Source organism: Arachis hypogaea, chromosome 15, assembly GCF_003086295.3.
Source record: "Arachis hypogaea cultivar Tifrunner chromosome 15, arahy.Tifrunner.gnm2.J5K5, whole genome shotgun sequence".
NCBI lineage: Eukaryota > Viridiplantae > Streptophyta > Magnoliopsida > Fabales > Fabaceae > Arachis > Arachis hypogaea.
In genome coordinates, this window is record NC_092050.1 from 137,641,281 (window position 1) to 137,713,369 (window position 72,089).

General features: G+C 35.1%; 3 protein-coding genes and 2 long non-coding RNA genes across 5 annotated transcripts; 1 reads left to right on the forward strand and 4 right to left on the reverse strand.

Moving 5' to 3' along the window:
* Window positions 1-9,425: 9,425 nt before the first annotated feature.
* Window positions 9,426-10,046, forward strand: LOC140179351 (secreted RxLR effector protein 161-like). The gene has a single exon (XM_072218122.1). The coding sequence runs from the start codon at window positions 9,426-9,428 to the stop codon at window positions 10,044-10,046; it is 621 nt and encodes a 206-aa protein (XP_072074223.1).
* Window positions 10,047-24,085: 14,039 nt separating this feature from the next.
* On the reverse strand, window positions 24,086-31,686 carry LOC112750860 (methylecgonone reductase). Its single transcript, XM_025799756.3, has 4 exons — window positions 31,289-31,686; window positions 30,144-30,387; window positions 25,536-25,715; window positions 24,086-24,538 (listed from the first exon to the last, which is right to left on the reverse strand). The coding sequence occupies exons 1-4, from the start codon at window positions 31,603-31,605 to the stop codon at window positions 24,314-24,316; spliced, it is 966 nt and encodes a 321-aa protein (XP_025655541.1). The 5' UTR covers window positions 31,606-31,686; the 3' UTR covers window positions 24,086-24,313.
* Window positions 31,687-33,526: 1,840 nt separating this feature from the next.
* Window positions 33,527-38,225, reverse strand: LOC112750861 (protein REDOX 2). The gene is made up of 4 exons (XM_025799757.3): window positions 36,984-38,225; window positions 36,184-36,430; window positions 34,751-34,930; window positions 33,527-34,034 (listed from the first exon to the last, which is right to left on the reverse strand). The coding sequence occupies exons 1-4, from the start codon at window positions 37,298-37,300 to the stop codon at window positions 33,810-33,812; spliced, it is 969 nt and encodes a 322-aa protein (XP_025655542.1). The 5' UTR covers window positions 37,301-38,225; the 3' UTR covers window positions 33,527-33,809.
* A 21,895-nt stretch (window positions 38,226-60,120) lies between these two features.
* LOC140178989 (uncharacterized) lies at window positions 60,121-62,098 on the reverse strand. The gene is made up of 2 exons (XR_011872326.1): window positions 61,970-62,098; window positions 60,121-60,492 (listed from the first exon to the last, which is right to left on the reverse strand). It is a non-coding gene; the product is annotated as an uncharacterized lncRNA (long non-coding RNA).
* A 5,588-nt stretch (window positions 62,099-67,686) lies between these two features.
* Window positions 67,687-69,964, reverse strand: LOC140179548 (uncharacterized). The gene is made up of 4 exons (XR_011873064.1): window positions 69,817-69,964; window positions 69,671-69,725; window positions 69,454-69,582; window positions 67,687-67,975 (listed from the first exon to the last, which is right to left on the reverse strand). It is a non-coding gene; the product is annotated as an uncharacterized lncRNA (long non-coding RNA).
* Between the last annotated feature and the right edge of the window lie 2,125 nt (window positions 69,965-72,089).

Below are 72,089 nucleotides of genomic sequence, written 5' to 3' on the forward strand. Positions count from 1 at the left end.
GCATTTGTTATTTTTCATTGGATTTTGGCTAATAATCTTAATGAGTGGCCACCGTTTTCATTTTACAACTTGGAGTGCTGAATTTAATCAATCATTTTGAATAGCAATTAGAGTGAAACTATGGTTGTGACTTCTGTCTTGTCAATTATAGTGAAAACTATAAGACATTACTATTGAGTAGATGTGCGTGCTTACTTAAAGAAATCTTTTAATGGTTCTTGTTTCTATAAATGTAATGTATTTCCCCTCATCAATTTGATAGAGAGGGAAAAAAAAGAATGGAAGAAGCTCTTCTTGGAAGCTAGATTTAGTCACTATAAAATAACACCCATATTTGGTATGAGGTCACTCATTGAAGTTTATCCTTGAATAATAAAAGGCAGAGATATTGATCTATACATTGCTTTATTTTGTTAGGAGTTAAATCTTAGTCATATTTCTGTTAATGATCTAGGCCTCTGCTTTATAACAAGCATATACAATAGCAGTTTATATTGGGAGCCTGTTGTAATAGTTTCTCTCTCGGTGCTTTATAAATAACATTAAACAAACCTATAATAAGCTTCAAAGTTCAAATAGCCTGTGTTTTTGTGCAACAACCTTGTGCTGTTGTACATATATATTTCCTTCTTTTGTGCAACAACATTGCAGATTGTTGGTATTTAACACCGGCGCTAAGATTCTTGGTATTTAACACTTGCTGCTTGATTGAAGGTTGCTTGGTGGCTTTACATTGGAAGATTGTTGGTAGGGTGTGGGATGGTCCTTCTATCTTTTGTGGTAATGTTAAGATTCATAAACTTTCTTATAATTTCAATTCAAACTTCAAATTGCATTCAGCTGATAAAGTCAAAAGAAACACAAATAATTTTTTCCCTTTTATATAACATAACAGGTTCCAGTTTATGTGTAACACCCTACCACCCAAAACTTTACGCTTAAGTCGTAAAATAGAGGTAGCGAGGTATTACGACTTCTAGAAATTAAAATAAATTCTTATAATAGTAGAAAGAATATAATAGACTAGGAGCCTTGAAAAAATGGGTAAAACAAAATCGCAAAAATGAAAAACGCCACGCTCCGGAAACGGAACAACTTGCGAGTGAGGCAAATTATAACTATAAAACGTAAGACAATAAAAGTAGGAATCGAAAGCCATAGGTACCAAATAACAAGCTTCTAACTCAGTCTGCGAAGTCAAGGCTGGCCGGAGAATATTTACATATATATATACATATCCAAAACCCAAGATGTACACAAACAAAATCCTGCCTCTCCATAAACCTCTAAGAGGATCAAAAAAAATAAGTTATGTGGAGAGAAAACTAAGTACGTGTATATACATCACTGCACAACAAAATAACACAGTAACCACTTCGCTTCAGGTGACCAGACGCCTAATGAGATACCTTTCGACCTGCATCTGAAAAATAACAACATAGTATGGAATGAGAACCGGAGGTTCTTAGTATGGTAAAGGTGCCTGCATAGTTAATGTAAAAGGTCTCGGGAGAGCCAGAGGCATTCCTAGAATTCCGACACTCAGAATCATTCTTAAGGAAAATAAACTAAACCAAAAGTTAGGTAAGTTATCTGAGGTATTCTAGTTCTGAATCTAACTTTAACTTAATACTTCACTTTCTGACTCCTCCAGTTCTCCGAATCTCTGGTGGAACAACCCTCGTCATCCCTCCGCCAGACAAGGGGCCTCTTAGTTGCATAGACCAACATTACAGGCAAGAAAAACACAAATAGAGAAGCATTCACAACAAGTAGAACAAGTAGCAAATAAGCGTAATTTAATAGTTAAGCAAGCTAAGACAATGCACACTCAAACAAAGCAAACAAATGCATATGATGTATGCCTGTCCTAGGGCTGATGAGTCTCATCTGTCGGTTATACAGCCAACCCGACATGTCCTGGTAGTTAACCATTGGACAGTCCCTCTGTGCGCGCGTCCCCAAGCTCAATAATTTCCATGGAGTTAAACTCCAAGCTCAAATATAATATTCAATATTTATATATATATATATATATATATATATATATATATATATATATATATATATATATATATATGCATGCTCATGGGGAAATTCGGAGAGTTAAAGTGTCCGGTCACATCTTGCGACAGAGGGTCAACAAATAGTCTCAGATACACAAGCCACATAATAATCTCTTTCCTTTTTAGAATAACACCTCAAATTAAAACTCTAATTCTTATACAAACTTTGGCAGTATCTCCTTTAAAACTCGAATTTCTGCCACCCTTCAAGGGTCCCAACTATCAAATCAAACACCTCTCAGTCCTTCAAATCATTTCCAGTAATAAAATATTTCAAAATCAAACAAATACTAATATTAAATCTTTTCTCAAAACCAACCAACTTCAACAGTAAATTATTAACAACAGCTAAACCACACATTTTATACCATATACACAATCCATCAATTATTCATTCATTTCATTCCTATCTTAAGGTCTTCTAGTCTAAGTTTTCACGTGACATTAAACATTAACTACGAGAAACCAAAACCATACCTTCGTACGGAATCAAAATATTCAAAGCTCTGGAGAAGCTTTCTGACCGAGCTATCGAAGAAGAAAACGTCCAGAATCGTCTGTGCCTCCTAAATCCTTCGTTGGCCAAACTCAAAGAGTATAGGAGTTACGTCACCGTCAACTTCTACCGATCAAAAGTGGTGCCAACGTATAGAGGAAGAGGATACGAATACTTTTATCGGATTAGATTTTTTATTGGAGTTACGGATTATAAGAAATCGAAGCCAGAAGTTTAGTGGGGTTTAAGTTCTTTTTTTTTTCTCTCGGCTACGCTCTTCTTTTTTTTTTCTTTTCCATCGTTCTCTTATGATATTCACACAATATATATATATATATATATATATATATATATATATATATATATATATATATATATATATATATATATATATATATATATGTGTGTGTGTGTGTGTATGGCTTAAGGAAGCCTATAAGCCACCACCTTGGCTTTCTTTATTATTATATAAGCCTTATGATATATATATATATATATGCACACAGTCTAACATATAATGATAATAATAATATATATGTAATTTAATACAAAATATAAACTGCCTTTTACTTTTATGCTTTATGATTAATAATAATAATAATAATAATATTAGTGATAGTAATGATAATCATGTAATAATAATAATAAACGTAATAATAGTAATAATAATAGTAACGTAATAAATATAATAACAACAGTAAATTTATAATACTAGAGAGTAAAATTATATAAACTTATAATACATATAATATTCATAAAAATTATAACCAATGTTTATAATAATAATAATAATATAGATTTGATTAAATTCAAATTATTATAAAATTAGTTCAATTACTAATAATAAAAATAATTTTCTAAAAATAAGGAATTCTAATTTTATAAAATAAATTATAATTTATTTATATTTATATTTTTAAAATTGTGGGTCGCTACATTATGTAGCAGAAGTAACACTGAAGAATCTCCGAGGAGGATTCACCACGGTTCATCAGGTAAAGTGATAAAATATTCTCTCAAATGTCCTTTTACTTGCATCATGTTTTACATATTTCATGCATTGCATTATTCCAAATCCTTATTATTATGTTGACAACTTATGATTTGTTGTGGGGTATCATTAACTTATCTTATTGGAGCATTCTTGAATTGGAGGATTTTGGCTCTGATAGGTAAATGACCTTCTTTCTGGTGTTGTTTTAATAAAACATGAAATCAAACAACTGGGTTGATGGAACTGCTCACATCTTTTTCATTTTTGTCTCAGGAATCATTCCTTGTAGTGCACAGGTTCTGAGTCTACCCTTCATTCCTGAGTCTCCTAGGTGGCTGGTTAGTTGTTCCTAGTTGTTTACTATCATTCAAACAAGCAACTAATCATTCTTCACTTTTTATTAAAATGATTGGAGTTGCGAAATGTCACCGATACTTACAATCTTCTGCAGGCAAAGGTTGGTCACTTGGCAGGGAGCGAAAATTCTTTATAGCGCCTTAGGGGAGAGAATGCCAATGTTTCTCAAGAGGCCACTGAAATTAGAGTATATAACAAGCGTTTGTTCATTCGAGTGCTAAACTCGTGTGTTACAATCTATCTAGAAAGCAGAAGAAGCAAGGAAAAAGATACCACAAAGTCTAACACACTAACATGCACTGTTTTGGTAGGATTATACAAAAGCACTTCAGCAGCATTCAGAAGCTAGCATTATTATATTAGCACTCAGCACTCATTATATATTAGCACTCCACTTATTATTATGTTCCTCTTCCTCTAACATTTCTTCATCTGCTTCCTTGAATCTGAGGCTTGCACTCAGCACTCATGAAGAATGTGGTGGAAGCCTGTTTGTGAAGGTGTACATGGAAGGCATTCCAATAGGGAGGAAACTCGACACCACTATTCTCTGGGGTACAGAGATGGATGAAGTTGTAGTTCAACCTGGTGAGAGATGCCATGTCCTCACTTATGAAGATGAAGAAGGAGATCTTGTTATGGTTGGGGATGTTCCTTGGGAGTAAGTCATCATCATCATCTAAATTCTCTTCTTTCTTTCTTTCTTTAATGAAACTAATTGATATTATATGTTGATGTTGGTGTAGGATGTTTGTTTCCACTGTAAAGAGGTTGAAGATCACAAGGGTAGACACATTCACTACCTTTTGATAATGCAAATCTCTATATGTTTTGGATTAATTAGGTAGCTTCAGAGACACTACTGAGATTTTCAATTTTGTTCTTAGTACTACTACTACTAGTGTAGTCTTAATTACAAGTGTTGAATCATCAAACTATGCACAAAGTTAAGTCCTCAGTTATATATACTACATGCATAGCTTGCTCACTAGTCACTACTTTCTTCTTTCCTTCAACATGTATAATTAATTAATTAATTAATTCCTGTTGTACATTCATTCCTAATTAGTGTATGTCACAGCTTCTTTTTATTAATTAGCTTTTCATAAAGGCAAAAGATATATTGACATATACACATAACAAGTATGAACTAGAAACAAGTAAAGGTTATATTGGCAAAATAATATAGTATAAATTTTATTTTTATATTTAAAAGTTTATTTGTCTTGTTATCTAATATTCTATATAAATTTTATTTATATATTTAAAGTTTATTTGTATTAATTGTTTACTATTTTTCAAAAAAAAAATAATTAAAACATATAACTATTAAAATCGACGAAAAAGTTGTCGTTTTTTAAATTTAAAATAGACAAAAAAAACAAAATATAGACAAATTCTTGGTCGGTATCTAAATTAATAAATCGACGGCAACTGTGTCGATTTTATTGAATCAAATATCGACGGCAGTGTTGTTGATTTTATTAAGCATATTATAGAAACAAGAGGTATGCAAGTAACAAAAGTTTAGAAAAGTCAAAGGTAAAATTCAATTTGAATTCAAAGTGGTTACAAAGTTCATGGTTCATCACCAAGATTCTACAAACTTCTTGTGCTATCTATCAACTTGCATGGAATAGAATTTTCATGAAGCATGGTTAAAGAATTGAAGAAGCAAAGTTTGAGTTGAATACAATAATCATCAATTGGCTAGATATTGCTAGAAGCTAATATTGGAAGCTTGAAGATTTTCTAAGAACATTCAAGAGAATAGCACAACTACAACATTCTACAACATTGAAGAAATTCAAAATCAAATTGAATTGAAATTAGAAGATTATGGAAACTACATGAATGCAAGTTGAAAGAAGATTCATGAAGCCAACTCATAAAATGGTGGTCATTACAAAATTGATTTGTGATTCATAAATTATTATTTTAGTAGGAAGCATTGCCTATATAAAGGCACATATGTCTTGTGTATTTTGTGTGTTTCATAATGAAATGTGTATGTTTTGAAATGTGAAAATTCTCTCCTTTGTTTTATGAGTGTTAGTGAGTTTGAGAGATGAAAAATATGATAGTGTCATTTATATGAGTGAGTGATCCTAGGGCCAATTAGTTGTGGGTATTATACTTACATTTGGTATCAGAGCTGGTTAATCCAGCGCCTGGTGTTTGAGATTAGAGTTTGTGAGGTGTGGGAGAGTTCTCACATAGTTGTTTACTCATAGAGTCGGTATGGCAAACACTTTCAATATTGTGTGGTCCGGTCCCAAGTTAGATGGAAAACTTGATTATAGTTATTGGGAGACTTTGATGTCTACCCATTTGAAGGCCCAAAACCTGTGGAATTTCATTGAACCGGGTTTGCAAGAAGGAGCAGATGCTGCCCAACAAAGGAGAGATCAATTGGCGCTATCTCAAATTCATCAAAGAGTAGATTATACGGTGTTTAGCAAAATAGCAAATGCCAAAAGTGCAAAAGAAGCATGGAACACGTTGAAGCTATCATACAAAGGCGTAGATAAAGCTCAGAAAGCAAAGCTACAGTCTTTAAGAAGAGAATATGAAAGGTACGAGATGTCTAGCTCAGAAACCGTTGAGCAATATTTTACTCGTGTTACAGACCTTGTCAATAAGATGAGAGTCTATGGAGAAGATATGCCCGATAGCAAAGTGGTGGAGAAAATTCTTCGCACCATGCTGATGAAGTATGACCATGTGGTGACTACGATACTAGAGTCCCACGATATGGATACTATGACGATTGCAGAATTGCAAGGAACCATGGAAAGCCACATCAGTAGAATATTGGAGAAGTCAGAAAAATCAACCGAGGAAGCCCTGAAAAGCCGAGTGAATTTCAACAACGTTGCAGAATCAAGCCGTACACAAGAAGGACGAGGTCGTGGTTTTAATTTTCAAAGTAGAGGTAGAGGAAGTTTCAGAGGTAGAGGTCGTGGCAATTACAACCAAGGAAGTTACAATAATTTTACACCACCTAATCAAGGAAGAGGTGGAACGAATTTCAGGCCTGTCAACCGAGGAAGAGGTCGAGGCAATTTTTATCAAGAAAGAACCAATTTCAACTGCTTTCATTGTGGAAAGTATGGACACAAAGCAGCAGATTACAGATTCAAAATGGTGAATAACAATCAAGCACACGTTGCAGAAAATCAGCATCAAAATGCTAATGATAATCCGGGTACTCAGACTTTATTTTTTACAAGTAATTCATGTGCTGAAGATGAAAATATATGGTACTTGGATAATGCTTGCAGTAATCATATGTCTGGTAGAAAAGTTATTTTCTTCTCTAGATGATTCAGTTAAACTATTATTGAAGTTTGGTAATAGTACAAAGATCCCTATTGAAGGAAAAGGGCACATACCAATTAGATTGAAGGATGGTTCTCTGAGTTATATTTCTGATGTTTTCTATGCTCTTGAACTTGATTATAATTTACTGAGTATGGAGCAATTATCTGAGAAGGGATATAAGATGATAACTTATCTTGGATATTGCACTGTGTTTGACAACAACGGAAGGTTCATAGATAAAGCAAAGATGACTTCAAACAGAATGTTTCCATTAAAAATTCAACATGTTAATCCCTCTTGCATGAGTTCTGTGATACTTGATGATAATTGGTTGTGGCATATGCGGTTTGGGCATTTCCATTTTTCTGGCCTAAACTACCTGTCAAGAAAAGGACTTGTTTCTGGTCTACCACAGATTCATATTCCCAATTGTGTTTGTGAGATTTGTCAACTGGGAAAGAAGCACAGAGATCCATTCCCTACAGGAAAGTCTTGGAGAGCTAGAAGATTACTTGAAATTGTGCATTCAGATCTCTGTTCTGTAGAAGTTCCAAGTAATGGTGGTAGCAGGTACTTTATCACTTTTATTGATGATTTTAGTAGATATACATGGGTATATTTTCTGAAGTAGAAATCAGAAGCATGTGATGTCTTTAAGACATTCAAAGCGTTTGTCAAAAAAAAAAGTGGCTGTAAAATCAAAATTCTCATAACAGACATAGGAACAGAATATCTTGCGTGTTCAGAATACTTTAAGCAACACGGAATTCAACACCAACTAACAACTAGATATACTCCTCAACAAAATAGAGTTGCTGAAAGAAAGAATAGAACCATCATGGATATGGTCAGATGCATGCTCAAGTCAAAACAAATGCCTAAAGAGTTTTGGGCAGAAGCAGTTGCAACAGCAGTTCATATTTTGAACAGGTGTCCAACAAAGAGTGTTCGTGATAAAACTCCAGAGGAAGCTTGGAGTGGAAAGCAGCCTTCCATTCATCATTTCAGAGTCTTTGGGTGTATTGCTTATGCCCACGTACCAGATCAATTAAGGAAGAAGTTAGATGACAAAGGCGAAAAGTGTATCTTTATCGGCTATAGCACAGACTCAAAAGCATACAAGCTATACAATCCAGAAACAAAGAAAGTGATCATCAGCAGAGACGTGACGTTTGACGAGAAAGACATATGGGACTGGAACACAAAGACAGAAAAGCAGCTGACTATAATTCCAAATACATGTGATGAAGTAGAAGAAAGACAACCTGACATAACTAAACAACCAGAATCATCTAGAAGACCGCAAAGAGAACGGAGACTACCTGCTAGATTAGTAGATTATGAAGTTGGCAATGACAACGATCCGTCCGATGAAGAGATCATAAATTTTGCTCTATTTTCAGATTGTGAGCCGTTGAACTTTGAAGAAGCCTTTAAAGACAAAAATTGGAAGAAAGCAATGAATGAAGAGATTCATGCCATTGAAAAGAATGACACATGGGAGCTGACAGATTTACCAACAGATAAGAAGCCGATTGGAGTAAAGTGGGTTTACAAGACTAAGTACAAACCCAATGGTGAAGTTGATCGTTTCAAAGCAAGATTAGTTGCAAAGGGATACAAAAAAAAATTAGGTATCGACTACTTTGAAGTATTTGCTCCTGTTGCTAGATTAGACACTATTCGTATGATTATTTCACTCTCGACTCAAAATAAGTGGAAGATACATCAAATGGATGTTAAGTCTGCATTTCTAAATGGCACTTTAGAAGAAGAAGTGTATGTTGAGTAACCTGCAGGATATGAAGTTCTTGGAAAAGAAGATAAAGTTTATAAATTGAAGAAAGCTTTGTACGGGTTAAAGCAAGCACCAAGAGCATGGTACAAGAAGATTGATTCTTATTTCACTGAGAATGGTTTTAGAAGATGTCCGTTTGAGCATACTCTTTATATCAAGTTTGTTGAACCTGGAGATATCTTGATCGTGTGTCTTTATGTTGATGATTTGATCTTCACTGGGAACAATTTGAAGATAATTACAGAATTCAGGGAGGCTATGATAAAGCACTTTGAAATGACAGATATGGGCTTGATGTCTTACTTTCTTGGCATTGAAGTGGTTCAAAGAGATGATGGAATTTTCATTTCTCAGAAGAAATATGCAAATGATATTTTGAAGAAATTTTAGATGGAGCATTCAAAGCCAGTTTCTACTCCAGTCGAAGTGAAGTTCAAGTTGCTGAGAGAAGATAAAGGAAGAATAGTGAATCCTACATATTACAAAAGCTTGATTGGAAGTCTGAGGTACTTAACTGCGACTAGACTAGATATTGTGTTTGGAGTTGGTTTGCTTAGCAGATTTATGGAGGAACCTTGTACCAACCACTTGCAAGCGGCAAAACGGGTTCTTCGATATATCAAAGGTACTTTAAATGATGGAATTTATTATGAGAATACTAATGAAGTAAACCTTGTTGGCTACACTGATAGTGATTGGGCTGGAGATATAGAAACAAGAAAAAGTACTTCAGGGTTTGTATTTCATCTTGGTTCTGGTGCAATTTCATGGTCGTCAAAGAAACAACCAGTAGTAGCACTATCTACAGCAGAAGCAGAATATATAGCAGCAGCAAGTTGTGCAACACAAGCAGTTTGGCTAAGAAGAATTCTTGAGGAATTGAACGAGAAACAAAATACTCCAACAACAATATTTTGTGATAACATGTCAGCCATTGCACTTTGCAAAAATTCAGTATTTCATGGAAGATCGAAGCATATATTCGGGTTCACAAAATCAGAGAGTTGGTGAATGAAAAAGAAGTTGTGATCGATTACTGTCCAACTGAAGAACAAGTTGCAGATATATTTACAAAGTCATTGAAGACTGAGTTATTTTACAAGTTGAAAAGGATGCTTGGAATGATTAATTCTACAAGCTTGATTTAAGGGAGGCAATGTTAGAAAATTAAATCAAGAGGTATGCAAGTAACAAAAGTTTAGAAAAGTCAAAGGTAAAATTCAATTTGAATTCAAAGTGGTTACAAAGTTCATGGTTCATCACCAAGATTCTACAAACTTCTTGTGCTATCTATCAACTTGCATGGAATAGAATTTTCATGAAGCATGGTTAAAGAATTGAAGAAGCAAAGTTTGAGTTGAATACAATAATCATCAATTGGCTAGATATTGCTAGAAGCTAATATTGGAAGCTTGAAGATTTTCTAAGAACATTCAAGAGAATAGCACAACTACAACATTCTACAACATTGAAGAAATTCAAAATCAAATTGAATTGAAATTAGAAGATTATGGAAACTACATGAATGCAAGTTGAAAGAAGATTCATGAAGCCAACTCATAAAATGGTGGTCATTACAAAATTGATTTGTGATTCATAAATTATTATTTTAGTAGGAAGCATTGCCTATATAAAGGCACATATGTCTTGTGTATTTTGTGTGTTTCATAATGAAATGTGTATGTTTTGAAATGTGAAAATTCTCTCCTTTGTTTTATGAGTGTTAGTGAGTTTGAGAGATGAAAAATATGATAGTGTCATTTATATGAGTGAGTGATCCTAGGGCCAATTAGTTGTGGGTATTATACTTACATTTGGTATCAGAGCTGGTTAATCCAGCGCCTGGTGTTTGAGATTAGAGTTTGTGAGGTGTGGGAGAGTTCTCACATAGTTGTTTACTCATAGAGTCGGTATGGCAAACACTTTCAATATTGTGTGGTCCGGTCCCAAGTTAGATGGAAAACTTGATTATAGTTATTGGGAGACTTTGATGTCTACCCATTTGAAGGCCCAAAACCTGTGGAATTTCATTGAACCGGGTTTGCAAGAAGGAGCAGATGCTGCCCAACAAAGGAGAGATCAATTGGCGCTATCTCAAATTCATCAAAGAGTAGATTATACGGTGTTTAGCAAAATAGCAAATGCCAAAAGTGCAAAAGAAGCATGGAACACGTTGAAGCTATCATACAAAGGCGTAGATAAAGCTCAGAAAGCAAAGCTACAGTCTTTAAGAAGAGAATATGAAAGGTACGAGATGTCTAGCTCAGAAACCGTTGAGCAATATTTTACTCGTGTTACAGACCTTGTCAATAAGATGAGAGTCTATGGAGAAGATATGCCCGATAGCAAAGTGGTGGAGAAAATTCTTCGCACCATGCTGATGAAGTATGACCATGTGGTGACTACGATACTAGAGTCCCACGATATGGATACTATGACGATTGCAGAATTGCAAGGAACCATGGAAAGCCACATCAGTAGAATATTGGAGAAGTCAGAAAAATCAACCGAGGAAGCCCTGAAAAGCCGAGTGAATTTCAACAACGTTGCAGAATCAAGCCGTACACAAGAAGGACGAGGTCGTGGTTTTAATTTTCAAAGTAGAGGTAGAGGAAGTTTCAGAGGTAGAGGTCGTGGCAATTACAACCAAGGAAGTTACAATAATTTTACACCACCTAATCAAGGAAGAGGTGGAACGAATTTCAGGCCTGTCAACCGAGGAAGAGGTCGAGGCAATTTTTATCAAGAAAGAACCAATTTCAACTGCTTTCATTGTGGAAAGTATGGACACAAAGCAGCAGATTACAGATTCAAAATGGTGAATAACAATCAAGCACACGTTGCAGAAAATCAGCATCAAAATGCTAATGATAATCCGGGTACTCAGACTTTATTTTTTACAAGTAATTCATGTGCTGAAGATGAAAATATATGGTACTTGGATAATGCTTGCAGTAATCATATGTCTGGTAGAAAAGTTATTTTCTTCTCTAGATGATTCAGTTAAACTATTATTGAAGTTTGGTAATAGTACAAAGATCCCTATTGAAGGAAAAGGGCACATACCAATTAGATTGAAGGATGGTTCTCTGAGTTATATTTCTGATGTTTTCTATGCTCTTGAACTTGATTATAATTTACTGAGTATGGAGCAATTATCTGAGAAGGGATATAAGATGATAACTTATCTTGGATATTGCACTGTGTTTGACAACAACGGAAGGTTCATAGATAAAGCAAAGATGACTTTAAACAGAATGTTTCCATTAAAAATTCAACATGTTAATCCCTCTTGCATGAGTTCTGTGATACTTGATGATAATTGGTTGTGGCATATGCGGTTTGGGCATTTCCATTTTTCTGGCCTAAACTACCTGTCAAGAAAAGGACTTGTTTCTGGTCTACCACAGATTCATATTCCCAATTGTGTTTGTGAGATTTGTCAACTGGGAAAGAAGCACAGAGATCCATTCCCTACAGGAAAGTCTTGGAGAGCTAGAAGATTACTTGAAATTGTGCATTCAGATCTCTGTTCTGTAGAAGTTCCAAGTAATGGTGGTAGCAGGTACTTTATCACTTTTATTGATGATTTTAGTAGATATACATGGGTATATTTTCTGAAGTAGAAATCAGAAGCATGTGATGTCTTTAAGACATTCAAAGCGTTTGTCAAAAAAAAAAGTGGCTGTAAAATCAAAATTCTCATAACAGACATAGGAACAGAATATCTTGCGTGTTCAGAATACTTTAAGCAACACGGAATTCAACACCAACTAACAACTAGATATACTCCTCAACAAAATAGAGTTGCTGAAAGAAAGAATAGAACCATCATGGATATGGTCAGATGCATGCTCAAGTCAAAACAAATGCCTAAAGAGTTTTGGGCAGAAGCAGTTGCAACAGCAGTTCATATTTTGAACAGGTGTCCAACAAAGAGTGTTCGTGATAAAACTCCAGAGGAAGCTTGGAGTGGAAAGCAGCCTTCCATTCATCATTTCAGAGTCTTTGGGTGTATTGCTTATGCCCACATACCAGATCAATTAAGGAAGAAGTTAGATGACAAAGGCGAAAAGTGTATCTTTATCGGCTATAGCACAGACTCAAAAGCATACAAGCTATACAATCCAGAAACAAAGAAAGTGATCATCAGCAGAGACGTGACGTTTGACGAGAAAGACATATGGGACTGGAACACAAAGACAGAAAAGCAGCTGACTATAATTCCAAATACATGTGATGAAGTAGAAGAAAGACAACCTGACATAACTAAACAACCAGAATCATCTAGAAGATCGCAAAGAGAACAGAGACTACCTGCTAGATTAGTAGATTATGAAGTTGGCAATGACAACGATCCGTCCGATGAAGAGATCATAAATTTTGCTCTATTTTCAGATTGTGAGCCGTTGAACTTTGAAGAAGCCTTTAAAGACAAAAATTGGAAGAAAGCAATGAATGAAGAGATTCATGCCATTGAAAAGAATGACACATGGGAGCTGACAGATTTACCAACAGATAAGAAGCCGATTGGAGTAAAGTGGGTTTACAAGACTAAGTACAAACCCAATGGTGAAGTTGATCGTTTCAAAGCAAGATTAGTTGCAAAGGGATACAAAAAAAAATCAGGTATCGACTACTTTGAAGTATTTGCTCCTGTTGCTAGATTAGACACTATTCGTATGATTATTTCACTCTCGACTCAAAATAAGTGGAAGATACATCAAATGGATGTTAAGTCTGCATTTCTAAATGGCACTTTAGAAGAAGAAGTGTATGTTGAGTAACCTGCAGGATATGAAGTTCTTGGAAAAGAAGATAAAGTTTATAAATTGAAGAAAGCTTTGTACGGGTTAAAGCAAGCACCAAGAGCATGGTACAAGAAGATTGATTCTTATTTCACTGAGAATGGTTTTAGAAGATGTCCGTTTGAACATACTCTTTATATCAAGTTTGTTGAACCTGGAGATATCTTGATCGTGTGTCTTTATGTTGATGATTTGATCTTCACTGGGAACAATTTGAAGATAATTACAGAATTCAGGGAGGCTATGATAAAGCACTTTGAAATGACAGATATGGGCTTGATGTCTTACTTTCTTGGCATTGAAGTGGTTCAAAGAGATGATGGAATTTTCATTTCTCAGAAGAAATATGCAAATGATATTTTGAAGAAATTTTAGATGGAGCATTCAAAGCCAGTTTCTACTCCAGTCGAAGTGAAGTTCAAGTTGCTGAGAGAAGATAAAGGAAGAATAGTGAATCCTACATATTACAAAAGCTTGATTGGAAGTCTGAGGTACTTAACTGCGACTAGACTAGATATTGTGTTTGGAGTTGGTTTGCTTAGCAGATTTATGGAAACTACATGAATGCAAGTTGAAAGAAGATTCATGAAGCCAACTCATAAAATGGTGGTCATTACAAAATTGATTTGTGATTCATAAATTATTATTTTAGTAGGAAGCATTGCCTATATAAAGGCACATATGTCTTGTGTATTTTGTGTATTCCATAATGAAATGTGTATGTTTTGAAATGTGAAAATTCTCTCCTTTGTTTTATGAGTGTTAGTGAGTTTGAGAGATGAAAAATATGATAGTGTCATTTATATGAGTGAGTGATCCTAAGGCCAATTAGTTGTGGGTATTATACTTACATAAATGTAATCGAAATAATTTTTAAATGGAGTAAATTAAAGTATTTCTTTATCCATTATTCAAGATTTTAATATTTTAAAATTATTGCAATGTTATCTTATTGTCAACTCTATTAATAATTTTGCAACGAAAATGCTTACGCAGACGTTATAATTTACTTTGACAAACTGATATTATATTACTGTTAGTAAAAAAAATAGAAAATTAAATAAATTTAAAAGAAAAATAATACTAGTAATACAAAATTCTATATATTAGAAGAAAAATATTGAGTACCATCAAATTTACCGATAAATTTAGCAAGGGAGGTTACTAGAAGATTTAGCAGCGAAATTTCCAATGGTTACGAGTAAAAATCCTTCCCCAAATAAATTTACCGTCAGATTTCATAATCTGATACTAATTTCGACAGTAAAAAGGGGCTCAAAAATTTGTTATATATGTGCCAGTTTTATCGTTGGATTTACCATAAAAAATTTTCGACGGTAATATGATTAGAGAAAGGCAGTAGTTTTGGACAATGACTAGCACCTTACCATTGGATTTATCTGCCGATAATTTCGACAGTAAAGTTGAATGAAATTCGAATTCAAAAACCCTTCCCCCGCACTTCACCCTCTCCTCTCTTCGCCTCTCTCACCTTGGTTCTCCCTCTCCTCTCCCTTATAATGCCGCTATCACCGTCAGGGGTTCCATCACCATCGCTGCCTCAAGTTCTTGAACCAACGCTGTTGCTGCCTCGGGTTCTTGAACCATCGCTGTCGCTGCTGCCTCGTTCCATCGCCGTCACTACTGTGTCTTTCTCATGTTTCTGTATTTTTCATTGCAGGTTCTTGAACCAACTTTTGTTTTAGTTCCATTACTTTTAGTTAAATTTAGTTTAGATTTTATTAGAATTTCAATTTTAAATTTTGAATCAGTTTTATGGTTAGTTTAATTTAGTTTTCTGATTTTTGTGATTTAGGTTGTTAAGATATGTTAGATTTAGGGTATTAAGTTTTAAATTGTTGAAAAGTATTTGGAATTGTGAATTGGTGTTGATTGATTAAAACTGTTTGCTTGGATATGTTGTTGGAAATGTTGCGAACTGCTGCTACTAATGTACTGTACTTGTTAATTGATGTCGAGAAAATGCTAGGTTGTCTTATTTGATTTTTTCATGATTTTACATGCCAAATGTTTATAAAAATGTCTCAAAGAGCTCTTAATAAAATTTTGGTTCAATTCTTACTTCCACATTATTCTTGTTAGGCATATTGAATAATTGTGAAGGTGGATTGCTTGAAATTTAATAACTTAATTTTTTTATTAATTTGTACTGTCACATATTTTGTCAACAAAAAGTTATATTTGTGTTATAGTTATATGACCTGAGTTTACTTTGTGATTTGTTCGAGATTTTTTAGTCATATTTGAGCCTTATTTATTTAAAAGCATGACTTAGTCTAAAATTTGTTAACTAGTCTCTTTCTGAGGTATTTTTTTATTTAAGTTGTAGGTTGTGACATATTTTTGTTATTACATTATTGTTGTGACATATGTGTGTTGCTGGTATGTTCTTTGCAAACATGACAATAGGAAGTGGTGTCACGAATTAGCCTCGTGGTCATGGTAGAGGGAGGGTGTCTACTGTTACTCCTGGAGTTTCTCAGTCGTCGCCCTCTACTCCGATTATCCCTGAGACGTCACAGGCAATGAGTGCACAGGATCAGTTGTTCATCATAGTCTTTAACCCCAACTACGTGGCTCTTTCTACTATGCCACTCCGCCACCAGGAAGTCATCCAACTGCTTCACCAGAGTGGACTCCTGCACCACACTTCAAGAAAAACGATAAATACTATTGGATTTATCGTTAGATTTAGCGTCATAGAGTAGCGACGGCATTACCGGCAGATTTATCACAGATTCGATAATAAATTTGTCGGATACAAATTTTTTGATTATCTTTTTCGACAATAATAAATGGAGGAAAAAGGTAAAAAACTAGCGCCACGTTTACCATTGAATTTACAGGAGAACAAATCCGATGGTAACCAGGATTAGTGAAACATTGCATTTTGTGATTAAAATCTACATATTACTGATTTTTGTAAAAATGGCTCAAAGAGCTCTTAATAAAATTTTGGTTTAATTATTAAAATTAATACTTGCTTTCGAAATAGTATGTTTGAATTCTATATTTGAATTTTATGTTTGAATTCTATGTTGGAATTCTTAAAAGTTGATGTATTTAAACCTTAGTATTAGTTTATATCTTCTATTTTGTTTAATTATGTATTTAATTTTGATTAACTCGTGCTAAATGTTCTTTCTGCAGGAGAAAATTTATATGGGACAAGACTTCCGATCTCATGATCAGGAAGATCTTCGACCATCGGATGGCTAGGCAGCTTCAGCAGATGTTGGAGAACGTATGTGAGCACTGTGACCACCTCACCATTTGGCTCCACCTGCACATTAAGAAGGAAATGTACGTCCAATAGGAGACTGATGAGATGTTCAAGCGTTGCCGTCCACCAACAGAGCTAATAAGACATTGGCCAGGTCGTTGAAGTATACTGGTGAGTCAACGACTTTCATGAAGACTAAGGCTAGGCTGGTAAGTAACGTATTTTATTTTGTTATTAAGTTCATTTAGTCTTAATATAATGTGATTATTACTTAATTGGATCGTGAGGTGATGATGGCGGAGACTTTCAAGTATACTCATACGTTGAAGGAGAACAAGGAGAGATTTGCCGATAAGCGGGCCGTGGATCATTACGTAAGTAAACATCATGTGATATACCATTTTTAAATTAACTGCAATCCTAATCATAAAATGTGTTATACAGGAGTCCTATACGCAAAGATTGGAGGCTGCAATCTAACAATCTTAGTGTACTGGAGATGACGGCAACAACTCCACTACATCAGTATACGATCCTGGTCAAGTTTGGCACAAAGCCACATCTGAGCCGTACAAGAATAACATGTACGGGCTGGGATCATTCTTCGTCAATAACCTCCACACGTCCACATTGAGACATTCATCCGCCTCTGCTCCCAATCGGCCCGTTGATCCTGAGGACGACGTGGATTTGAGGGAGCAGGTGTTGCTCCTCACCCGGAGACTTCACCAATAGGCTTAGCAGCTGCGGGAGTTTAAGGAAAGGTATCAGGTTATTCTCTCATGCATGAAAAATACATATGAACTCAGGTTAGAGTGGAGGCGCGAGCTGGAGCAACTTCAGCGGATGGAGCAACACATGGCACCGTACGAAGATCAGATGTGCGCTGGTGGTAGCAGCACAGATGGTGGCAGCGGCGCTGATGGAGGGGCATAGACATCACCGCCTAGGCCGCTACCCATCAGCAGGACCAGTGAGACGACGACAACAACATTCAGTGACTAGGATTTTTTTATACACTATTTGATTGTATCATATCCTCTGTTATTTGACTTTTTCATTTTATTTGTGCACTTGATAATTTAACATATTTGGCTTCTATTATTTAGAATTTGAATATTAATTATACAAAAAATAAATTTAAATAAATAAGTTTAGAATTTGACCACTAATTTCATCAAAAAATCTAAAAAAAACAAAAATTTGAACATATAGTTGGATTTCTCGAGAGAAAAATCTGATGGTAATAATGTGGGAACAAAACAGTTTGGCGCCAAAGTTATTGTTGAAAAAAATTCCGCCGGTAACTGACACCAGATATTCATAGCTTAAAAACTAATTATGCAGCTAAATCCGTCGCAAATTACCGGCGGACTATAAAATCTGACAGTAAACATTTACCGACGAGGTTTATACCGTTGGATTGTAACTAACGGTAAATTTATTACTGGTTGATTATTTTTATTTTCTACCGATAAATTCGACAATAAACCTAAGTTTACTTTGTGATTTGTTAGAAATTTTTTTGTCATCTTTGAGCATCATTTATTTAAAAGCATGACTTAGTCTAAAATTTGTTAACTAGTCTCTTTCTGAGGTGTTTTTCATTTGAGTTGTAGGTTATGATATGTTTTTGCTATTATATTGTTGTTGTGACATATGTGTTTGCTGGTATGCTCTTTGCAGACATGACGACAAGAAGAGGTGTCATGAATCGGCCTCATGGTCGTGGTAGAGGAAGGGTGTCTACTGGTACTCTTGGATTTTTCAATTATCGTCCTCTACTCCGACTACTCCTGGGACGTTACAGGCAATGGGTGCAAAGGATCAGCCTCTCATCATGGTCCTTAATCCCAACTAGGTGGTGACTCCTTCTATTGCGCTACCCCTACCACCAGGAAGTCGTCCGACTGCTTCACTAGAGTGGACTCCTCCACCACCTTCATCCGCTCAGCAACTCACTATTTCGACGACGACGCCTCCTCCAGCGATAGACACCGCAACGTCGGAATCCTCTTACGGATCCCAACCAAATGTCCCTCTACCACCTCCCATCGTACGGATAACGATTTGGCCTGATGGTTTGACGGCGTGAGTACTATTTTAAGTCTTTTATATGCAAACTATTTTCACATTCTTATTCAACATATGTGGTTTCTAATCTTAAGTTTTCCATTTTAGTTAGTTATTTTAATTTAGTTACATTCAATTTTTTACTTTTTAATGGATTTAGATTGTTAAGCTAGGTTCGATTTAGGTCAATAGGTTTGAAGTGTTGAAAGTATTTGAGAATTTCTTATTGTTGACGGATGTTGCTACTTAAGTCATATAATGCCATATTAATTTGTTTGTGAATTGTTTAAGTGAACAGTGGATGGATAGAGTTTTTGGCGCCTTCTAGTTATAGATGAAAATTTGCCAAAATTTCTAAAAATTTTAAATATAATTGAAGTTTATCAAATAATTTTTAAGTAAACTACTACTAATCTTAGAATGGCGTAACATATAACGCAATGCACCATTCGATCGATTGGGTAACACAACCAATCGATTGATTGTGAAAATCCATATTACTTTGAAGACTTCAATCGATTGGTAACACGAACAATCAATTAAATAAGAAAAAACTCACATTCTAAGTGGAGTACAATCGATTGTGTAATAATTTCAATTGATTTAATTTTGAGAACCCATATTGCTGTGCAAAATTCAATTGATTGTGTAACACTTTCAATCGATTGAATTCTGAAAAAACTTACACTGTCGTCCAACATTCAATTGATTGTGTTGTACGTCCAATCGATTGAATTACCAAAAAACACGATTTCACTAGCATTTATAGATGTAACGGAATAAGGATAAAAAACCAATTGATTTGAATTGCTAATATATTTATGACGATTATTAGAAGATCTATTTTATTATTGTTTTTGTTTTTAATTTTTAATAAACATGATAAATGAATAATAAAATAATAATTTATAAAATAGAGAATAAATTTTATAATTAAATAAGGACTATTTAACCATTATTTAAAAACTTAAAAAATATGTTTTGTGATGAGACCATTAAATAGTTCAAATATTCTGGGGCATGGAATCCTGTGTCACCAAACATGGCATCTAAAAGTACAGCTTAGCAAACAGTTTATATATATATAAAGAATTAAAGATGATATGATTAATTGTAGTATACTTACTGAAGTGTTGTTTTCAGAGCTGGGAGAACAAGATCATGATGAGCATGAGTGTTCCATAGCTTTGAAGTAATGAAAACATCATGACGCGCTCTTATTAGACCTACCTCTAATGCCTTTGACACAGCTTTCCCTACAGCCTCTTCTGTGCCATATATTGCTGCAGTGTCAAAATGCCTGTAACCAACTCCAATGGCTTCAACCAAAATTGAAGTGAGTTCTTCATTGGGTGGAAGAGGACTGTTGCAGTTCCAAGGCCTATAATTGGCATCTTCTTCCCTGAATTTAACATCATTTCAGGTACTTTCTTGAATTCCATGTTTTTGTTATGTGATTATGTTATGTTTGGTTTAACGCAATGAATAATATTCTCAATCAATTTAATAATTGTTTTTATTGTATAGTGATTTGATTTTTGAGTTGTAGTGGCTATATTGTGTCCACACACTAAATGGAAGCTGGAAACTCATGCAAGGTGTTTTTTATTGCCTTATTGAATATTTGCCATTTTGCCCCCATAATCCATGCATGCTAGTAGATGTTCCTAAATATATCATTTTGTTACGCAGAGAGAATTTTAAATAAAATTGTTTGAATTGGAAAATGCAAGTATAGAGGTGCTTCTAGCTAAGAAACATTATCTTAAATTGTAGTTTATACTCATATTAATAAAATTGTGAAAGAATAGGAAAATAAAAGAATTGTGAAAGAAAAGGATGAAGAAATTTTATTGATTGTTGATTGAATGAATTGTAAACTATGAAGGTAAAACTAAGTATATATAGAGTATTGGCCTATGAAAGATAAAATTAGATAAAGATAAGATATAGATAAAGATAAAGATAACTATAAGATAAGATAAAGACTAAATTATAATTTAATTTGTGTATTCTGTTGGGCTGAATTTGTGGGCCGTGAGACGTCTTTATTGTTGTCATGGGTTAAGGTGGAAGAGTGGTTTAATACGCCCCCGCAAGCTGGAGGATGAAAGATGTCAAGAACACTAAGCTTATTCAGATTAAGATGGAAGGGTTGAGGAGACAAAGGCTTGGTGAAGATGTCAGCTAGTTGCCCAGAAGAGGGAATTGGGAGAAGTTTCATCACTCCAGCTTGAGCTTTTTGTCGAACCAAGTGACAATCAACCTCTAAATGTTTGGTCCGTTCATGAAAAACCGGGTTAGCAGCAATATGAAGAGCACTCTGATTATCACAATATAAAACTGGTGGGCGAATAGGAGAGATGCGTAAAAATTGTAACACATTTAGTATCCATTGAAGTTCACAAGTTGTGTTGGCAAGTGCACGATATTCTGCTTCCGTGGAAGAGCGGGCAACGGTGGTTTGTTTCTTGGTCTTCCAAGAGACTAAAGAACTGCCTAAGAAGAAACAATAACCTGTTAAAGATCGCCGAGTGTCAGGACATCCGGCCCAATCAGAGTCACTGAAGCCGAGAAGCCGAATTTCTGATTCCCTTGGAAAGAAAAGTCCTTTGCCAGGACTAGTTTTCAGATATCGTAACACATGCTTGGCAGCTTGAAGATGAGATTCAGTAGGAGATGCCATGAATTGACTTAATTGTTGAGTGGCATACATGATGTCCGGTCGAGTAGTGGTGAGATAGATAAGACGGCCAACCAAACGACGATATACAAAAGGGTCGGATAGCAAGGGACTTTGGTCTTGATATAGTCTTGTGGTACTATCCATTGGAACAGAGGCAGGTTTAGCACCTAATAAACCAGAATCCTCCAAAAGATCAAGGCAATATTTTCTCTGAGATAAGCAAATTCCCTTCTTTGATTGGGCCGGTCGGAATGACGAGGATGGGGTTGCTCAGGTGGTGAAGAAGGTGACGGTGGATGAGAAGGTGATGGTGGGCTGGTGTCTAGTGTTGAAAGGGATTCGGTGGTCATGGGTTCAACTTGGTTAGGAAACGATAGTGAGGAAGAAGGAGAGGTTGTTGGAGAAAATAAAGAACTAGGTGGAGTTGGGTCAATGGGTATAGGTGAGGGTTCAACTGGAAGACTAACTGAATCTTGTTTTTGAGAAGGTGTGTTTGGCAATGTTGGGTTAAGTGTCTGAAATTGGACATTTTTTGTGACTAAGGGCAAGATCTTTTCATAAAAAATTACGTTTCTAGAAATCTCAATTCTTTTATCTTCTAAAACATAAACAATATACCCTTTAAAACCAGATTGAAAGCCAATAAATACAGCCTTTTTGGCTCTTGGATCAAATTTTGATCTATTTGCCATTTGGGTAGAAACAACACATAAGCATCCAAAAACTTTAATGTCATGATAATTTGGTGGAAGATTGAATAAAATCTCAAATGGTGTTTTAAAATTAATTGCGGATGATGGAACTCTATTAAGTAAATAAACAGCATGTCTAACAGCATAAGACCAAAAAGATGATGGTAAATTAGATTGAAACATAAGAGCACGAGCTATATTCAAAATATGTTGATGCTTGCGTTCTACCCTTCCATTTTGTTGAGGAGTTTCAACACAACTACGTTGATGAATAATGCCCTTTGAAGCATAAAAATCAGGTAAAATAAATTCTGATCCATTATCAGAACGAATAGTTTTGACTTTGGAGTTGAATTGTGTTTCAATTAAAGTAATAAAATTTTTTATTTGATTCTGTACTTCTCCTTTTGATTTTAATAAAGTAACCCATGTAAAGCGGCTAAAATCATCAACAATAGTAAAAAAATATTTATGATTATGAATAGAATTTTGTCGAAACGGACCCCAAATATCAAAGTGTAATAAATCAAAACTTGCATTGGCTTTGTTAAAACTTTGAGAAAAAGAAAGTTTCTTTTGTTTAGAAAGATGACAAATGTCACAAGCCTCGTCATGATGCATAGAGATAAAAGGAAATTGTTTATGTAAATGATTAAGTCTTTGCCCAGAAAGGTGTCCTAAACGAAAATGCCATATATTGGAAGGTGTAATGGGTGGAGATTGGATGGAATTTATGGAGTGTGTAGTGGATGAATTTTTACCGAAATTGGGTTCAAAGACATATAATCCCTCTCTCATTCTGGCCAAATCAATTATTCCCAAATTGTTGCTCTGTAGAGTGCAAGAAGAAGATGAAAAAGTGAGTTCACATATGAGTGCTGAAGTAATTTTTGAAACAGAGATAATATTAAAGTTGAAATGAGGTAAATAAAGAACATCATGAAGAACCAAGGATGGTGAAAATTGAACGATGTCTTTATAAGAAACAGTAGTTTGAGAACCATTTGGTAAATGAACAATAATAGGAGAAATTTGTATGTAAGAAATAAACCAAGACAAATTTGATGCAATGTGATCTGTGGCACCAGAATCAATGATCCAAGTATTCAAGAATGAATCTCGATTTGAAGAATTGTTAACAGTAGAAAAGGTATTGAAAGAACAAAGATAATGAGTAGTTGGACTTGACAGAAGTTCAAGTTGGTTTGAAGGACGAGCTTCTTCATTGAAAGGAAGTGCCATGTAAGAAAAGTGTTGGGCTGACGAAAGGTCCAAAAGAGACTCCGAATGAAGTTGCTGGTGTGCCTTTTCTCCTTGATCCATGGATGTCAACAGAGCTCAAGAGGAGCTCTGATACCATAATAAAATTGTGAAAGAATAGGAAAATAAAAGAATTGTGAAAGAAAAGGATGAAGAAATTTTATTGATTGTTGATTGAATGAATTGTAAACTATGAAGGTAAAACTAAGTATATATAGAGTATTGGCCTATGAAAGATAAAATTAGATAAAGATAAGATATAGATAAAGATAAAGATAACTATAAGATAAGATAAAGACTAAATTATAATTTAATTTGTGTATTCTGTTGGGCTGAATTTGTGGGCCATGAGACGTCTTTATTGTTGTCATGGGGTTAAGGTGGAAGAGTGGTTTAATACATATATATGTGAACAACTTTGGATGGACACCAAAAGAAAAAGAAAAAAAAAAATTAAGAAATCCACTCCCTAGTAAAAGTCTGTCAATCATAACCTCATTGCAAAGAGTTCTTGTTTAAGGGTCCCCATCCCAAAGCTCTTCCAAGGACTTGTAAACACCGTTCTGAGATACAAAAAATTCTGCCTTATAGAGCCGGCTCTGTGGAATCTTGCCGATCTTGTCTGATTCCTCTTGGCTCAGTTCCCATTCAAATATGTCAAGGTTCTCTCTCATCCTCTCCTTGTTGAAACTCTTCACAATGGCACTTGCTCCTTCTTCACATATCCATCTCAGTGCTATCTGCATCATCTCCATGTGTTACACATGCATGCATGGATTCTTATTGCAACAGTGTCATTAGTTAACTCATGTGACTTGAGGTCTTAAAAATTTTAATGTCCTCGGTCCTTAGCGATATGATGGATTGCAATGTGGAAAACTCAAATTTACTCTTAGAGGGGGCTATTTAGAATAAAAGATTTTTGAAATTGATTTAATTTGAAATGAATTGAATTGGAAATAAATTAGTATGATTAGAATTAGTGATGGAAAATAAGAACTGATTTTACTTAAAAATTAATATAATGACCTAATTTTACATTTTGATCTTTATGTATATTATTTATTTTTTTATCACTATTAATAACTGCATTCAGGCATCCAACACAATCATATTGGAAGGTCAATTCAATTCGTCTAAACGACCTGTTCGAGTGGTTGAGGGCTTGAGGCGTCCTGTCCAGACGATTAGAGATATATTTATACTTAAAGGATAAGAATAATTTTTTATATTTTAAAACATCAAATTATTCAATTCTAAAAAAATTCTTTCAACAATGGAGACATTTGAGTTTAGTTAGAATATAAATATATAAAATTTATAAATCAATTCAATTCTTTTTTGGTTATCTCTTTCAAACAAGATTTGATTTTCAAATCAAATCAATTCCAATTTCAAGAGATCAGATTTTAAATACGACCTTAGTAAATATGCTTCAGTGAAAAATTTGTTGACATAAGATAAGCTAGTTAATAGGAATGGGTCGTTGATGGAATCAAGAATAAGTCGTTTTTGAGGTACAAGAAATGGTGTAGTGTTGATCTATTTGATTGTTGATGGCAATGTCACAGATGACAATGAATTATACCCTATAGTACTATATTTTTATCTTGTTTTCATTATTTTTTTTCTACATGTTTCACTTTAGTGTGTTGAGTTCTCTTTTTTTAAAAAAAAAAAGCTAGTTCATAGGATGTAACTGAAATTATTTTCAAATGTTAATAAGCTTGCAGTTACCTGTGCCACACTCTTGTTTCTAGCTTCAGCAATTTCCAGAAGAATTGGGTTCTCCATGACTGCAGGTGAACCCCAAAACACTTTGTATGCTCCAAGTGGTGACCATGCACTCACATGGATCCCATTTTGTTTGCAGAATTCTCTTAGCTTCCCTTGTTGCCATGATGGGTTCATTTCAACCTAAAAAATCATGCATTTATATATGAAATCTCAATGCAACACTCTGTTATGCTTTATTATTAGATATAAAATGAGGTCATCATTATTTTGACATCTGAATAGTTGTTACAATACCAATCTAACTGTTGATCAGTTAGATAATTTTGAGTTGATAATATGATGACAAACATTGTTATTGGGTTAAAAGTTTTAAAGTGAGCTAATGGATTTATGAGTATTGCAGACCCAATATAATCATCTCAAGTCACATTATGAAAGTAGCAAATACTCCACAATGCTCAAATCAAAGCTTCAGCCCAATAGTGATGGTGAGTACAAAAAATCAGAATCATCATACCAAGAAAGATGGTTCAGCATTGCATGATTTGACTAAAGAAGAAAGATCAAAAAGGACAGTTGGCAACAACATGAAAAACAAAAGACAACAAGGACACAGACAACAACACTAAAGACAGTAAAGAATAAAACGGCAGAGGATAAAAAAAATCAAAGATTGATAGAGCAAAAACAAAATATATGAACAATAGAAATTAGTGGAACAGCTACAAGGACGGTAAAATGAAAAAACAATACATATTAAGAAAGACAGCTACAACTCTACAAGGATAACAGAAGTGATAAAGCAAAATGAAAAAAAGCAATGCATCTCAAGGAAGACAGCTATATCGGGCATAATCAACAAAGAAAATGAAGAAGCAATGAACCAATTTGATGAAGCAAGTTTCTCACTGTATAGCTAGCTCTTAACAACATTTGAAGATAAAGAAAATAGAGTGAAAAATTCAGAGCATCATTTCATACATGTAAAATTATTTTCTTTCATTTTTTATCTTCATTTTAAATTTCATTATTATGATTATCTGATGCTTATCTTTCTATAATTGAATGTTAGAAAGGGGACAGGGAGAAAGAATTTGTATGTCTATTCAAGTTGTCTAAAATAATACAATATAAAAGGGTATTTATAGGTACTAAGAGAATCGTAATAATAAAGACATAATCTCCTATAATAAATATTCAGATATACTAATTGATTCTAATTGATCCTAATTATATTCTAACATCCCCCTCAAACTCAAGTGACAACTTGAGTTTGAAAAAAAAAAAACGGCATAAACTAATAAAATGGGTGCAGACGGAACTGTCGGAAGGAAGCGCAGACGGAACTGCCGCTTGTTTGAAGGAAGCGTAAACGGAACTGCCATTAGTCTGAAGGGAGCGCAGACGGAACTGCCGCTTGTCTGAAGGAAACGCAGACGGAACTGCCGCTTATCTGAAGGAAGAGCAGACGGAACTGCTGCTTGTCTGAAGGAAGCGCAGACGGAACTGCCGCTTGTCTGAAGGAAGCGCAGACGGAACTGCCGCTTGTCTGAAGGAAACACAGACGGAACTGCTACGAGAGAACACAAACGGAACTGCCACGAGGGAACGCAGACGAAACTGCTGAAAGAGAGCAAAAACTATATGATTTCTTCATGAGAATAGAAAAACAACAGATGACATTGGTGTTTGATCATTCGACTCGAAAAGACACAAGACGGAGAGAATAGGCTAGTCGGTGAGATGAAAAAGCATCAAAGGAGTGACAAAAGGTAAAGAAAAATGGCATAGAAAAAAAATACAAAAACTACGATGATTTCATCGCAAGGAAAACAATATATTCTCTTCAAGGAGGATACCATGGCTCTGATACCATGTTAGAAATAAGAAACTAAACTGGAGGAAGGATTTGTGGAGGCTTCTCTGAATGACTTAGGTTCATGTTGATGAAGAATAGTAGAAAAGCAATGATAATCAAGAAGATGAGGAGGTGGATTCCTTACCCTAGAAGAACGAGTGGGAGAAGGAGGCATGACGCTAGGAGCGGGATTGCCGTCCGGACTGGAATCATCGGGAGATGGAGAAGGCGGAGGATCAGGAGCCTCGAGGGGTGGACTTGGGGTAGACCCTGTAGTATCATCACTAGGAAATAGATCAACATTTGGGTTAGTAAAAAACGGTGACGGAGTAGAAGGAATGGACTCAAAAGAGGAAAAACTAGAGAACATGTGATGCTCCCAAAAGACAACATGACGAGATATACGAATACGGCGAGAGATGGGATCCCAACAACGATAACCCTTATGTTCAGAAGCATAACCAAGAAAACAACACATGCGAGCCCGAGGTTCAAGCTTATTATGTTCATGAGGCTGAAGAAGGACAAAACAGACACAACCAAAAACACGGAGAGAACTGTATCGGGAGAAGTACGATAAAGACGCTCAAAGGGAGTAGTGTTACCAAGAACAGAAGAAGGGAGTCTATTGATAGCATGAACAGCAGTGAGGACAGCTTCACCCCAAGCACGCTCAGGACAGGAAGAGGAAATAAGCATCGCACGGACAGAGTCAAGAATATGACGGTGTTTACGCTCAGCTCTGCCATTTTGTTGAGAGGTACCAGGACAAGAAAACTCGGACAAAGTACCCTGTTCAGCGAGAAAATTTAAAAGTTTGGAGTCACGATATTCCATAGCATTATCACGTCTGAAAATTTTAATGACCTTTGAAAACTGAGTTCGAACCATAGTGGCAAAGTTAATATAAATCTGAGGCAACTCACAACGATTAGTCATCAAATAGACCCAAGTAAAACGCGAATAATCATCAATAAAGACGACAAAATATCGAGCCCCTCCCATAGAAGCGGTGGGAGCGGGGCCCCAAACATCAGAATGAATAAGATCAAAAGGAGAGCATGCAATAGAGGAATTATTATTAAAGGATAAGGCAGGTTGTTTTGCAGAGTGACAAGAAATGCAATCTAAAGACTCATTTTGAACTTGACCTAAAACATCCGTAGATATAAGAGGACGTAGTTTGCCTAAGGAGCTATGGGCAAGACGATGGTGCCACAAGTGAAGAGGTATGGGCATTCATTTACAGTTTGGGCGTTTTAAAACTGCTAAAGAGGTATGGGATCATTTGGCGAAACGTTACACTATCTCTGATCTCTCTCATCAGTACCAACTGCTTAAGGAACTTCATAGCCTTAAGCAAGAACGTGGCCAAGCAGTTTTTGATTTTCTTGCTCAGATGAAGATTATTTGGGATCAGTTGACCTCTTGTGAGCCTGTTCTTAAAGATCCTAATTATATTCTAACATTGAAAAAAAGACAAATTATAATGAGGTGAAAAAAATTGAAAAAGTCACGAGAGAAAAGAGGTAAAAGAGATATATTGAAAAAGTCAAAAGAAATTTTATATGTACTTGGTCATTGTTGAACTAGAATTAGTTCTTTTTACCAAATTGGAATAACACTATATAGTCAATGAATTAGTTGGGTTTCCCTTGTCAGGTTGGGACAGCAGTTGGTGGCTGTTGAACCAGTTAGCGTTTCATTTTGTCAAGTTGGGACAGCACTTGATGATAAATAAACTTGCTTAAAAGCTTAGTGGCTGATACTAGATGAATTAGGTTGTAAATTTGTAATTCATTAGTATTGATGTTGTAATCAGTTTGATTATAATGAAAATTCTACCATGGTTGTGGTGGAGACTGAATATAGGTTTTATTGCACAAGTGTAAACTGAACTAAGATACATACTTGCCTGATTTTCTTCTTTTCTATTCTATTGTGTTTTGGTTTTAGAGACAAAAGCAAAAAAATATCTTGCTTAATTTGCTCTCACAAAAATAGAGCAAAAAAACTTCAATTTTAAAATTAACTTGATTCAACCCGTTTTCAAATTCTAGCATTACCATCATTAACATTTAACTATCTACATTAATCTTACGTTAACAGATGTGGAAAAAAAAGTTAGAACAATAACTAAAAAAAATTATATTTTTAAAATTGAAAATTTTATTATTTTAAAAGTCAGAGATCAAATTAATTTACTCAACTAATTTTCAGAAATCAATATTCTTCAACATAATTTTATATATTTGGTTCAATATGTTTGATTGAATTATCTAAAAGTTCATAATACTATTTTTACATAAAAATATTTTCGTAAAAATAACCATCAATTATTAATGTATACTTTTTTATTGACTTAAAATTTTGAGATTGTTTATTATATGGTATTAGAATTTTTTTTATGATTAAAATTTCTAAAATTTATTTCTTGTTATTCCTTGCTTGCTCTTTCTAAATAAGATTGAATTTTAGTATAAAATAAAATAAAATGAAACTATATATTATTCTTCATGTTTTAGGCCGCCTAAAAGGTATTCTTATATGGTGCGGTAGTAGAGCATATCAGATATAATATAACATCATTTATGTGTTTTCTAGTCAACTGTATATGAGTTTGGAATATATAATTAACATTAAGTACACAATTAGTTAAGGTGATCAACCATGAAACATTTGTGCATACTAAACTATATGATTCAAGATTTTGGAAGAATTTCTCATCAGCTAATGATAAAATTTGATACCTGATTAACAGCTGGAGGAATAGTGGCATTTTCCAAGAGTTGTGTGAGCTTTTTTATGCCAAAGTTGCTAACACCAATAGACTTGGCTAATCCCAATCTATAACATTCTTCCATGGCTTCCCATGTTCCTTTTATGTCAAATGGTATCACATCTTCACCAGTAAAGTTGAAGCCTTCAACATCTCGTCTTAACCTCACTGGCCAATGAATCAAATACATATCCACATACTCCAACCTCAGCTTTCTAATCAATTCCAACCCAAATAACTTAATCACTCACACTATCATCATATATCCATTATAATGATGATCCTCATATGCATGTATATTAGAAAACACCCCACTTAAATATGATTTAAAAAAATATACCTCAAAATCTTTTCTTTTCAATTTAAGTTTTTAGCCTTGTTTATAGGTTTTATATATAAATAAAATAAATATTTATTTTACATATATACATAATTATGCGACAATCTACGCATTTAAACATGTAAGCACTCTTCGAATAAATAAATACGTAACATAAATGCACAAATCTCAGAAGTTATACATTCGAGATGAATATTTATACTGATCTCACGTAGTCACGTGCATTGAGATGTGCAATATTCACAAAAAAATATGTATTTCAAATATATACATGGTAAATGCTATGGTGCCTAAAATGTGGTGCTTATTTATTAAAAAGAGTTAAAAATTAATATTTAATTTAAAAGATATAAAAATAAATAATTTTTAAAAATTTAAAACTTATTATAAAAAGAAAATAAGGCAAAATTTAGACACCAAATCATAGACACCATAGAATTGGCCTACATATTTACACATTTTAGGAAGTAAGTATCGGAGACATGATAACCCAACGTCTTAAAATTTATCCCAAGACAAACAAATTTTTTGTTTAAATAAACCGAACATACCATTTAAAATCTTGTTTGATAAAGATAGAAATATAAAGACATTAAAAAAAAATACAAATTTGTTCAGAATGAAATACGAATACTATAACAAACAGTCAACATAACCTTATCTGAATAGAAAAAAGTATCTAATTTTCTATTACACAAAAACTAAGAACAGAGATCAAGACAATTTTATACATACATACATATATATAAAAAGAGGATTAATTATAGAATACTTACTGGAGTGTTGTTTTGAGGGCTGGGAGAACAAGATCATGATGAGCATGAGTGTTCCATAGCTTTGAAGTAATGAAAACATCATGACGCGCTCTTATTAGACCTACTTCTAATGCCTTTGACACAGCTTTCCCTACAGCCTCTTCTGTGCCATATATTGCTGCAGTGTCAAAATGCCTGTAACCAACTCCAATGGCTTCAACCAAAATTGAAGCGAGTTCTTCATTGGGTGGAAGAGGACTTGTTGCAGTTCCAAGCCCCATAATTGGCATCTTCTTCCCTGAATTTAACATCACTTCAGGTACTTTCTTGAATTCCATGTTTTTGTTATGTGATTATGTTATGTTCTGTTTGGTTCAATGCAATGAATATTTTTCTATCAATTTAATTATTGTTTATATAATACAATATTTTGATTTTGAGTTGCTGTGGCTATATTACGTCCACTCATGCAAGCTGTTTACTTTATTTTACGTTTAATTATTTTGTGGTCTCTATAGAGTTTCACTAAATTTGGAATTAAACTTTTATATTTTTTAATTAAATGTCTGCACTATTTTTTAATTTTGTAAATAAGTCATTTTCATATAAAAAATATTAATTTAATAAAATATTTTTTTAAGAAATATGTGGTCAAAGATCTAATCAAATTTTTAATTATGGATATATTTACTTTGTGAAAAAATATTCAATTAATGCTAATATTTTTAACACTAAAAAAGACTTAATTACAAAATTAAAAGTAATATAAAAAATTCAATTAAAAGAATAAAAGATTCAAAAATCTAATTATAAATTTTATAAAATTATAGAGACAAACAAATTAATTAAACTTTTATTTTATTGTATACTTGAATATTTGCCATTTTGTGGTATGGATGCTAGTAGATGTTTTTAATTAGGGAGTTACTTAAATAAAGACGTTTAAGATATTTTTAAAATTTTTTTTTAATAATTAAAATTCAATATATATAATTAATTAAATTGTGTTATTTTTATTAAAATTAGATCAGATAAATTGATTTGGCCAAAAAATCAATAAACTACACCTTAAATCGATCTAAATTAATATTTTTTTATAAAATTAATTACAATATCTCTATTATAAAAAAATAACTAAAATACTCTTATTCTTATTATTATTATTATTATTATTATTATTATTATTATTATAATTATATATGTATATATAAATTTTAAGAATCCTAAATCCTAATCTTTCTCTTCTCTCTTTGCTATCATAGAGTTATGATTTATGGTTCTCACAAATATATATATAATAGAAATATTTTAGTTATTTTTTATAATAGGGTTATTATAGTTATTTTCTATAAAAATATTAATTTAGACTGATTCAAAATTTGGTTTATCGATTTTTGAGTTAAATCAGTTTATCTGATCTAATTTTGACAAAAATAACACGATTTAATCAATTATATATATCGAATTTTAATTATTAAAAAATATCTTTAAAAAAGACATTTTAAGGGTATTTATGTGAGTGATTTCCTTCTAATTATGGGATTTAATTTGTCATTTAATTAGTTAGGGAGAGAGAAAGTATATAAGGGTGGATCTAACTGGGGAAACATTATCACCCAATTGTAGGTCACAGTCATATGTGAACAACTTTTGATGGACACCATAAGAAAAAGGAAAAGATATATGTAGAGTTTTAGTTTCATTTACTATCATAAAATATTTTTCTAATTACAATACATAGTGTATTTGTTTTGATTTGTAATTACTTTTACATTGCTTTACTCAATCCAGATTTTTCTTCAAGCTTGCCAAGATTCTTAAACAATGTACTTATATGGATAATGCAAAAGAAAAAATGTATTTGTACCATTTTTTACATTCATACACTTTGTTGGTATTTTTTTATAAGAGAAAAAAACAAACTCTTACATTAAAATGTGTATAATTAAAATTTAGCATTTTCCCTAAAAAAGTTATGAAAAAAAAAATTGTATATATAATTAAAAAAAAAAAAACTGCTAACAAGTAATATTGATATTGATTTTTGGGGCTGAAAATCTTTTTAGCAAGTTAGTTATTTATTATTATCTTTGATGAATTATTTATAAATTGTTGGTTATTTATAGACTCCTAAATCTTAATCATTCTCCAGAAAAAATACACTAGAGAATATTCTGTTTCACAAGGATTGATTTTTGTACTTATTTATTTATCTTTTAGTGAAATAGTGTTTCAGAAAATAAAAAAAACTATAGAGCATTAGCACAACCTTTGAATGGTGGCTCATAACAATAGGGCCACGTGGCCATGATTACATATATGAATGAATATGACAGAGGAAATTAAACCTCACACAAATGTCACATTCTTATTCACCACTCAAGTTCTCAACCAAAATACATAACTAAATGCTTAGATTAGTTATCTCGAGTTCTCCACATACTATATAATATGAAGATAAAACCAAGCATGGCAGATGTGAAATCCAAATAAAAGTTTATTAGTAATTAATTAAGATCTTAGAATATATGTTTGATTTTGTTCAAACATCACCATCCCAAAGTTCTTCCAATGTGTTGTAAGAACCATGTTGAGAGAGCCACATATCCCCAGTGTATTGCCTTCGCTGTGGAACATGCTTGATCTTCTCTAAATCTTCCTCACTCAGCTCAAAATCAAATATGTCAATGTTCTGTTTCATCCTCTCTTTGTTGAAGCTCTTTACCATTGCACTTGAACCTTGTTGGTATGTCCACCTAAGTGCTACCTGAAATTAACAATTTTAGGAAGCAATTAAATTGATCTTCACTCACAATAGATAATATTACATATTTTACCTCTTAATTTCTCTTAATTTATCATTTTTAAATAATTTTTTTTGTCTTTATAAAATATTTATTTATTTATTTGTTTTGGTTTTCATAGTTGATTTTTGCATAGGAAGTTAAATATTGACATGACGACTTACATTTAACGGAATAAATTAATAATATAAATTAAATAGTTTTACTAATATATATGTGTTTTAAAAGCAAATTTTAAGAGTACTATAAAAAATATTTTATTAAAAGTTATTGATTTTTTTTAAAACATTGAACATATCAAAAGTTGAAAAAAGTTATCACATTTTTAAAATATGTCCTTAAAATACGAGTTAGTAAAATTTTAAATTAAAATAGATAACTTTTAAATTTTAGTTTATAAAAACGAAAAAAACACAACAAAAAAGTTATAAAAGCCAAAACTAAAAGTGAACTTTATTTTAGACGTAATGAATGTCACCTAAACTATAGAAAAAGACCATAATTCATCTTTTGCAAACTATAGAAGTATCACGTTAAGCTCAATGTTGCTTAATTTTACAAGAGATTAGTGTTGTTACGTTTTACGAATCATGAGATTCGTGTGTAATTCGATGAATAAGTAGTGGATCTGTATAGAACTATAGATGAATGACCATGTTCATATATAACTTTGAATTACCTGAGCTACATTCTTCCCTTTGGCAGCTGCTATGTCTTTAAGGATTGGATTCTCCATGACTGCTCCTGAACCCCAAAATATGTTATAAGCTCCAAGTGCTGACCAAGCACTAACATGAATTCCTTTCTCCTTGCAAAACTCCCTCAGTTTCCATTGCTGCCAAGATGGGTTCATTTCCACCTAAGAAAACCCATAATTTACTATCATGATTTTCGACACCATTATAATTAGAGTAAAGTGACAAATAAATCTCTCAGAATTTATATTTTGCATATATTAATACCTAAAGTCTTTTAGTATAATAAACCTGGATACATTAGTTTAAATTAAGACATTTTACTCTAATGATAGGGACTAATTTAAAAGTAGTAGTGTATCTACATCGGCTATCTTAAAAGATTTTATTGATATTTTTTTAAGGAATTAATCTTTTTAAAATTTAAATTTTCAAGAATTTACTTATCATTTAATTCTTATAATTAATACATGAAAAAGTATAGATAAATAATTCTTAACCAACCAATTTTAAGCAATACAATTAATAATAATTAATTTTGTATTTTTTAAAATTAAAATTTAAATAATTATTAATTAATAACAATTAATTAGTATGGAGTGTAGTTCAAAAATACTTGTTAACTTGTTGGCTAGGTCCTTATTGGACAAAATTGTTAACACAAAAGATAAACTCCTAATATATTTAAGGACAAAGTCGTCATTAAATATTTTAAAATTACAAAATCAGTCCCAAAAAAGAAAACAACAATCTAGTACAAATCATACTACGTTGATCAAAAGTATAATGTGAACAACCAAACCTAATATATAATAAGCCACTCTTTCATTATGTGTTAGAGACACCTAAGGCTGAGTTTGATATTGTCAATATTTTTCCAGTTATTATCTTTTTTAGACTTAATATTATTTCCAAAAGTAATAGTAATTATATTTAGTAAAATAAAATAAAAATTATTTTTATAAATATAAGTTACAATATTAATATTTGATAAAAATATATTTCTAAAAACTAAAATGACCATAATAAATATGAAAGTAAAGAGTAATATATAAGTTTTTTTCACTTTTAATATATAAAATTATATTAAATTTTTATTAATTCTAAAAATTACAAATTAGTATTGAGAAGTATCTCTATAAATGTTTCTAAAAATATCTCTAACTTTTAAAAACAAACAAACAAAAGTCTATAAATTTTTTTGTTTGTTATATACAAAAGATTAGTTTATACTTTATACTTTTAAAAAGAACAAATATTTCTCTAATAAATATTAATAAATTCACCTTAATATATGTACATGTATATATCATTATATCTATACGGGACAAATGAGTATTGTGCATTAGGTTTGTCCTAGTAATAGTTTGGTAGCAAAATGGCAAAAACAAATAGATTGATTAGTGAAGCACAAAACCTGATGAACTGCAGGGGGGATTGTAGCTATTTCAAGCAATTTGGTGAGTTTCTTGATACCATAATTGCATATCCCAATGGACTTTGCTAAGCCCAATTTGTAACACTCTTCCATTGCTTTCCACGTCCCTTCTATGTCAAATGGGAGAATATCTTCTTTGGAAAACACTACTGGGTTTTCAAGGTCATGTCTAAGCCTCACTGGCCAATGAATCAAATAAAGATCCACATACTCTGTTCCCAGCTTTCTATAACAACAATATGTTCAAAGTAAAATTAGCATAGTGAGAGACTAGGAGTGGAACATAAAGTTATTACTTAGTTTAATTTCTTTTAACCCTTTTTCTAAAAGAAATTAAGAAAAGAAAAAAGTTAGTTAACAAATGTTTTTTCATCATTTATACAATCATATTTTATGTTAAAACATCTTATTATCTTATATATTCAATTAAAATATAATTTATTAAAAATATGAACATAAGTTACCTTAAGTACCTCATAAATGCTCAATCGTTTCATTTAATCATAAATTTTTACATATTTTTTCTAGTTTTCCATAATATCTTTTAAATCGGCAGGTCAAATACTATCTGTCATGAACACAAGTTGAGGAATTCGAAAACTAGTGAACTAATTACTTGACTAATATGACTATCAAATTTAATTTTACCAGCACCTTTACTGAAAAATCTCACAGGTTATTTTCAATAGAATTGACTCTAGAATGAAATTCTTACCTGTCTAAGACAGAAAAATAAAATAAGATAAAATAAAATTTGGAGTAAGGAGATTATTGCTTACTTTAGTGAGGCCTTGAGAGCAGGAACAATAAGATCATGGTGAGCATGAGTGTTCCATGGCTTTGAAGTGATGAAAATGTCATCTCTGCTCTTGATGAGTCCTTTGTCGATGGCTTTCTTGACAGCCAAGCCAATGGCTTCCTCTGTTCCATACACGGCGGCGCTGTCGAAATGGCGGTACCCGGCTTCAATGGCATCAACAAAGATTGATGCAAGTGTTTCATTTGAAGGACGATTCTCCACTGAAGTTCCCATGCCCAGAACTGGCATTTTGTGACCTGTGTTCAGCAACACATCCGGGACTTTCTTTTCACCCATGCTTCTCTCTTCTCTCTTCTTTCTTCTTTCTTCTTTTGACACACAAAAATGTGAATGACAATAATTGTGTCAAACAATCTCCTTTTGTTTTCTTTTTAAAGTGGTTGTTGTAGTGTTATCATGGCAGAAGATGATTGCTTGTCCTAATGTTAGATTTTTTTTTTTTAATAAAGGGAATCTTTGCTCGTCGTAAGATTAGCTTTGGTTTCCTGATTTGGGCGAATATTAAGGTGCAGAAATATTTTTCATGGAGTAAATTTTGTGTTCTTTAGAGTATTTTATTCATTTAATTTTCTAACGAAATCAAATAAAGTCAGAAAGATAAAAGAATAGACAGAAAACAATAAATGGTATATAATAGATATGGTGGAGAAAGAAACTGATTTACAACATGAAGTAAACAATTTTTTTGGGGATGTGTTTGATAATTGAGGTATTATAAGATCAAAAATGGTACTAAATCAATCGCAGCGTATTTATATATATTTATACATGTTTTATACATTATATCAAAAGGTAATTTACTTATCAAAAAATAAAACCTTTTCTAACATAATAATCAAAATTATAATAAATATCAAAAAGACATCAATTAATTAGTACTTATATTTTTGTATGTTTCTTTTATTTCTACTTCTATTTTCCCTCAAATTTTTAACTACTAAGCATAATAATTTCGGAGTAAATAATATTAAAATAAAGAATAAAGTACACACCAATGTTTCTTGATCACAAGACAAGAAAATTAATAATTTCTTCCTAATCGTAATTTTATCAATGAATCGAATTCTCTTAACACCTTAATCCGTATAAGATGCATGTGTGTATAATTGCATTATCGTATATTTGTTGCTTTAAAATTGTACTAGTAATAACATGAATATCTTTTGGCTAATTCAATGAAGAGTGATAATAATGGAAGAGGGAGACAATAGAGTGTCCACTCGTTGGGATATTTGTTTGAGATTCTGGGCCCACATTTTAGGCTTTGTTACGTTCACCATGATACTAAGACACAGACACATGTGAAATTATTGTGCATAACTGCATATGCATACAATAAAGTTTGGAGACGATGCATAAACTGGCTGCCACGTAGAGAGATGGTTGAAAACGATGGCTACTACTACATTATTGGCTTAGAGTTGGCTTCACTATGCCAGAGAAATAAAGTAAGGATTTTTTTTTTTACTTACATAAAAAAATATTATTTACCATTTTATTTAAGAATACCAAGATTTATATTTTTCTGTATTATTTCACCATTTTTGTAGTCTGTTTAATTTTGTAGATTGTACCAACAAAATTAAAGAAGAGTTCAATTTTTGCGCATACAGACACCAAAATTGGTAACAACATCTTTGTATCATTATTTCCCAGCAGTAAAAGCGAAGGAATAAGTATGATTTTGGTCCTCAACGTAGAGGTTGAAAATTTATTTTGTCTCCGGCCTTTTTTTCGCTATAAAATGGTCCCAAAATTTCAGTTTGTTTTAAAATCGTCATTTTTACCAATTTTATTTTTTATTACCAAATTACTCTTCATTAAAAAAATAATAAAATAAAATAAATATAAAATAAATAAATAAAAAAAGAAAGAAAGGGACAGACAGAATCGGGGGAGGAAAGAAAGGGGGGTGGGGCACGAGAAGGGGGGAGGGGGAGGGGGGAGGGAAGGGAAGAAGGGGGAAGGGAAGCCGCCGTCCCGCCGCCGCCGCCGTCCTGCCGCTGCTCCTCTCCCCTTCGTGCTAACCCCAGAGCAACCACGACCCTCTCCCTTCCTTCTCTCTTTTCCTGTCTCGGACGATCTCCTCGAACCAGAGCTCACCGCCGACGAGCCTCTTCTGCTTCACCATGGCACAGCAACGTGGAGCCTCCCCTGCTTCACCACCACGCAGCAACGTGGAGCCTCCTCTGCTTCACCACCACCATCGCCAGCGAGCTTCCCTGCTTCCCCTCTCTCAGTCCCTGTCGCAGAAGGAATCAGAGCTACCACTGTCCGTTACTCTCCCTCCAGCCCCTTCCCGTCATGCCCAGACCGCCGGCGCTCCATCACTGCCTCCCTTATCCCCTCTTTTCTGTTTTCTATTTTCATAATCCAGGTTATCATTTTGATTTCAATTTCTGTTTTTGGTTAGTGTTAGTTCCTTGATTTGATTCTGGGTTAGTTTAGCTGGATTTTAATTTTCTGTTAGTTGATTTTAAGTTATTGAATTGCTGAAAATTGCTGCTGAATTGTTGTTGTTGTTGTTGTTGAATTGTTGTTGTTGTTGCTGAATTGTTTCTGAATTGCTGCTTAATTGTATACAAGATCCATGGTTGTTGTTGTTCTTCTGCATCTGGTTGTTGTTTCATTATTTTTTGCTTCTGCTGTTCTTCCGCTTCTGGTTGAGCTTATTGTTATCCATTGTTGTGCTTTTGTTTCCGCGTTTGTGCATCTGCTGCTGGTTAATGTTGAGAAAGAAGATGGGTGTTGAGGAAGAAGAGGGGAGGGATGGGTATTTTCGTCCGAAGGACGATTTTAAAACAAACTGAAACTTTGGGGACCATTTTGTAGCAAAAAGAGACTGGGGACGAAATCGATTTTTTGCCTCTACATTGGGGACCAAAATCATACTTATCCCAAAAGCGAAATAAGACTTATATTCAGTTTTATGTCAATTTCGCATTTTAAGTGAGTGAAATTGAAAAAAAAAATCTCAATTTTTCTATTAGAATCGAAGAAATAACACTGAACAAGCTTTTAAAAATAGCACAAGCACACAGTTTACTTTTTATTTTACACTTGAAGAGAATGAAGAGAATGTGAAAAGAAGGGAAGGAAAGAAAAATAAAAAACAAAAAGAGGAACAAGCAAATTCTGTCGAGATATGCACATTGTGGGTCATTTGATTGAGCAGATTAGTGTTTTAGGTGTGTATCGTCATCATAAATGTCTCATGAGTTTTGGAAAAGTTGTGATCACACCAAAATGTGGTGTTTTCATAAATCAAAATTTTCTTTTAAGGATAAGTCTTTAGAGTTTCATCAGCTAGCTAATCTTGTACCACTGCAACATGCTTCCTCCCAAGTTCCTTCTATACCTAGAGTACCTAAACCTGCTGTCTCAACTATGCCTCCCGCTCTATCTGTGTCTAAATCCCTCTCTTCAAATTCCACAACCCAACCGCTTGCCTTTTCTCCTTTTTTATACCAATACTAATCTCAGATATTGAAATTGTCCTTCATGATCTGCTACAACTTCCTCTCTCTGCTTCTCAAGTTCCATCTCCGAATGCTCACCCCATGATCACAAGGGGTAAAGCGGGCAGGGGCAGAGCCACACAGTGAGGAAGGGGGCAATGGTCTCTCTAATTTTAATTTTTTATATGTAAATTTTAGTTTAGCCTCTCTTAAAATTTTATTTTAATCTTATTTTATTGTATAAATATTATTTGTCCCTTTCTAATATTTCATCTAATTCCGCCCTTGAAAGCGGGTATACGGAAGCCAAGAGATCTTTTAACTAAATTAGAGCCCCAGATAGTGAGAGCACTACAACAAATTCGGCAGTTGCTGGGGCTGTTTAGCGACGGTTTTGAACCGTCACAAAACATTTCACGGCAGTTTAATGAAACACTGGAATATGGGGCGCGGCTAAACGGATAGCGGCGGTTTTTTCCAACCGCTGGAATAACCGCGGCGAAATGAAACTTGGGTTTTGCAGCGGTTATTACCCGCCGTAGTATGTGGATGAAAAATTTTATTTCCCAATTTGCGGCGGTTTGTAACCGCCGCTAAATGCCAGTGATTTGAAAACGACACCGTTTTGTGGTGGATGATGCTAAATATGACAAAAATAGACAATATTAATGTTTTGCGGCGGTTAAAAACCGCCGCCAAATTTAAATTTTCCATTAAAATTTTAGATTTTTTATTATTTTTCCTCTTTTAAAAAAGTATGTTTATTAAACTTTAATTTTTTTTTACTTTTCAATTAATTTAAAGAAATTGCAACCAAGTAAAACAGCTCAATTAACATAACAAAGCAAATTAAATATATGCAAACATAACATATATAATGAAATTATCATAACATCATCCAAAATAAGGTAAGAATGCTTAACTTGAAGAAAATAAGCATAAAGAACTAAACCAACTTAAATGCAAAAGTATCTAAGAACATTGATTGAAATTCAAAATTTTTGTTGCGGGTCGTGATTGCCAGATGAAGATGGCCCTGCGCATGACGAGTTCGGTGTACCGCCCAAAAAAGCCAGCTCTGCAGCAACCTCAGCTGGCAGATTGCCTCCTTGCTGTTGGACTAGATATCTCAAGACCTTATGTATCGACTGTCTCTTTGTCTGCTCTTCTTCTAGCTTAGCCGTCAATTCCGCAATCCTCCTCTCGTACTTTTCATTGGGCTCTGCAGAACCTGACAGTTGTCCAGCAGCATTACCAAAGACTTGGGTGGGACATGGTCTAGCACCTAGGGCATGAACTTGTCCTGGGTGCTCCTTTTCGAGAACTTGTGCTAGCGAATCATTTTGTGAAAGGTGCCTAGAGGATCCATCCTGCCTCTCAACATTCGCAATTGCTTCCTACAAATATACAACACATTGGAAAGGCATGAGTTAACAGTAGCACGATATATACAGTAAGCTAAGTTGCTTGAAATTTTCAAACATGACTTACACTAACAACACGCGCATCGGGATGGATATACGAGCCATCTTTTTTCTTATGAGTCAAGATAAACAACTCTCCTCTACCAACGAGCCTTCCTTGCTCTTTCTCCTACATTGTTGATATCGACACAATTTAGTAAACAACAACAACATACTCAGGAAGATTAATCAAACTCTTAATGCAAATAATGACTTATTACCACTTCGTCTTTTTTTCTTGCCAATATTTTGGAGCCCCCAGTATGTGTGTAAAGTTGGTTGCTCTGATCTAAAACGTTCTGTTTACACTTTTTCTATTAACAAATAACAGAACAAATGTAAATGAGAAAGAGATATTCAATATAAAATGTAAGGGGAGTAATATGTATACACATGTATGTTTTGTGGAAATAATAAAATATACCAAGGCTTACCTTTGTTTCTTCTTTCTGGCAATAGTCAATGAACTTTTTCCATTCATTTTCTACTATTCCTTTCGAGCGATGCTCAAGATTTTTCTCATAAGTCCTTATTTCTTTGTAACACCTATCATACAAGTGGTGCCTTGTATCCTTCCAGTTCTTTCCTATCCTCTTCATAATATCGCACTTTATTTTTTCTCCGGCATCGTCCTCATAGTGAAAGACCCGCTGCAATTAGTTGACATTGTCATTAACCAAGACCAACTAACAAGCATAAGAATAATAATTTGTAGAAATGCCACAACCATTACAGGCTAATTTAAATTGTTAAAGTATGACACTCAAATCCAGTACAAGCAGTCGCAATTACGTATAAATGAGAATTGCTTAAATAATGATGTGAAAAAAATATGGAAATTTTACGAACCATATACTTTACCCATGCAAAAGCCCTTACAAAAAAAATAGAATACTAAAATTGCTTAAATTATTGAAGCTTAAAGCTGTACCTTAATCAGGTCATATGCATGTTCCTTCTTAGCTTTGTTCACATGCTTCCAACTGTCTGCACATATGGGGAACTGGGAATAATCCGCACCCAAACTCCTTAAGAAACCACTGAATAATCCAGCTGCCTGACCAATCGATTGTAGCTCTTTGTTAAATGGGAGTACTATCTTTGTATTGGAAGGGAGCGCTATAGCCTCCTTCACGCTCATCCTAGAAGCTTTTCTCACGCCGTCCTCTAAGAAGTGTATGGGAAACAAAATTACTATCTAATCATTACAAAAAAGAAAAATAGAATTAAAGGACTTTAAAGATAACTGTTTACGAAAATGAGAGGAAAAAAAGTTTACCGATAACAGTAACTTCCCAGAAATCTGTATCTTTGCGTTTCCCGTTGTTGTGCTGACCTTCGACTTCTTGGGCAACAAACAAGTCGTCGATGTGGTCATCAAACGATGGAACTTCATCCGCCTCTGGGTCGTAATCCTCATCCTCTAAACGTGCTTATTTAATTAAATAAACTTCACTGATAAGCAACACAATCAGTTTACACAAGTTCAGCACAAATTATTTCTGAAGCACCACTCACCTATCTGGTTCTCCTATTTTTGGTTTTCTCTCTAAATATTTTTTTATATGCTACTTTGAACTGTTTCAAATTAAAATATTTTGATTTCTCATGATGAAACTCGGTTTTTGTTTTTCAGTTTGTTGAAGTCCTTCATTTTCACACCAATAGCCAATTATATGAATCTTCAACCAGGTAAGTAAGATTGTTTTTCTGCGTCTCATGTATGTACTATTTGAAACATTTTTCTTATAGTTTTTCTAATTTTAGTCTAAATCAAAATAAATGCCCCTTGAAAAAATAAATCTTTAACCGAAAAAAAGTATACAACTAAAAAACATGTTCACAATAGCATATAAAAATTAGAGAAAAGGACAAATAGGTTGTTGACCTTTTGTCCCGCAGACATTTTTGTCCTTGACCATTGAAAAATATTTTTAAGTTTCTGACCTTCACAAAATTTGGACGGATCAGTCCCTCTGTCCAAATGCGTCCGTTAGGGACTGATTCGTCCAAATGTCTCCGTCAGGGACTGATCCGTCCAAGTTTTGTGAAGGTCAGGGACTTAAAAGTATTTTTCAATGGTCAGGAACGAAAATGTCCGCGGGACAAAAAGTCAGGGACCTATTTATTCTTTTCTCTAAAAATTAACAAAATTCACAAAATCTGATACAATTCATGATTGGTACCTTAACCCAACAGCTCAAACAATATTATCAACAACAAATCAAGAGAACAAAACAAGCAAAATTCAAAATCAAGAAAAACTAATCTCAAGAAATTAACAAAATCTCAACAACTCAATATTAGTCTCAATCAGTAATTCAGTATTATTAACACAGATCAACAAAATAAGAAAAAACAAACTCAAGAAGCAGTGTTTAAGCTAACCAGAGGAAGGGATAGAGAGACAGAGTGGGAGCTTGACGGCGACAAAGAGAGAGCTCGACGGCAACGACGAGTAGAAGAAAGACCTCGACGGCGACGGTGAGGAGAAGAGAGAACTCGGCGCTGACGGCGAGGAGAAAAGAGAACTCGGCAGCGACAGGGAGGAGAAGAGAGAGCGCGACAATGGCGACGGCAAGGAATCTTCAACCCTGCTTCCGATGACCAGCCGACGCCAACGAACACAGAACGAAAACCATTCGGCGATGAGGTTGACGCGGTGCTGCAGGGCTGTGGGGGCTGCAGTGGTTGCGGTGGGCGGTGGCTGCGTTAGGCGGATGGGGGCTAGGGTTTTTTTGTTTGCCCTCTTACTTTTCAGATAGGATAAGAGATGAGTGGGGTCTTTAGGGGAGGGGGTAGCTTTCGGGTAGTCCAATAGGTTTAGGTGATTTTTTTTTTATAAAAATAAAAACGGCGCCGTTTTGGGAGATTTATCCAACCGGAAGACTTAAAAAAACCGACCGGTTCTACTAGTTTACCCAATTGAACTGGGCAGCCTGATTCAGTTTTTATAATCATGATTAAAATATTATGATAATGATTTGAAGAGAAATGGAGTGATATGTAAATTTAATTTAAAAAACATAGTATTCATGATGAACAAGTTGACTTTTATGTTTTAAGAATATATGTAAATTACAAAAATATCTGCAACAATATTTCACATTTTTTCTAAAGAATAAGTTATGTTTTATCATATGTGTAAAATTTTTTTTTGATGCATTGAAGTGGTTTCTTATAGTTAAGTTTATCTTTTTATTTAATATAAAACTAAGAACAACTAATTATGGTATAATAATTTTTGCAAATGATCAAAATCCATTATATATTGACTTTGTTCAATTTTTTGTTTCTCAAACCATTTCTATTGGTGTCCAATTATACGTTTTCATATTATCCAACTATAACTGTCATACGATAACTTGGTCAAACTTGTAATTACCAGTCAATTTTTTTGATTTTTTTCATACTGTTTTTTGAGTACATATAACTTTTATTAATGTTGTCATTGGTTTTTTTTCTACCGAATACATGTAGTACTCTCCCTTTCTTTTTATATGTTAGATGACTTAAGCTGATTTATTTTTTTTTAGATTAATTTCAATCGTTAAATTTAGATTTCTAATTTGAAAATATAAATAAAACTATTAATTTTTTAAACGCTGAATTTTAATTATTTTTTCATACAGAGGTAATTTCAAAAAATACAACAGAACAAGGTCATAAAAGCAAGGATACTCATTTTATCTTTTTTTTTGTCAACCCGCATATTTAGTAATCATTTTCAACAAAAACCGACATCATGACGATCATTAAAAGGTCCAAAGTTAAAATGAAATTCACGAAAGGCAACGCATTTAGGGTTTCCAAAATAGTAATTATTTAATTTGTATATTTTTTGTTTTGTGGTTTCCAAAATCCATTTTAAGTTCTTTATATTTTTTTTAGATTTGTACTAAAGTTAAATATTTAACTATTATCTTTTTCGAAATACACGTTACATATTATGATGGAGAGGTATCACATTTTTTTATGTTATTTATCATATGCTAAAGTATATTTAAAAATGATATAAAATAAAAAAATAATTAATGTTTGATCATCAACTAATAATTGAGAAATCCAAATTGAAACCTGGATCTTTTATTCTAAATTAAAAAGATGCGGACAATAAAATTAATTTATTGATTTGAATTTATAATTTCTTTTAAAATAACAATATAATCATTAATGGATTTTAATATTTAATTTTTTCAATATTTGTTAACGTAAAATGAAAACACGTTCGACCAAGTTGCATGACACCTAAACAATAATTTAGTGAAAACAAGTTGAAGTAATAAAATATTTAATAAAGACATTAGTTATACATTCCTCACTTTAAATTACATTGACAAACGTTTTAAATAATAACAATGCCAAAACTACAGAAAGTGCTAATAAGACTATTTGTCGTTGTATTTTATTTAAGTATTATTTGTTACAATGTCTCTTATGAAAATTATAGTAGGTAAAGGAAAGATATTTTTTATATTGTGCAAACCTCACTAAATTTCATATCAACTGTAACTCACTAAACCTAAGTTGCTTGGTCAAACTAAATTGTGATAATTCTGATGGAAAATAACTTTTACAAGCTTGTTTTCTCGCTTTTCTTATGTCACTATTAATTAGTTCGATATATTTTGATACTATACTAGATATTGATAAAACCTGGATTTCAAAGTCACGAAATAGTGTGGAATATAGGCAAGGATTGAACAATTTTCTAGACTTTGCGTTTGCGAATGCTCCTCCGATGGCATGATAAAGTATCCATGTCCTAAATGCGGGTTTCAACAAATGCAAACAAGGGAGGATGTATACGATCATCTGTTGTTACGACCATTTTCCCCTGTATATACGATTTGACTGCGTCATGGTGAGAAGCCGGTTGAAGAGAGATCTGAATTGGGACGAGTAGATGAAAATATGATATCCCAAATGAATCAAATGCACCAAATGGTCAACGAGGCCTTCAATTTCACGATGCAACATGCAAGTGAGGACATCACAACAATCGAAGATGCAGATGACCATGAAGACGTGTTACCGTACTTATATGAAGGTCCAAGTCGCGTGGCGCAGGATTTTAACAATCTACTGTCAGATGGAGAGCAGGAGTTATATCCCGGATGCTCAAAGTACTCCAAATTATCATTCTTAGTGAAGCTGTATCATATCAAGTGTATGTGCGGTGTGAGTGATAAGGAAAAGTCCATGATTCTTGACTTACTGTGGGACGCATTCGAACAAGCAAAAATTCCAAAGACAGTGTACGAAGCCAAGAAGACAATAAGAAAGTTGGGTATTCAATACACAAGATAGATTCTTGTCCAAATGATTGTATGCTGTACCGAGGTGATGATGAGAACTTAACTAGGTGCAAGAAATGTGGGTGTTCAAGATGGAAGCAGAAGACTAAAAAGGGCTCTATTGTTAGGCTCAACGTACCAGTGAAGAGAAATGAAAAACCTATAGCAGCCAAGACTCTTCATTACTTTCCCCTCATACCACGACTGCAGTGGTTATTCATGAGCAGGAAGACATCAAGTGATATATTATGGCATAAATAGGCGTCTAATAACGACGGTTTCCTTAGGCATCCAAGGGACGCTGAAGCATGGAAGAAGTTTGATGCAAAGTATACTAAGAGGCCAAAGAGGGAAATACTTTCAAGATGTGTGCAGCAATGATGTGGACTATCAGTGACTTTCCGGGACTAGAAAACCTATCTGGTTGGAATACGCACGGTGGGTTAGCTTGTCCTATGTGTAACTTGGATGTTAAGCCACAGCGGCTGAAAGACAGTCAAAAATGGTGTTTCATGTGCCATCGACGCTTTTTAAATCAGGAACACAAATACAGGCTAGATCGGAATAGATTTGATGGGCAGGTTGAAGGTAGAGATCCACCAAAGAAGTTATCCGGAACAGATGTATTGAGGCAAGAGTTCAACCGTGACATCCAAAAAAAGACGCAATGGTCAGGATGCGGATGAAGATGACTCGCATTGGAAGAAGAAGAGTGTTTTCTTTGACCTACCGTACTGGGAGGATCAGATGTTGCGTCATAACCTTGATGTGATGCATATAGAAAAAAATGTGTGTGACAATGTGGTCTTCACTATCTTAAACGATAGCGGCAAATCAAAAGACAATCTTAAAGCTCACAGAGATTTACAATGCATGGGCATAAGGCCTGAATTATGGCCAGGAGAAGGTGGTAAATGTCCTTCTACAATATTTGCGATGTCGAATCTACAGAGGAATGTATTCCTAAAGACTTTGCAGAATATGATCTTTCCAGATGGTTACTCTAGCAATGTTGCTTGTTCTGTTGATTTGCGACAGCACAAGTTATCTGGGTTGAAAAGTCAAGACTGCCATATTCTGATGGAACAACTACTCCCAATTTTGGTGAAGAATACACTTCTGAGTCCGGTGTCCAATGTGATTGCAAATTTGTCATCATTTTTCTGAGAACTTTGTGGGAAAGCCATAAACCCTATGCAGCTTGCTGAGCTTCAGAATCATGTTGTGAAAATTCTATGTCAGATGAAAATGATTTTTCCTCCATCCTTCTTCACCATCATGCTTCACCTCACGGTGCATCTCGTTGATGAGGTTACTCTTGGTGGACCAGTATATTATAGGTGGATGTATCCAATAGAAAGGTTAGCTTGCTGATAAACCCCCTTTAGTACACTCAGTTGAATTAAATGTGTATATACTGAGCGTTTTATTGTATTTATATAAAAGGTATTTAGGACATCTGAAGCAATATGTTCGTAATAGGGCACAACTAAAAGGCTCAATTGCAGAAGGCTATTTATCTGAGGAAATCCAGACTTTCTGTTCTAGATATTTGGATTATTAAGACTAGAATCAACCGACCAGAGTGAGTTGATGATGAGCCTATTGATCTTCTTCATACTTCAGGAGAAAGTATTTTTTCAGCTATTGGAAAGGCATTAGGGGTTGTTTCGCATTTCGAACTCACTCCAATGGAAAAACATCAAGCTCATTGTCATGTGCTAGTCAACTGTGATGCCGTGGTTCCATACGTTGAGTAAGTATACACATGTATTTCTAAAACACCAATATAACTCTTTTCTCACAGTGACTAGTTGGACTAATTTTCTTTTCTCCCATAAAGTACATTTAGGGAAAAGACAAAGCGAAGCTTGCGTCATCAGACAAGGTCACAAGCTAAGATAGATAGTGTCGTCCATGCAGAATTTCCTCGGCGGTTCAAGCATGAGGTTGACAGAATACTAACCTGAACAATGTGTTTTTAGCCTGGAATTAGTACTATATGAAAATCGATTTTAATATAAAGCATGAATGTTATGTGGTTCCAGGTTCCTATGGAAAGTACGCTTCATTCGAAAGACTTGAAGTTGCTTGCGTGCGCTCCCATGATTCAGGCAAGACGTTTTGGGGCGTACAATGTTAACGGGTACAAGTTTAGAACTATCACAAAGGAAAATGGGATGAAAACATAAAATAGTGGAGTATATGTATCATCTAATACAAGAAGTTATGCAAGCATACGTGACAATAGAGTAGCTGTTGGTGGTGTTCCGTATTACGGAAAAATAGTAGACATAATTAAATTGAATTATAGTTGTTCCTTCACGGTGGTATTGTTCAAATGTGTTTGGGCTGATACCACTACCAGTAGAGGCATCAAACAAGACCATTTGGGGCTTACTAGCGTTAATTGCTCTCATCCGATACACACTGGTAATCGAGAAGAAGATGAACCGTACATATTCGCATCGGAAGCTCAGCTTGTATACTATGTGGATGATGAAATAGCTAAGGACTGGAGTGTTATGATTCATGTGAAACCAAGGGATTTGTATGACATGGGAGAAGAGAATGAAGAAGCTGAAGTTGGTTTTTCTCTACAGCCAGGGTTGAACATGTCAGCGGAAGGTGACATTGGAGATTTACTGTTGACAAGGGAAGCAGATATGGAAGACCTCATAGAAAATGCTTCAAAGAATTTCGATAATGTCGCGTAATGCTTATATGAGGCCTTTTAATGTAATTTAAAAATGATATTTCTGTCATAAACTAAGTTAAATAAACTCAACATTGTACGTTGTTTTCTTTGGTTACTTTATACTTGTGTAGTTTTTATTTGCAGTTAAATATTTACGTTATTGTGAATTTTCATGAGTAAAAGCAGATTTTTCGTTTCTTTCAACGATTTTAATACGGAGAAGTTAGTTTACGTTAAATCTTTATTCCTTCTACATTTTTTATTTTTCTTAGGGTTGCATTTTTTATAATCTTGCTATCTATTACGCAATATAATTTCACTAGTGTTACGTTTTGAAAACAATAGTGAACATAACATGATAGTGGAACATGATTAATGAAAACTGAGGACTTTTCGTCATCCTCTGCAAGCACAACAATTGCTACAGAGCTTCTGTTTAAGAAATTTTCCCAAACTATTAACAAGGGTGATGGTAATTGTCAAAAATTTGCGTTTAGTTTTAAAATTGTCTTATCATCTTGTAGTTTGTTTTCTTTTTCTAAGTTAGTATTTAATGACTCCGGAGTTCTCAGTTTTTTCTATGTATACTCAATCTGTTATGTGCATGTTGATATTTTTAGTCTTACCTGAATATTTCGGAGAAATAGTTCCTGATAGTCTAGATGGAGAAGAGTCTGATTCAAAAGACGATTAAGATGATATCTCCTCTGTCGCAGTCGACAGATCCATACAGTTTGATCTGAATAAGGTTCCGGAAGAAGACGATGAAACTTTAGAAGACCAACAAGATAAACAAGATGATATACATGTTAAGAAAAGGTTCTTTGATCTGAATAAAATGCCATGGTATGGAGATGAAATATCAGATCCTCTAGAACGTGAAGCCCATAGATTCATAACAGAGTATTTTTCGCCAGGTCAATACGATGTTGAAGAGAAATTTTGATCTTTTATTATAACAGTTACGCTGATTTCCTTAGTTTAATGATTTGGGTCGCCGTTGTACATGTTTATCTACTTTTAGAGTTTCTTAATTTAGGTTTAGTAAGGCATAACTTTAAAGAGGAGTAACTTTGATTTATGCTCTCTAGAACTTTATTTTAACTTTATAAATTCAGAGTATGATTTTATTTTCTTCTTTTACATCCATGTTTGAAAGCAAATTTAAATGCCAATAACGTAATTAAGAAAATCTTATTGGTAAATTTGTTCACATGAGTTAACATATATAGCTTATTTAACTTGTGAATTTTTTTTACGTAAAACGAATGTAAAAAAAGTGTTACGAGTTTAAATAACAATTATTTAAACATATGTAGTTTAAGATAATAGTCTTTACTTAACTAGATTATACCTAGATGGTTTATTACTAAAGAAAACATTGCAATATGTGGTAATATGTATTTTGCGGCGATTTTGACGAAACCGCCGCAAAATGTAAAACAATAACTCACCTTGCGGTATATATAGTGGCGGTTTTCGAAAATATGCTGCTAAATACATACCTGATTGAAATACAGCGGCGGTTTGAGAAAAACTGCCGCTAAATGTCGGCCTGATTGCAGCCCCAACCCCTAACTGCCGCTATATATGCGCCGTAGGTTGTGGTTTCGTGGCGGTTTTCGAAAAGACTCCGCTAAATGCAAGCCTGATTGAAATATAGCGACGGTTTTTCTAAAACCGCCGCTAAATGTACTCCAGATTGCAGCCCCAACCAATAACCGCCGCTATATGTGTCGCTGCAAAATTTTCGCCGCTATCTGCCGGAATTGTTGTAGTGGAGATGCATTGAATCATCCAAGGTGGCGAGAAACTATGGATGCAGAGTATGATACGTTGTTTAAAATCATACACAGAGATTGGTTCCATTGCCTCCTAGTAGAGAAGCTACTGGAAGTGAGTTTTTCGTACTAAGTTCAACCTCTGATGGCACCTTGCAGAAATATAAGACGTGCTTGATGGTTCAGCACTTTACTCAATGCACCATTTTGAAAATTTCTGTGATGATTTTGGAATAGCTCATAATTTTTCATGCCCTAGAACACCTCAACAAAATGGAGTAGTTGAAAGAAGGAATAGAAGCCTTCAAGAAATGGCTAGGGCTATGCTATGTGAAAATGAGGTTCCAAAATTTCTATGGGTTGAAGTTGTAAATACAGCTTGCTATATTTTGAATAGAACTATCATTAGAAAAGGATTAAAGAAAACTCCTTACGAGCTATGGAAAGGAACCCCTCCTAATCTTAAGTATTTCCACATTTTTGGTTGTAAATGCTTTGTGCTTAATAACAAAGAAAATCTTAGAAAATTTGATCCAAAAGCCTATGAGGGAATATTTGTTAGATACTCCACCACTAGCAAAGCGTATAGAATTTACCTCAAAGATCATAGGACCATAGAGGAATCTATACACGTTTCTTTTTGTGATACTAATGCAATTCCCAGTGCTCTTTTAGATGATGATATAGGAGGTGAAGCTAACATGAACCATCAATCAAGTCAAGAAAACCCAATTGCTGTCCCAAATGAAGAATCTGTCCGACCAAATTTATCTCATCAGGATGGAGGAGATATTTCTGTTTTGTCTCCTGAGCCAGTAAGAGAATCTGGAACAGAACAATCAGCTGAAGCTCATCAAAGCTCAACCTTACTCCGAAAACCAAGAGAGTGGAAGTCTATGAGAGGTTATCCTCATGAATTTATCATAGGTGACCCTTCTCAAGGAGTAACCACAAGATCCTCATCCAAGAAGCAAGCCGAGCCAAGCAATGTTGCTTTCTTATCCCAAATGGAACCTCACAATGTGAAACAAGCTCTTGAAGACCCCTCTTGGGTCAAAGCCATGGAAGAGGAGCTTGCCCAATTTGAAAAGAATGAGGTTTGGACACTTGTACCTAATTCGAATGGTAAAAAGGTAACGGGTACTAAGTGAATTTTTAAAAATAAATTAGGAGAGGATGGTAGTGTTGTTCGTAACAAGGCTAGATTAGTGGTCCAAGGTTACGATCAAGAAGAGGGTATAGATTTTGATGAGTCTTTTGCTCCGGTGGCAAGAATGGAAGCAATTAGGTTGCTTCTTGCCTATGCTGCCCACAAGGGGTTTAAAATGTTCCAAATGGATGTCAAATTTGCTTTCCTTAATGGATTTATAGATAGAGAAGTATATGTAGTCCAACCCCTCGGTTTTGAAAGAAAAGAATTTCCAAATCATGTTTTTAAGCTTTCAAAGGCTTTTTATTGCCTAAGGCAAGCTTCTAGTGCTTGGTATGAAAGGCTTAGTACTTTCTTATTGGAAAATCAATTTCAAAGGGGAACCACCGATACAACTCTGTTTATAAAAGTATCAAATGATGATATTCTTCTTGTTCAATTTTATGTGGATGATATAGTGTTTGGATCGGCCAATGAATTCTTGTGTGAAGAGTTTGGAAAACTCATGACTAGTGAGTTTGAAATGAGTTTAATAGGAGAACTAACATTCTTTATTGGTCTCCAAATTAAACAAACTCCTAATGACATTTTTATTCACCAAGAAAAATATGCTAAAGAATTGATCAAGAAATTTGGCCTAGAAAATTCCAAACCTATGGGAACTCCAATGCATCCAAATACTAAACTTGAAAAAGATGAAAACGGTAAAGATGTGGATGAAACACGGTATAGAGGTATGATTGGCTCACTCATGTATCTCACATCCTCTAGACCGGATATTGTTCAAAGTATGGGTGTATGTTCAAGATTTCAATCTCACCCTAAAGAATTCCATCTTTCAGCCGTAAAAGGAATCATTAGATATATTAAGGGAACTTGTGATTATGGCTTGTGGTATCCTAGAACTAATGACTTTTGTACAGTAGGATTTTGTGATGCAGATTATGCGGGAGATCGAGTGGATAGAAGGAGCACCTCCGGAATGTGTTGCTTCCTTGGAAGCTCACTTAACATGTGGTCAAGCAAGAAACAAACCACAGTTGCTCTATCCGCAGCCGAAGCTGAATATATATCTGTCTCTACGTGTTGTTCACAATTAATTTGGTTGAAAACTCAGTTGGAAGATTATAAATTGAAAATCAATAGCATACCCTTATTTTGTGACAATATGAGTGCAATAAACATTTCAAAAAATCATGTTCTGCACTCTAGAACCAAGCACATTGAAGTAAGATATCATTTTAACAGAAAACATGTGCAAAAGGGAACTATTTATATTCAATTTGTAAAATCCGAAGAACAGCTTGCAGACATTTTTACTAAATCCTTATGTGAAGACAGATTCTGTTCTCTAAGAAACAGTTTGGGAATGATAGAATTAAATTCTGTTGATAATTTGTGAATTTTCTGATTCTGTTTGATTTTGTCTCATAGGTAGGGAGGAGACAAATTTAAAACGTTATGGGCAAGCCATGATACAGGGGGAGACTGAGCTGATATTAATGATCTTGGGCCCCACCAAATCCTCTTTGACCTTATCCATCTCTCTGGCAATTTTGAATTATTTTTGTTTTAAAAACAATACTTTTTGGGAAGCTGTCATATCATATCTTGTAGGAAGGTGTTCTAGTCAAATCATAATCTTTTCCTTCACCTATTCCCTTGATTCTAGGAGCTAACCTCTCTTTTTAATTTAAACTTCCTTCCTTCTTGATAACCGCGCCACTTAATGGCCATTACTCTCTTAATCATCTCTCTCTACTCAGCATTAAATGCTCTAATAATCTCCCACCTCTCTCCACTCTCGTCACTCACTCCTTCATCTTCCCTCTCCATTCTTCACTTTCATAACATGAAAAAGAAAGTGGCTCCCAAAAGAAGTAGCCGAACCCCTCTACCCAGAAATCCTCCACTTTCTTCTACTCCATAGACTCATACTTACATTCACATACACTCTACATCTTCTTCATCTCCTTCACCTTCCTCCAAACAAACCGAAACCATGAGAAGAAAGGTCATTGCTTAGAAAACTTCATCCAGAAAGAAGATTAGAAAGGATAAAGAATCGGTTGTAGAAGAAGAAGAAGAGGAGTCTCAGTCTTCTCTACCCCATTCACCACCAAGAAAATCAACCACTCACCCCTCTACTGGCCGCAGTTCACAGCGCGCAAAAAGTTACGTGCTTCGTAACACCAGGAAACCACCGAATTTGAAATCACTTGATTTCAAAAATAAGTACAACAAAGGTCACTCACACTTTGATCCAGCCAGATTTAACTCATGTGCTTCATATGAGTTTCATAATGAATTTCTAAAGAAGCGTCACTTATGTGCATCACACATAGTGAACTTGGAATCCCTTACTGCAAAAGGCATTAACCTTGTCACTCTCTTTGACAATCTGAAATGGACCCCTTTGTTCAGCATTCAGAAACCTGTGTATCCAGCCCTAGTTCGCGAGTTTTATGCGAACATGAGGTTTCTTGATGGCGCTATTTACTCATATGTCAAGCGGGTTCACTTGTCACTAAATAGAGAAACAATCAGTGCTGCTTTGGGATATGTTGATGAAGGAGCAACTGCCTATATGATGGGAAAATGGGATTCGCAGGTTGGAATCTCATACCAGATTACTTTGAATCGGACTTGCGAAAATTTCTCTGCCTTGGATGGCACGATTCTGACTCACAAGGCTCATGGTCTTGTAAGAGCGCTTCTTCATAGAATCATCAATCACATTGTGATGCCTCAGAGTGGTTCATACCATAGAGTAACTATCTGTGATACTTTAGTACTTTTTGCTATTATTACTTCTTCTCCTATCTCTTTTGCATATCTTATGGTGAGACACATATGGGAGTGTGTTAGTAGTGACAAAAAGGCTAATCTTCCTTATGAAATCTTTCTTACATGCATCTTTGAATATTTTAATGTTGATTTAACTAATGAGGCTGTAAAAAATAAAGTTTCCATAATCAAGGGAGGAAGAGTCTCGGGTTCTAAGAAAGGTAACAAAGGAGAACGCTCCATGCCATCTGAACCATCTGAAAGTGATCTTGAGAGTCGTCCACATGAGCCAACAAAGGTTGCGGACTCCATCAAGGGCGTACTCACTGAGTTCTCAAATATGTCAAATCTGATGGTGCAATCCTATAAAACAGCTCGCAAGCAAGCATATGAGAATGAGAAAGCTTGGCTTAAGTTCCAGGAAAGAGTTAACCTGCTGCTGAAGAGTTTTGAAGAGGAAATGGCTGCAGAGGAGGATAATGAATCACCTGGCTCAAATTTTAACCTCTCTGATGATTGATCAATTTGTCATCTTTTAAACTCTGTTTCTGTTTTGTTATTTTGGTATTTTGTATGCACTTGGATACTCTGAACTATTATGTTTTGATAAAAATAAATATTATGCTATTGGTATGTTATTTTCACTTGTTTTGCAGGTTCACCCATTGATGACAAAAAGGGGAGGAAAGTTGGAAAAATTGAAAAAAATAGGGGCTGAAATCATTTTGATATTCATGATCATCCCTGTGCATAAGTTCTATGTTCCAATGGTCATGCTTTATGTTTTATGATTTTGCTGCATTATCATTATTGGAACTTAGTTGTGTTTTGATAATTCTTTTGTGCTCTGATATGTTGAATGAATGCCGGATAATTCTGTTTGATTGACAATTTTTTGCTATGTTGAATGATTATTGCTCTGATATGATTGTTGAAAATTTTGTCTATTTGATTAAATGATTTGGCAGCAAAACTTTTGGGAATTATCTGATGAGTTTTGGTTGAAATGTACTCTGTACTCAGGAGTTTATGTTTGTATTGAGCAGAAAAATCATTAGATGATAACAAAACAGGTTGTAATTATCATATTACTTTTGCTCATAAATCAAGCTGTTCAACATGACTGAATATTCCATATGTTGAATACATTATGGCTACATGCTTGATTTTAAAAGTTACAGGTAAAGCTTCCCTTGGTAAAATGGCATATATTAAGGGGGAGCTATGTAACAAATGGAAAAGGGGAGGATTCCAAAACCTTCAAAGGGAGTACTCTTAATCCTTACTCTTTTTATTTCAATTTTTTAATAATGTTTGTCATCAAGGGGGAGATTGATAAGTTTGAAAAATTCTAATTTAATATGATGATGATCAAACATTATTAAAATATTATTTAAGAAATTATGTAATTTAAGTTTTAAATTAATTGATTGATAATTTATGTTTTTTTGTATGCAGAATTTTGGCCATTGGGTTTAAGCAACAAAAAGTCCAATTTGTTGATAACATTCAGCCTTGTCCTAATTGGTTATATGATGTGTGGCTGAATCATTGATATGTTAATTGGGCCAGGAAATTGTTAAACAAGCCCAATTGAAAATTTTGTTACAAGACCAAAAGATTTGGTCCGAATTGAAAAAAGAGAAGGAGGAAACTTTGCATGCTTAGTTCGGTTACTTCATTCACTCCTTGGATTGGAATTCAAATTTGATTAAATGGAGTTAATGCAGACATTGGTAACATGAAAGAGAAATTGATATTGATTTGATTGCCATCATTAATGACACACGCTACTAAGAAAAAGGAAAGTGGAAATTAATTCATTTTAATTCTTTATTCAATTACATTGAAAGTTTTCTCTCTTCTCTCTCCTTTCTCTCATCACTTTCGGTCATGTCACAGAGAAGAAGAAGTTACAAGCTATCAGAGTTTAGGCACTGTAGCAGTGAAGCTATGTACAAGCAAAAAGCCATTGTGATGATGGCATTGGAAAAAAGAAGATCCACAGTAGGGTGTGGCTGAGATCTTTTCCACTTATGGTAAGAAGTGGTGAGGAAATCTCAAGCTCTCCATATCCGAAAATAGAGAAGATCCAATTCGGTTAGAGGAAAAGGATCCCTTGGAAGCATGGCTCGTCTCTACTTTTGCTCAACCACCACAGGAGGTAGCTACTGTAGCTACGTGAGGAAGAGGCAGAAGATAGAGCAGATGGAGCTGTCAAGCATCAAGGACTCATCAAGGGTCAGGAATCCTTCTTGGAGAGCAAGTCAAGATGGAAGGCCCGGATTGATGAAGCTTGGTGAGAAGGGATGAGGAAGAGGTAATTACATGTTGAATTTTGCATTTGGTTCTCTCTCTTCTCTCTCTGGCCGAACCGGTTTTTGTGTTGAAGAAGAAGAAGATTAGCTCCAGGCACCAACTCAATTTCGAATTCAACTTCCCGATTAGGTGGAAATTCATTAATATCATCTGGAAACACATCTGAAAATTCACATACAACGGGAATCTGCTCTAAACTCTGATCATCACCTGATACTCCCGCAGTTAATAACATAATACCCTGACATTCGGTTCCAGAACAGTTTACTATCATAGAATTCAAATAGTAACTATTCACCACAACCGGTGCTTCTGACCCTTCTGGCATAAACTGTACTGACTTCTCAGAACAATCAAGCAAAACATGATTCTTGGATAACCAATCCAATCCCAAAATGAGATCAAGACCAGTCATAGGCAAACAAATCAAATCATGCACAAATTCACGATGTTGCACTCGAAAAGGAACTTGTGGACATTCTATCCTAGTCACCATAGCTTCATGAGTAGCATTATATACTTTCAAATCATAACATAAAACCACCATTCTCAATCCTAATTCATGGGCCTTTTCAAATGCAATAAATGAATGAGACGCTCCTGAATCAAATAAAGCATTTAAGATTTTACCAGCCATTTCACAATTACCTCTAATCAGTGTCTCAGATCCCTCAGCACCAATGGTAGAAGTGGTGTATACTCTCCCTGGCTGTTGCACTCTACCAGTCTCATACTTTTTCTTCTCCGGGCAATTGGTGGCGATATGCCCGGGCTGTTCACAAGAATAGCATACTCCAAGTCCGAATCTGCACGGAACTCCAGGGTGATACCTTCCGCACTTCTGACAATTCAGATCTTGCTGTGGCTACTTCCCAAACCTTTTTCCTTGATTAGCAGTAATATTCGGCCTTCTGTAATTACCTTGACCCTGAGTCTGTTGCGGAACAAAACCTCCACGCTTGAAATTCCTACCTCTCGGAGCAAAGTTCCTCCCTGAAGGCCTCTGAAAAGGCACCCTCAAACTTCCTTTCTCTGCTGCCGCCTTGCTCACACAATCCTCAGCCACCCTACTCTTATTCACCAATTCAGAAAACACCCTGATCTCCATTGGGGCAACGAAGCTCAGAATATCGCTCTGAAGACCTCCCTCATATTTAATACACTTCCATTCGGCAAAATCTTCTGGTGCCCCTTGACAGATACGAGAAAAGCGACATAACTCCTCAAACTTACTAGTATACTCAGCAACAGTCATCTGTCCCTGTTTTAACTGCATTAATTCAAGTTCCTTGGCATTTCTGGCTGAATTAGGAAAGTACTTCTTATAGAACTCTGTCCGGAAAACCTCCCAAGGAATCACAGCACCATCAGGCTGCAGGATACGTCGTGTTCCCTGCCACCAATACTGAGCTTCACCTTGCAACTGATAAGTTCCAAATTCAACCCATTGCTCTTCAGGAACCTGTTGTGCCTGTAACGCCCTTTCCATAGCCTGAATCTAATTATCTGCATCAGTGGGATTTGAGGTTCCCCTAAAAGTCGGAGGGCGAACTTTCAGAAATGTAGCAAGTGTCATAGGACCATCTCCATCATTATTATTCCCATGATTACCCTGATTTATCTAGTTACCCAGTGCCTCAGCTGTCGCCTGCATAACTGCAGCCATATTTCCCAGGGCAGCCATAAAGTCTACTGGATCAGTCCCTATGGGGGCAGGAGTAACGGTGCCTGTCCTACCTCTACCTCGCCCGCGACCGCGTCCGCGAGTCGACATCTGGTCCCTATACACACCAAACAAGTGATATTAAGTTGATCAGTCTCAATATCGCAGGTCTAATGCTTTAAGTTCCAAATGCATGCTCACAAACGTTTATGCCATATATATCAATCAGATATCCTAATAGCACATCACACATATATAGAGAATGCACAAAAGTACAATCAGTCCGTCTTTCATGCTCTATAGGAACGAACTGCTCTGATACCATAATGTAACACCCTACCACACAAAGCTTTACGCTTAAGTCGTAAAACAGAGGTGATGTGGTATTACGACCTCTAAAATAAAATGAGTACATATAATAGCAGAAGAGTTATAATATGCTAGGAGCCTTGAAGAATAGGGGAAATAAAAATCACGAGATAAAAGCGCAACGCTCAAGGAACGAGTTAACTTGCATGCTAAGAAAACCGTAACTGTCAAACATAAGATAACAGAAGTAGGAATAGAGTGCCAAAGATACAAAATAACAAGCTCCTAACTCAGCCTGCGAAGTCAAGACTGGCCGGAGAATATTTACACATATGTACATACATATCCAAAACCCAAAAGTACATACACACAATCCTGCCTCTCCATAAACCTCTAAGAGGATCAAAAAGGACAAGTTATGCGGAGAGAAAGCTAAGTACATATATATACATCACGGTACAACAAAACTATACAACAACACTATCCAGTAACCCCTCCGCTTTAAGAGTTCAGACGCCTAACGAGATGGCTCCCGACCTGCATCTGAAAAATAACAACATAGTATGGAATGAGAACCGGAGGTTCTCAGTATGGTAAAGGTGCCACACACATAATATATAAGGTCCTGGGAATGCCAGAGGCAATCCTAGAACGCCGACACTCAGATTATAGAGCTTAAAGTATTAAACAGAAGCCATAAAAGGTGGTTTCCTAAAAATATTTAATCCTAACTTAACTTAACCTTAAATCTAAGTCCTATACTGCCATTCCTCCATACCTCCAACTCCATCATGCATTTTCACGGACAAATAGACAGATAAAGGCAAACACAAGAAGGTTACAACTACTGCAGGTAACAAATACACATTTAGCATGGAAAATACAGATAGGCACACCCAATTAGAGCACAAGCAAGTAATTCAAGTAATATGCATATGATGCATGCCTGTCCTATGGCTGATGAGGCTCATCTGTCGGTTATCCAGCCAACCCGACAAGTCTGAATTGTACTTAGACTGTCCCCCGACGTGCATCCCCAAGAGTCTATGCATAGTTTTTTCTCAAATAATCAATAATACTCAATGGGGGTAACATTCCCGGGAATTTATATAGTGCCCGGTCACACACTTACATCGTAGGGTCAACAGAGTATCGAGTTTTCAACCTGGTACACGTGGTGGCAAGCCACGGCATTTAATCCAGGGAATCTCGTATCTCAGATTATTCAAATTCATAAGCCATATAAATAATTCAATTATAATTCGTCAACATCAACATCATTCTCAATCGCATTTCATTCATCATCATACATCAATCATATTCAATCCTTATCCTTCATTATCACACCTCCCATTCCGTCCATCAATAGTTCCAATTCAAAACATAATTCATTCTTTTCTAAATGAATCAAACTTAAAACATGCTCATTTCTTAATAACTCTAAATCAAACCATATAACCTTTGAATCTAAATCTTTTTAAATAATCATATAAACAAAATCTCTAATTTCTAATTTTTATAAAATTTCGGCAGCATCTCTTCTAAAACTCGGACTTTGCCACCCTGTTCGGGTCCAAACCTGCTTTCTTTTCAACTCAACATTTCCTTCCTCATTATCATAACAATCTCCACAAAAAATCTACCTCAGATCAACAATTAAACTCATACAATATTCAAATCCAACAACCAAAATTCAACTAAGAGTCATAGTTCACAAATCCTAAACTTTTAACACAACATACCTCAAATCAATAATTCATCGAATCATTAATTAATCAACAAGCACCAAACCAACCATGTTCATCAAAAATAACATTCAACTATAATTCTCTCCAAATTAACATAACAACATTCACCATCCAAAATTAATAACTAATTATCCAATAAACTTCAACCAATTATATTCATCGACAAATTACTAAATATTAAATATACACCTGCATTCCAACTTATCCTATGGTCATCTAGCCTAAGTTTTCACAGAACATTATATATTAAATGTAAGAAACCTAAACCATACCTTAGCCGATTCCCAAGTATTATTCCAAGAAAATTTTCCTAAAAGAACACAGCCCTCAAAACCTCAACTAATCCGCTTCCTCCAAGTTCCAGTATTCACAATTTCAAGCTCCAATTATTTATTTTCAACCTAATACACATTCATAACACATATATACCCAATTTAATACTCAAAGCTCAAATTCAATGAAAATAAAATAGAATTATCGTATCCTCACCTTACCTAAGCTTCACATAAGCAAAAGTGAACGTTTCTCTCAAGCTAATTGGATCCTAAAACATCAGAAATCAAAGAAATTCAACATTCCCACTTAAAATTCGAAAATTGGGAGAAAAGAGGGCTGAGAGTGATTAAACAAGTTACCAGTTAAATTGTTCCGGTAGAAATGTAGAGCTCAACGCGGTGAACGCGTGGCCGCTAACGGTGCGGCGATTGGAGCTCGGTCGGAGAAGTTACGGGGATCGGAAATTTACCGTAAAGTTACGGAAGCTTTCTCCCCTCCCTGGAAGTGTTTCACGCTGCTGCATCCAAATGAGGGAAAGAAAGGGGTTCAGCTTCATTTTAATGAGTTGGTCCGGTTGGACCGACGGCCCGGTTTGGATCCGGTTCAACCGGTTCGGTCCGTTCGGTCTAATTTTGGACCGTTTTCTTCGAAAATGGTGTCAAAATTCTCGTTTCGATGAGCTCTATCCTAATTTGATATAATATTCACATTTCTAATCCTCCTTATTAAAAACTAATTTATTGACTAATTATTTACTAATTTAATCGGGGTTTACATTCTACCCACCTAACAAAGAATTTTGCCCTCAAAATTCAAATCTAGTTACCTGAAAAGAGATGTGGATAGTCCTTCCGCATATCTGATTCGAGCTCCCAGGTGTGTTCCTCGATACCAGCTCGACTCCAAGCTACTTTTACCAATGATACTTCCTTTCCGCGTAATCGTTTAATATTAGTATCATCAATTCTCACTGGAATTATTGGAAGTGTTAGATCTTCTCTTACTTGGATTGGTTCTGGTTCCAGGACATGACTTGCGTCAGGATTATACTTCCGAAGCTGTGACACATGGAACACATCGTGCAAATTTGAAAGATACGGCGGTAAGGCAATTCTATAAGCCACTGGCCCAATTCTCTTCAGGATCTCAAACGGTCCAATATAACGGGGATTCAGTTTCTTAGTCTTAATAGCTCTTCCCACTCCAGTGGTTGGTGTAACTTTCAAAAAGACATGTTCTCCTTCTTCGAACTCCAAAGGCTTTCGCCTCTGGTCAGCATAGCTCTTTTGGCGGCTTTGGGCTATAAGCATTCGACTACGAATCTTCTTTATCTGCTCAGTCGTTTCGGCTATCATCTCAGGCCCTAATAAACTCCTTTCTCCAGTTTCATACCAACACAATGGAGATTGACATTTCCTGCCATACAGAGCCTCATATGGAGCCATTCCGATGCTCGCATGATAGCTATTATTATAAGCAAACTCTACTAATGGCATATACCGGTCCCAGCTCGCCGGTTGGTCCAAAACACAAGCTCTTAGCATATCTTCCAAGGTCTGAATAGTTCTTTCTGACTGACCATATGTCTGAGGGTGATACGCAGTACTCAAGCTTAACTGAGTTCCAAATGCACGCTGAAAAGCTCCCCAGAACCTTGATGTGAAACGAGGATCTCTGTCAGATATGATAGTAGAAGGCACACCATGCAACCTGACAATCTCTTTGATATACATTCGAGCCAATTCCTCTATTGTGCAGCTTATTCGGATAGGAAGAAAGTGAGCTGATTTTGTCAGTCGATCCACAACCACCCAAATAGCGTCACAACCAGATCGGGTTCTAGGCAAACCTATCACAAAATCCATTGCGATACTCTCCCATTTCCATTGTGGAATCTCCAAAGGCTGAAGGGTCCCTGATGGTCTCTGATGCTCAATCTTAACCTTCTGACACGTTAAACATTTAGATACATGCAATGCCACATCATTCTTCATACCTGGCCACCAGAACATCGCTTTCAGATCCTGATACATTTTAGTGCTCCCTGGGTGAATTGAAAACCCGCTCTTATGAGCTTCCTTCAAGATACTTTGTCGCAGGTCTCCAACATCAGGCACAATAATCCGGTTCTTGAACCTCCATAAACCATCCTGACCTTCTGACACTCTCCATTGTTTTCCCTGTTCAACTGCTGGTAATACCTTATGTAACGCTTCACTATCTCGATGAGCCTTCAGAAGTTCTGATTTAAAATCACTTGAAATCTGCAACTGACTCAAACACAGGATTCCAGATTCTTCTCTAATTCCCAAATTCAAACCTTGAAATGCCTTTAGTAATTCTTCTTCCCGTAGTATCATCCAAGCTGCATATAAAGATTTTCGACTCAAAGCGTCCGCCACAACGTTCGCTTTTCCTGGATGATAATTCAATTCAAAATCATAGTCTTTCAGAAGCTCCATCCATCTCCTCTGACGCATATTTAATTCTTTCTGCTCAAAAAGATACTTCAAACTCTTATGGTCTGAGAAAACATGAAACTTAACACCATAGAGAGAGTGCCTCCAAATCTTTAAAGCAAACACAACAGCAGCAAGCTCCAAATCATGTGTCGGATAGTTCATTTCATGCGGCCTTAATTGCCGTGAGGCGTATGCTACAACATTCTGGTGCTGCATCAGAACGCACCCCAAACCTTTCAGAGATGCATCACAATACACTTCAAACGGTTCACTTGGTTCAGATAATACCAATACAGGTGCAGTAGTCAACTTGTTCTTCAATGCCTGGAAACTCTCTTCACATTCCGGAGTCCAGATAAAAGGCGTGTCCTTCCTAGTCAACTTAGTTAAAGGTAAGGCGAGCTGTGAAAATCCTTTAATGAATCTGCGATAATACCCCGCCAAACCTAAGAAACTCCTGATCTCTGTCACTGAAGTTGGTCGCTCCCAATTCATCACTGCTTCCACCTTAGCAGGATCCACAACTATCCCCTGCTTACTCACCACATGGTCGAGAAACTTCACTTCACTCTTCCAGAACTCACATTTAGATAGCTTAGCATATAACTTCCTATCTCTCAGAATTTGCAGCACAGTTCGCAAATGATCAGCATGTTCCTCTTCAGACTTAGAATAAACAAGAATGTCATCAATGAAGACAATAACAAACTTGTCCAGATACGGTCGAAAAATCCTGTTCATATAATCCATAAATACTGCCGGGGAATTAGTTAACCCAAAAGACATCACTGTATACTCATAATGACCATAACGTGTCCTGAAAGCAGTTTTCGGAATATCCTCGTCTCTAACCCTTATCTGATGATACCCGGATCGCAGGTCGATCTTAGAAAACACACCGGCACCCTGTAACTGATCCATTAGATCATCGATTCTAGGCAACGGATATTTATTCTTCACAGTGATCTTATTCAACTGCCGATAGTCGACACACAACCGCATACTCCCATCCTTCTTCTTTACCAGTAACACCGGCGCTCCCTACGGAGAAACACTTGGTCGGATAAAATGCTTACCCAACAGATCTTCCAGCTGAGCTTTCAGTTCAGCCATTTCTAAAGGTGACATCCTATAAGGAGTAATTGAAATCGGACCGGCTCCAGGCACCAACTCAATTTCGAATTCAACTTCCCGATTAGGTGGAAATTCATTAATATCATCCGGAAACACATCTGAAAATTCACATACAACGGGAATCTGCTCTAAACTCTAATCATCACCTGATACTCCCGCAGTTAATAACATAATACCCTGACATTCGGTTCCAGAACAGTTTACTATCATAGAATTCAAATAGTAACTATTCACCACAACCGGTGCTTCTGACCCTTCTGGCATAAACTGTACTGACTTCTCAGAACAATCAAGCAAAACATGATTCTTGGATAACCAATCCAATCCCAAAATGAGATCAAGACCAGTCATAGGCAAACAAAATCAAATCATGCACAAATTCACGCTGTTGCACTCGGAAAGGAACTTGTGGACATTCTATCCTAGTCACCATAGCTTCATGAGTAGCATTATATACTTTCAAATCATAACCTAAAACCACCATTCTCAATCCTAATTCATGGGCCTTTTCAAATGCAATAAATGAATGAGACGCTCCTGAATCAAATAAAGCATTTAAGATTTTACCAGCCATTTCACAATTACCTCTAATCAGTGTCTCAGATCCCTCAGCACCAATGGTAGAAGTGGTGTATACTCTCCCTGGCTGTTGCACTCTACCAGTCTCATACTTTTTCTTCTCCGGGCAATTGGTGGCCATATGCCCGGGCTGTCCACAAGAATAGCATACTCCAAGTCCGAATCTGCACGGAACTCCAGGGTGATACCTTCCGCACTTCTGACAATTCAGATATTCGGCCTTCTGTAATTACCTTGACCCTGAGTCTGTTGCGGAACAAAACCTCCACGCTTGAAATTCCTACCTCTCGGAGCAAAGTTCCTCCCTGAAGGCCTCTGAAAAGGCACCCTCAAACTTCCTTTCTCTGCTGCCGCCTTGCTCACACAATCCTCAGCCACCCTACTCTTATTCACCAATTCAGAAAACACCCTGATCTCCATTGGGGCAACGAAGCTCAGAATATCACTCTGAAGACCTCCCTCATATTTAATACACTTCCATTCGGCAAAATCTTCTGGTGCCCCTTGACAGATACGAGAAAAGCGACATAACTCCTCAAACTTACTAGTATACTCAGCAACAGTCATCTGTCCCTGTTTTAACTGCATTAATTCAAGTTCCTTGGCATTTCTGGCTGAATTAGGAAAGTACTTCTTATAGAACTCTGTCTGGAAAACCTCCCAAGGAATCGCAGCACCATCAGGCTGCAGGATACGTCGTGTTCCCTGCCACCAATACTGAGCTTCACCTTGCAACTGATAAGTTCCAAATTCAACCCATTGCTCTTCAGGAACCTGTTGTGCCTGTAACGCCCTTTCCATAGCCTGAATCTAATTATCTGCATCAGTGGGATTTGAGGTTCCCCTAAAAGTCGGAGGGCGAACTTTCAGAAATGTAGCAAGTGTCATAGGACCATCTCCATCATTATTATTCCCATGATTACCCTGATTTATCTGGTTACCCAGTGCCTCAGCTGTCGCCTGCATAACTGCAGCCATATTTCCCAGGGCAGCCATAAAGTCTACTGGATCAGTCCCTATGGGGGCAGGAGTAACGGTGCCTGTCCTACCTCTACCTCGCCCGCGACCGCGTCCGCGAGTCGACATCTGTTCCCTATACACACCAAACAAGTGATATTAAGTTGATCAGTCTCAATATCGCAGGTCTAATGCTTTAAGTTCCAAATGCATGCTCACAAACGTTTATGCCATATATATCAATCAGATATCCTAATAGCACATCACACATATACAGAGAATGCACAAAAGTACAATCAGTCCGTCTTTCAGGCTCTATAGGAACGAACTGCTCTGATACCATAATGTAACACCCTACCACACAAAGCTTTACGCTTAAGTCGTAAAACAGAGGTGATGTGGTATTACGACCTCTAAAATAAAATGAGTACATATAATAGCAGAAGAGTTATAATATGCTAGGAGCCTTGAAGAATAGGGGAAATAAAAATCGCGAGATAAAAGCGCAACGCTCAAGGAATGAGTTAACTTGCATGCTAAGAAAACCGTAACTGTCAAACATAAGATAACAGAAGTAGGAATAGTGTGCCAAAGATACAAAATAACAAGCTCCTAACTCAGCCTGCGAAGTCAAGACTGGCCGGAGAATATTTACACATATGTACATACATATCCAAAACCCAAAAGTACATACACACAATCCTGCCTCTCCATAAACCTCTAAGAGGATCAAAAAGGACAAGTTATGCGGAGAGAAAGCTAAGTACATATATATACATCACGGTACAACAAAACTATACAACAACACTATCCAGTAACCCCTCCGCTTTAAGAGTTCAGACGCCTAACGAGATGGCTCCCGACCTGCATCTGAAAAATAACAACATAGTATGGAATGAGAACCGGAGGTTCTCAGTATGGTAAAGGTGCCACACACATAATATATAAGGTCCTGGGAATGCCAGAGGCAATCCTAGAACGCCGACACTCAGATTATAGAGTTTAAAGTATTAAACAGAAGCCATAAAAGGTGGTTTCCTAAAAATATTTAATCCTAACTTAACTTAACCTTAAATCTAAGTCCTATACTGCCATTCCTCCATACCTCCAACTCCATCATGCATTTTCACGGACAAATAGACAGATAAAGGCAAACACAAGAAGGTTACAACTACTGCAGGTAACAAATACACATTTAGCATGGAAAATACAGATAGGCACACCCAATTAGAGCACAAGCAAGTAATTCAAGTAATATGCATATGATGCATGCCTGTCCTATGGCTGATGAGGCTCATCTGTCGGTTATCCAGCCAACCCGACAAGTCTGAATTGTACTTAGACTGTCCCCCGACGTGCATCCCCAAGAGTCTATGCATAGTTTTTTCTCAAATAATCAATAATACTCAATGGGGGTAACATTCCCGGGAATTTATATAGTGCCCGGTCACACACTTACATCGTAGGGTCAACAGAGTATCGAGTTTTCAACCTGGTACACATGGTGGCAAGCCACGGCACTTAATCCAGGGAATCTCGTATCTCAGATTATTCAAATTCATAAGCCATATAAATAATTCAATTATAATTCGTCAACATCAACATCATTCTCAATCGCATTTCATTCATCATCATACATCAATCATATTCAATCCTTATCCTTCATTATCACACCTCCCATTCCGTCCATCAATAGTTCCAATTCAAAACATAATTCATTCTTTTCTAAATGAATCAAACTTAAAACATGCTCATTTTCTTAATAACTCTAAATCAAACCATATAACCTTTGAATCTAAATCTTTTTAAATAATCATATAAACAAAATCTCTAATCTCTAATTTTTATAAAATTTCGGCAGCATCTCTTCTAAAACTCGGACTTTGCCACCCTGTTCGGGTCCAAACCTGCTTTCTTTTCAACTCAACATTTCCTTCCTCATTATCATAACAATCTCCACAAAAAATCTACCTCAGATCAACAATTAAACTCATACAATATTCAAATCCAACAACCAAAATTCAACTAAGAGTCATAGTTCACAAATCCTAAACTTTTAACACAACATACCTCAAATCAATAATTCATCGAATCATTAATTAATCAACAAGCACCAAACCAACCATGTTCATCAACAATAACATTCAACTATAATTCTCTCCAAATTAACATAACAACATTCACCATCCAAAATTAATAACTAATTATCCAATAAACTTCAACCAATTATATTCATCGACAAATTACTAAATATTAAATATACACCTGCATTCCAACTTATCCTATGGTCATCTAGCCTAAGTTTTCACAGAACATTATATATTAAATGTAAGAAACCTAAACCATACCTTAGCCGATTCCCAAGTATTATTCCAAGAAAATTTTCCTAAAAGAACACAGCCCTCAAAACCTCAACTAATCCGCTTCCTCCAAGTTCCAGTATTCACAATTTCAAGCTCCAATTATTTATTTTCAACCTAATACACATTCATAACACATATATACCCAATTTAATACTCAAAGCTCAAATTCAATGAAAATAAAATAGAATTATCGTATCCTCACCTTACCTAAGCTTCACATAAGCAAGAGTGAACGTTTCTCTCAAGCTAATTGGATCCTAAAACATCAGAAATCAAAGAAATTCAACATTCCCACTTAAAATTCGAAAATTGGGAGAAAAGAGGGCTGAGAGTGATTAAACAAGTTACCAGTTAAATTGTTCTGGTAGAAATGTAGAGCTCGACGCGGTGGACGCGTGGCCGCTAACGGTGCGGCGATTGGAGCTCGGACGGAGAAGTTACGGGGATCGGAAATTTACCGTAAAGTTACGGAAGCTTTCTCCCCTCCCTGGAAGTGTTTCACGCTGCTGCATCCAAATGAGGGAAAGAAAGGGGTTCAGCTTCATTTTAATGAGTTGGTCCGGTTGGACCGACGGCCCGGTTTGGATCTGGTTCAACCGGTTCGATCCGTTCGGTCTAATTTTGGACCGTTTTCTTCGAAATTGGTGTCAAAATTCTCGTTTCGATGAGCTCTATCCTAATTTGATATAATATTCACATTTCTAATCCTCCTTATTAAAAACTAATTTATTGACTAATTATTTACTAATTTAATCGGGGTTTACAGATCCATTAGCTACATGACAATAAAGAAAAAAATTGTTTGTATCATTTAGTTGTTTAAGTTGATTATTAATTTGTTTACTTTTTCATTGATTAATATGATACATTATGACTTTATCTACTTCTTCTAAACCCTTTTGTTAGAAAATTGAGCTAGGTCAACAGTCTCATCAAAATAAAGTCTTCTAGAAGATATTTGTTATAATCAAAATCTTATAAATATTCATTCTTATAATTTATAAATTGTCTTAAACTTTATTCAAAACTTTTGGCCAAATTGAGTTCAATGATAAGCTTATCGGTGCCTAAAAGGAGCGTGTGAATTAGATCGTTGAGGGGTTGATCAGTATCTATATCTGAGTATGAGCTATGGATGCAAACTGTGGGCTCCTGCAAGCGGGGGAGGATTTATGGTATAGGTCGTGTCTCTACCACGACTACTCCACGATTTTTCGATGTTGAGTCCACTATCGTAGAGGTGTGGACATAAAAGAACAGGTTACCTTGTCCAACAAGGAGCTACAGTAGAACATGGAATGAGAGTTCCAACAGCACAAAATAAGATATGTAGAGTTGGAGACATGCTACTAATAGGAACAGGACGAGTGGATGCTTGCTCATTAGAAGTATGAAGGGCAGATTAACTGTCTTCAATAAACCAAATCCTACATTCCTACCCAACAGTCCAATCTAAACCAATAGAAGAATACGATCGCATACATGTACTCTTTATGTGGGAGAAGTTAGGGAGCGGCCCAGTAATGCGCCAGCCATGCTGCATACACGTCGTCCTCCATTTAGCTCTCAGCCACTAACGCCACTAACGCCACCAACAGGACCACTAGAATTACAGGATGGGAGAGAGAAGAGAGAATAGAGATAATGACGATATCTTCATCTTGAATGACTACATGTAATCCATCTCCATTCTTATTTGTACTTGTATTTTCTGTTTACATGACTTTTTCTATTTGTTTTGCTTTTTTATATATATATATATATATATATATATATATATATATAATAATAATAATAATAATAATTTTGTAAATTTATTATTTAGTCAGTTTCAATTTGAATAAAAAAAATTTGCATATCATTTAATTCTTACAAACACGTGTTCGAATATACAAATTTCACAAGAAAAAAGAGAATCAATTTTCCCGACGGCTTGCATTTTCAAGAAAAATAAAAAAATAATTGCCCGGACGTTAATATTTTTTCGATACTTGATTTTTACCAACAACATGATCGTGGGTATACTTAATTTTATTTGAAAAAGTATAAGTAACTAACAAAATTTTTGAACAATGTGTAAATAATATGAATTAATAGGATTAAAAAAGTAAATTTAATTAGTAGCATTAAATTAAGGTGTAGTGTATTTTCATTTGATTGGTGATTGTTCATATTGTTTAAAATTTTCATTGTTACCTAACACTTTCCATTTTATTTTATCGACGGATAGTGGACTAGTGGTGTCGTTAAATTTAATTTATCAATGTCAACTTGTGCGATAAAAGTGATTACTGACGTTTTGACCGTCAATAAAAATAGCACTTCTTGTAGTCAATATTTTTTTTGTAACATCTTTTAAATTTTATTTAATAAAATTGAATAATTTATAAAAACTTAAAAAGTAATGCATCCAATATACATAGGTTGTTTGGACTCATTTTAGATATACCATTTATAATGCTACTATAATTAGTGTTTTAGGTCAATTATGTAAATAAATTTTTGTTCTCTCTAACCTATGAAGCACGAATACTTCGCTAAGTTGTCGTGTCTGTATGACTCACTGATATCGTGTTTGCTGTGTCCAACCGTGTCTTAATAAAAAGTAAAAAATTCTTTTC

Bases quoted from the DNA above. Each gene is read 5' to 3' on its own strand.
- LOC140179351 (XM_072218122.1), top strand. From the start codon at position 9,426: ATGGAGCATTCAAAGCCAGTTTCTACTCCAGTCGAAGTGAAGTTCAAG.
- LOC112750860 (XM_025799756.3), bottom strand. From the start codon at position 31,605: ATGGAATTCAAGAAAGTACCTGAAGTGATGTTAAATTCAGGGAAGAAG. The intron at 25,716-30,143 runs GTATCAAATTTT...ATGATTTTTTAG, and splicing joins TTCCTCCAGCTGTTAATCAG to GTTGAAATGAACCCATCATG. The intron at 24,539-25,535 runs GTAACTGCAAGC...GAGATGATGCAG, and splicing joins GAAACAAGAGTGTGGCACAG to ATAGCACTGAGATGGATATG.
- LOC112750861 (XM_025799757.3), bottom strand. From the start codon at position 37,300: ATGGGTGAAAAGAAAGTCCCGGATGTGTTGCTGAACACAGGTCACAAA. The intron at 36,431-36,983 runs GTAAGCAATAAT...TTGTTGTTATAG, and splicing joins GCTCTCAAGGCCTCACTAAA to AAAGCTGGGAACAGAGTATG. The intron at 34,931-36,183 runs GTTTTGTGCTTC...GGGTTTTCTTAG, and splicing joins TCCCCCCTGCAGTTCATCAG to GTGGAAATGAACCCATCTTG.